Here is a 72,089-nt window from a genome sequence, read left to right as displayed (position 1 = left end):
CTGTATGTCTGTCTCCATCTCATATCTATCTATCTATCTATCTATCTATCTATCTATCTATCTATCTATCTGTCTGTCTGTCTGTCTGTCTGTCTGTCTGTCTGTCTGTTTGTCTGTCTGTCTCCATCTCATATCTATCTATCTATCTATCTATCTATCTATCTATCTGTCTCTGTCTGTCTCCATCTCATATCTATCTATCTATCTATCTATCTATCTATCTATCTATCTATCTATCTATCTATCTATCTATCTATCTATCTATCTATCTATCTATCTGTCTATCTCACTGCTATCCTTAAATAGCTATCTATCTATTTCAAATCTATCTGTCTGTCTGTCTGTCTGACTCCATCTCATATCTATCTTTTTAGATCTCTCTCCAGGGACAAATTCAGGATTTTTAAGGGGGGTTTCTAGTGTGTATGTATGTATATATTTACACACACAGATGTACACACTCACATATATGTCACACATACATTACACATACACACACATATGTCACACATACATTACACACACACTTACCATGTTGCAGGTTAGAGATGGAGACGGGACCAGGCACCATGTCAATAAGCCACACCCCTTTCGTGGGTAATTTGGGAGGGGGTGGAGCCAAATGATGCAATTCTAGTTCTATTGCATCATATTGGCTCTGCCTCTTCCCCATTGACCCGCAAATTGTGGCATTTTGCTGCTAGGGGGCGGGGCTTAATAACATGGTGGTGCTTGCTCTCCCCTCTGTCAGGGGGGTTTCTGGGTACTCAGAAACCCCCCTGCGTACGTTACTGCTCTCTCTGTGTGTGTGTGTGTGTGTGTGTGTATGTACACACACACATATACTAAATTAAAGTAATATCTCCATACCAAATAATTTCATTCATGTGAGATAACTGCGCTAGTGAAAACATGTCAGAAAAGCTCATTACTGATGGTGCCTTTGATAAAATATGTTTTAATTGTCCCTGGAGATACTGTTTCTTTCCAGTTCATGGCCTGTGCTTAGAAAATCTACTGTAAGTATAGTATCTTAAACAGATGTGAAACAAGTGCATATCCGTTATAGGTATAGCACCCAAACTACAGTAATATACAGTAGTCACTGCTAAACTGTTTGCATGTCAATGAAACATAAAATAAATGTCAGTCTTTTTAAATTTTTAATAAGCAAATAAGCTGTACTTGTTTGTCTATAACACTGTGTTTCTAAGCATTTTATCTCCATTCCATTAGTCTGTTACAATAAAATAATCAGAAACTTATTTGCTCTTGAATATGTGGAAGATCTTAATAATAATATATATATATATATATATAAATCCATCGGTCCAGCACTCAGTATGACAGAATGCACCTTTGACTAGGTGCCCCCACATGTAAACCTCACAAGACCTCAAAGGTGCGGCTCTCCGGTACAATAATTATAAACAGGAAAACGCGTTTCAGTTGAAATATATCAGGCACTTGACACATTTTATATATTTTTCACTATGAGGCAAATCAGTTCAGAGTAATGTTGTGTTGTAATGTGCCGCGGCTCATGACGCCAAAACATTGCTTATTTTACTGCATACCCTATGGGTGTGCATTATAAAACAAGCGGTGATGCAGATGAGATGTCCCTACATTATGAGCATTCCCTCGCCGTTCCGATGGCACATCACTCCAAATTGAAATGCCCACTATGAATAATATAAGTGGAGATGAAAACAGTGCTCGTAGAGTCAATGGATTTTCCTACAAGAGCAAATCTGCCAAAAATACAAAATGTATGTACTTAAGTAATTATTCTTCAATGATTCTTCTTCAATGTATCTCACAATCTTGTGTGCCTGATTGAGTTACATTAGTCGCAGGGGCAGGGCCAGATTAAGGTTTGTGGGGGCAATAAGGCAACTAACTTTTGGGGGACCCTACCAATAATTGTCAGTCAGAAATGCTGGCAATGGTATTAAAAAGTATAATGTGTAAATACTCCCAGCACCACAAATGTTTTTAAACACACTGTAGTGTCCCCAGTTCACATTATGCCACAATAAGTGCACTGTGCTCTCCACACTGGTGATGTAACTATGTATGGGGGCTCCCCAGTGTATGGGGGTACCTGGGCAACCATCTTGGCTGTCCTGTTGTTAATCCGTCTCTGCACAGTGGTGATTCTAAAGGCTTTCACTCAGGCATTAATCATAAAAAATGTAAATAATGAGTAATAAAATAACCAATAATACAATGATTATAAGGAACAATAAAGTCACAAAAAAATAGTTAACAAGTAATAAAATAACCAACAATGAAATTAAAATAACATAAAATTGCATAACCAGCAAAAAAATAAATAAAATAAAATAACCAGCAATAAAATTTAAATAACAAAAAATAGAATAACCAGCAAAAAAAAGAAATAACAAGCGATAAAATAACCATCAATGAAGATTAAAATAAGCGATGAAATAACTAGCAAATAAAGTGCTGTAAATGCCATGAAATTAAACTTCTACAGTGCCAACAAAAAATAATAAAAAAATATAACAGTCTAGAACAGGTATTTTTATTACCTCGGCAGATACCGAATTCATCTCCAAAATCATCCTCTTCTGTAAAAAACTGACATTTCAGCCCAGGTCCACATTTAACTCCATCCATGCCAGACACAGTCCGGTAACAAGTTTCACCAGCAGCTGCGGCGCAGACCCTGCAGCATCCGCAGTCGTCCAGCACAGTCCTCTTGCACCTTATGGTGTTTTTGCATTCATTGCTGTCACAGCGTTCTGGACAGTCCACGGCATAGCGAGCATTCCAAGTGCTTCCAAGGTGCATGTTAATCAGGAGAGTGGCTACAATGATGCTGCACTTCATGACTGCACAGAAAATGTACTTTTAATGTCTGGTCGCAGAGCTTCACTAGCAGTCTCTTGCAGGGGACAGGAATGAATCCAAAGTAGTAGCTGAACATCAACCTACAAATGTAACAGCTTTATACATTATCTTCCCACAGGCTTGTCAGTCGTCAGCTTCCTCAATCCGGCAGTGCTATCCTACTGCCAGCCTCCCTTGTTTTAGTTCGTGAGATCCAGGATGGAGGTTGGATTAACAAGCTGCTGCCATCCAGAAACTGAAAAGCCTGAGCTGATGTCATTTGTTATGTTTAGATAGTTGTTTTCTGCATGAACACATAAAAATACGTATATCCGTGTGAAATAGTGCAGGAGGTGTGTGGGGAAAGAAATTAGGAAAAGTAACTTTGTTATCAGGGATGGCGTATTCTAAACATAAGCATGGAGGGCGCGGACGATGTTATACATCTAAAAATTAGAAATGTGCGGTTCGGTTCTCCAGAAATACTAATCCACCTGAATTACTGTACGTGAACCCGGACAGATCTGAGTCGCGGTTTTAATCTACTGAGTTACAGTTCTGATCTTCCCGCGGTTTGGAATTCAAATTTTAAATCCGAATTTACGGTTTTGGATTACAAAAATTACATAATTTTAGCTATTTTAAAAATATTTTTTGAAAATTTTATATAAAAAAGTTTTTATAAATTGAAAAAAAAAAAAAAAACGAGATCCAGTGTTTTCCCTGCATGTGAATGAAGAGACTGAAGATGATCTGGGTTCACACCATATTTCTGTTTTCGTTTTATTTTTGTATTCAACGTCATCCAGGGATATATTGTTTATTCGCTTTTGTTATATATTGGATACTTGTTCCTGATGCGTGTACCATTGTTCTTACACTGAATGTAATTTACCAATGTTTCTTTATTTTGTATCTATTATTGTCATGCTTCAATAAAGAAAAAAGTATGTAAAAAAAAAAAAAAGCAAATCCAAAACCAAAACACGAAGATGAATCTGGATCCAAAACCAAAACACAGGGGTCAGCGCATATCTCTACTGAAAATTATAAGAAACTTTCAATATAACCTCTCCAGAATTGAGTATATGCTTCAATAACTATTATTGTCCCATGGCCCAGTCTCCGTTCATGTCCTGATCGCAGGGCACCAAGACATTTAAAAAAACAAAATTTAAAAAATTATTACAGAATAATTTAGGACAACTTATTTGATATGCTTTATGGCGTTTGTACAGGTGGCACAAAAAAACCCAGTAGACTCTGATTCTCCTTCTATAGCTAAGGTTAGTCTAATGGACTGATTAAGCAGCTGTTCTAATATAAAACTCTGCAGTTTTAGAAATTATAAAACAAATGAAAAACTAGATAAGAACTGCGCTATACAAGTCAACCAGAGTCCTAACTATATCCAATATAAATTACAAGTGCATTAATAAAACAAAATAATTTATTAAAACTACAATAATGCATGGGTCCCAGCACAATTAAAATAACATATACATAAAATAGAAATAAGAAGCAATTTAAATCTTGTGAGTAATATTACCCATCCCCCTTCACAGTCAATTTATCTATTGATCAAACTCCAGATGGTAGCGGAATGGTAAATACGGCACTGTTCCAATCCAACACAATAAAGAAAGGTGAGCATAGATTGCATTTATAAGCTGGCAATATCCGGAGCAATATTCAATAGGGCATAAGATGTCTCATCCAATAAGCTGCACAGTCACTCCTGTAAGTCCCAGAACAGCCTCAGCTGTTGGAAGTATGACGTGAGACTGTGATCGCAGTGACTACACAGACCCATCGCAGAGTGATTGACAGGAAGTACTGTTTGTTGATGGTGACGGGGGGGTGGTCGGCGAAACCCAGGAGTACCAATGCGTTTGAATGCCGTTACATGGGCATGCATAAATTATCCACTGCGATGTCGTACGCAACCTGAATACTCATAGTGTGTGAGGAAGTTAGCAATTTCTGAGTTAGGTCAGAGCTTGTATAGGAAGGGGCTCTAGACTGTACACCATAATAGTAATGAAAGGTGCTATCATGCTGAGATTTTAAAGTAATATACACTGAAAACGGAGATGCAGATGCACTATGGGATCATTACTGTTCACATTTAAATGTATTTTATAATTAAATAGAATTTCAGAGGTAGTTTGCATATCAGTGGCCAATGATACGGGCCTGCCCACCAGCGTCCAGGTAACCTCATTGAGCAGGTCCCTAACATTCTGGGGTTCACATCTGGGACGCAGGGCACACCAAAAGACAGCCCAACCAAAGACCTCCTCAGGGCATCACACGAAAAAAAAAGAGCGACAGTGAAATGTTGTAAAGTATCAGGTGTGTAAAAGTAGCTAATAAGTGTTAAAAATAGTAATAAAGGTAAAAAATATATGTGAAAAATACATGAATAATAAACAAACATGAAGGTGGCCCCACACCCAAACACTCACCCCAAATAAACTGACACTATAACAATATAAATAGGATTTACTTTGGATTATGCCTGTTACCTGGTGCAGTCAAATGCTAGGTCCCTGCTTAAAAACATATGAGAGGGTGGGGGGAGGGGTGCAAATCTAGACTGGAGCAATCTCAAGCTTCAGATGTGTCTACAAATACACATAATATAGAGTATAGGGAGTGGCTCTAGACTGCACACCCTAATAGTAATGAAAGGTGACATCATGCTGACATTTTAAAGTAATATACACAGAAAATGTCTTTTGTAACTTGGCCAATCGTCCTTTGAGAGCCTAGAAATGTCCATACTTATGGCTGTCCCATACTAAAGGACGTCCTTTAGTAAACAGTCCCCTGTACGAACAATACTGAATACACTCGAATATCAGGGACAACGTCGTAGAAATGGAAGTAATCGGGCAAGACTATAATGTAGCACACATAAGCCATTATCTCAGCTAGTAGATATTCTGGGCAACAAAGAATAGGATATTTATTAAAATACTTGGAATTTTCTTTTGGCAAATAAATACATGATTGATTTTTATATGTTATTGCTAAATCTTATATTAGTCAAACTAAACATATTTGTATTGTGTAGTATATCTTACAGTAATATGATTATCTATATATATATTCATTCTATAAGGTTTTTGTGAGACCTATTTTGAGAGAACGGCTGAATGCAAAAATATGGTTGGGTTATCAAAATAAAAGTCTTGCCATTTAGATGTGCCAGCTGAAGACAAAATGAGATTGGGGCAACGGTTCGGGCGTGGTGGAGTTTCAAAGTTCCCATGTAAAGTAGAGTGTTATAATGACAGCATTCCCACTAACACGATTGGACATACTAGATCACATGACTGTGCATTATTTCCCAAGGGTGCACACTTTGCAGCGTAATCGTTCACCTGAACTACTTCCAACTGTCACATGACCATCTGTAAACAAATCCAACTGTAAACAACAGCATCACTCAAACAGACACTACTCACAGGAAAGTAGCACATCTCTGCCTCACTGACAGCAGCACATCCCTGCTTCACTGACAGCGGCACATCCCTGCCTCACTGACAGCAGAACATCCCTGTCTCACTGACAGCAGCACATCCCTGCTTCACTAACAGCGGCACATCCCTGCCTCACTGACAGCGACACATCCCTGCCTCGCTGACAGCGGCACATCCCTGCCTCACTGACAGCAGAACATCCCTGTCTCACTGACAGCGGCACATCCCTGTCTCACTGACAGCGGCACATCCCTGCCTCACTGACATCAGCACATCCCTGCCTCACTGACAGCAGCACATCCCTGTCTCACTGACAGGGGCACATCCCTGCCTCACTGACAGCGACACATCCCTGCCTCACTGACAGCGGCACATCCCTGCCTCACTGACAGCGGCACATCCCTGTCTCACTGACAGCAACACATCCCTGTCTCACTGACAGCAGCACATCCCTGCCTCACTGACAGCAGCACATCCCTGCCTCACTGACAGCGGCACATCCCTGCCTCACTGACAGCGGCACATCCCTGCCTCACTGACAGCGGCACATCCCTGCCTCACTGACAGCAACACATCCCTGCCACACTGACAGCGGCACATCCCTGCCTCACTGACAGCGGCACATCCCTGCCTCACTGACAGCGGCACATCCCTGCCTCACTGACAGCGGCACATCCCTGCCTCACTGACAGCAACACATCCCTGCCTCACTGACAGCGGCACATCTCTGCCACACTGACAGCGGCACATCCCTGCTTCACTGATAGCGGCACATCCCTGCCCCACTGACAGCGGCACATCCCTGCCCCACTGGCAGCGGCACATCCCTGCCTCACTGACAGCGGCACATCCCTGCCTCACTGAGAGGCACATCCCGGCCACACTGACAGCGGCACATCCCTGCCTCACTGACAGCGGCACATCTCTGCCTCACTGACAGCAACACATCCCTGTCTCACTGACAGCAACACATCCCTGTCTCACTGACAGCCATACACATTTCTGTTGCATATTTACGCTACATGTAACAGAATGTCTTCCCTGCAGCAAAAAAAGGAAATAAAAAGAAAGCTTTACTGGAAGGCGTGAGTGATCAATGGGTCGCAACTATATGTCTCAGACAAGAGAGAATGAAGAGTATTCGCAACGTGAGTCTTATTCCAACAACATTTACAAACAAATCAAGAGATGCAGTCTATCCAGCCATCAACCTCTAGACAGCCAACCAAAATGGAGCCATTGATGGAAAACCTTGAAATCCCTGATCTGAACAGGGCCTTGATACCCCCCATATCGAACATCAGTGAGAAATTTAACCAATTGGGAAATCACCACTCTGAGCACTTTGCTGATTTCGTTTTGCCTGATACCTCAGTTGAAGAAGAAGCAGAAGTGATTCCTCTCTTGATGTCAGCTATAAGAAGACACAAACCACACCTTCGCTGTGCATTGAATCCTGATTTTTTTTTTTATTGATTATTGTGATCTAGGCCCTCTGTCCTTCAAATGTGAGTTCTGCAGAGCTTTACATTTCGATTGGCACCAAGATGAACTTTCACTTTAGTAGCTGCAGCCACGATAAGAAAGTTCTGCTGTCACTGACTCTTTCTCACCCATTACTTGAAAATCTTCTGAAGAAAGACGGCGACTCTGACAAGCTCCATTTCTTAGACAACATCAGGAAATACAGCAGCGCAATGTCATTAGCTTCTTTTGTTGCAAATTAAGCTTTCTTACCTGCAGGACGTGGCCCATATACTTTCAAGATCAATGTCCTGCTCCAATACAAATTTAGCCCTTTGCATCCCCAGAACGTTTCTGAACAATCTTGTGCACAACTGTACATTATCAACACTGCTGAAGCAACTGAGGATTGGACGGAACTCAGGGCCTGATTCAGAGCCGGACGCTCTGACCAGAGCGCTCGCTCTGAATCAGGGCCCTCCTCCTTCAACTTGGAGCAGCCTCATGGACGCTCGCATAGCTGTGGGTTACCTCCCACAGCTATAGCGAGCGTACATGATGATGGTCGCGATGGTCAAGACCATCGCGACCATCGGGCTTGCGACGAGACCAGGGGCTGATTGGGAATTTAAAGTGGCCCTGGAAAAAAACTTAGAAAGTGGCCCCAGCCACAAAAAAAACCCAAAAGAGACCTGACTCCAGCATGCAGGGGCCGGTGGAAGTCTCCCAGCCAGCCAGCCCTCCCCTTTTGTTTCCACTGCGCTGCAGCTAGTCAATTAAAGCCAGGTCTCCCAGACAGCCAGCCCCGATTGTCTCCTCTTCACTCTGTCCCTTCCCCAGGCTGTGAAGTTGACACTTCACAGCCTGGGGAGGGGACAGAGTGCAGAGGAGACAATTGGGCTGGCTGCTTGAGTATCCATTAACTTACCCCACCTGCCGCTGGCTGCGGACCCGCGTGGCGCCTTAGCACTCTTCCTCCAAGGTGCTTGCGCGCGGTGTCTGACGTAGTCAGTCCCTCCTGCAAAAGAAGCAAAGCCTCTTCTCACGATAGAGGCAGGCCGCAGGGAGTTGACAGCGGGGATGTACAGTGAAAAAAAAAGAGCCGGGTGACGCGATTCTGGGGGTGGGGCACAGTTGAGAAGCGGCCACAAAGAACAATCAGCCCACCGGGATTATCTCCGCTAAAGGTAACGGCCAATCCGCCCCTGGACGAGACCCTGCGGTAGGGTCTCGGTGACCGCAAGCTCTGGAGTGATTTTGGCTCTATCAGAGCCAAAATCACTCCCACTGACATCACTAGCAGTGGCGTAACTAGGGCAGGGCGAGCAGGGTGCGTGCCCAGGGCGCCGTTGGACCGGCGGCACGGGGGGGCGCCGCCGGCCACGGTACCGGCCCACCCGCCCTAGTTAGCCAGTGTAGCGCCGACTGCAATGAGTGCGGTCGGCGCTACACATTTACACAGGACCGGCGCTAGGCTTCCAGCGCCGGTCCTTTGCTGCACGTCTGAGCCCGCTCCCTCCCCCTGAGCGCTTGCCCAATAGCGCCAGGAGGCGGGCTCAGGCTGTGCATAACACACGCATCGCCGCCAGCGCTGGCGGCGATGCGTGTGTTAAACAGCAGCCAATGAGAGTCAGATAGACTCTCATTGACTGCTGCAGCACCCACTGCAATAGCCGGACTTCCGTCCGGCTCCTGCAGTGGATAATGGGACTGACGTCATGACGTCATGACGTCTGTCCCATAATGCTGAGCGCGCCAGCCCGGGCGGGAGCGGCGTCGCGACCAGGACCAGAAATTCAGGTAAGTATATTTATATATATATATATTTTAAACCTATCTGCACAACGGGGGAGGGGGGTGGCTACTACTGGGGGGACCTCTACTGGGGACGGGGTGGCTACTACTGGGGGGACCTCTACTGGGGGAGGGGTGGCTACTACTGGGGGGACCTCTACTGGGGAGGGGTGGCTACTACTGGGGGGACCTCTACTGGGGGAGGGGTGGCTACTACTGGGGGTGCCATTGGGAGGACCTACTCTACTGGGGACTACTACTTGGGGGGGAACTACCACTGGGGGCATTATAAAAGGGGACTACTACAAGAGGCACTGCACTCGGGGGACCACTACTGGGGGCAATAATAGGAAGGGCCACTACAGGGGGCACTGGATAGGGGGGATCACCACAGGGTGCCTGCATAAGGGGACCACTACTGGGAAAACTGCATGGGGGTGACTACTGCTGGGGGCACTATATAAAGGGCACTGCATAGGGGGGGGACTACTACTGGGGGCACCATATAAAGGGCACTGCATAAGGGGATACCACTACTGGGCGCACTGCATTGTGGGGACTGCTACTGGGGGCACTGCATAAGGGGGAACACTACATGAGGCACTGCATTTGGGGGGGCCACTACTGGGGGTACTGAGTAAGGGGAACTAATTGAGGGCTGTATAAGGGGGACCACTACTGGGGATACTGTATAAGGGGCACTACTGTGGGCCTGCATAAGAAGGACCACAACTGCATACTGGGGGTACTGTATAAGGGGTACTACTGGGGTTAAGGTGCATATGGATAGGAATGTTCAGCGTGAAAATAAAGGGGTGTGTCATGTTGACACGCCCCATTTTTAAGTGACCAGGCCCATTTTTTTCCGCGCACGCCTTTGGCGCGCGCACAGCTCGGGATCCTGGGGTGTGGGGGGCTCCCTTTTCAAACTTGCCCTGGGCTCCAAATACCCTAGTTACGCCACTGATCACTAGTGATGTCAGTGGGGCCAGACTCAGACGGTAGGCGTTCCCACGCCCCCGGCACGTCCACCAAAGGGGGCGTGCTGTTACTCACCATCGACAGCATGCCCCCTTTGGTGCGAGACCCATAACGACGGCTTGGCCGTCGTTATTCGGGTCTCGCGCATGAGCATGACGGAGCTCCCTCCGTCGTGCGCATGCGCAATTCAGCACCATCGACCCGCTTGCGAGCGTCCTGAATGACCCCCTCAATCTGAGATCCTAATCTGATGACAAAACTGCATGAAATGATGTACAAAGACAACCCTTTAGTCGAATGCAGGGAGCCATATGAATTTCGAATGCTTTTACTATTAGAACAGCTTGATATCTGCAGCTGTTGAGAGCACGCTCGGCTATAAGACAGTTAAGGGGCCTTAATCTTTTTCTTATGTTTCTTTCCTTTGTGGTATCCCGCGACCAGAGCAAGAACCAATACAATTTGCCTTCAGCAGATGAAATTGCTGCCATTTTCATGACCAAAGACGGCGATCCTCCAGGAAACTACGACTTCAAGGTCTTTCCTAAGGGATCTGGAACTGAATACCTGAAAAAAAATATCAACTCACTGACCAGATGCTATACCCTTTAAAGAGGAAAATAAAAAAGAGAATCACATACAAACCTTGAATGGTCCTTTGTATCTGGCTATAATAGTGCACTCCATAAACAAACAGAGAAGATAATAAGGAGAAACTGGAAGCTTTTACAACAAGATCTGGTTTTAAAAGGAAAAATCCCTGATAGGCCTACCTTTATATATAGAAAGTCTAAATGCCTAAAAGATAAACTTGTAAAAAGTACCCTGGGGGAAAATAAAAGAAGAGGTGAACATGTAAGAGGATTCCACCGATGTGGATCCTGTCTTGCATGTAGGACTGTAAAAATTAGTACTTCCAAATATAAGGAAATAATGTTAAATGGTAAACAGTATAAAATCAGTCAATTTTATTACATGTGTATCTAAAAATATTGTTTATGTTATTGAGTGTGGGTGTGGTTTGTTATATGTTGGAAAGACATCAAGAATGTTTAAGATACTTCTTTACGAACATATACAGTATATAACATCCGAAAGGGCTTAGAAACCCACACTCTATCTTCACATTTTAAACAGCATCATAACTCCAAAGAATGTGAAATAAAAACATTTTGGGGTTTAGAACAAATATCACATACGTGGAAACAGAAAAACATTGAGGCTAGATTGGCAAAATCAGAGATGCAATGGATATTTGCACTAAATACCCTGGTTCCCAATTACTTCAATGGCGAATTCGAACTTAAATGGTTTCTAACTCGATTTTATTGTTTTTAACTAATGTAAGTTCTTCATCTATTGTATCATATTTTTAATTTTTGCTGCTTCATAAATACCACCAGTATGAGGAAAAAACACCTTCAATATAAGGTTGGACACCTAATTTGCTACCTCGGACACACTATGATAATGAATAATCTTGAAATCCATCAAAGATGGGATACTTCCAGTCTAGCGCTATTTGAAACACATTTGGAATGCAAAACCGGAAGTTACAGTGGCCATATTGGATCGCCTACTGGACCACAATTGGAACGCAAAACCAGACGTTACGGCAGTCATACTGGATCCGGCCTGTGGAATACATTTGAGGAAACAGCGTTATCCATATTGGACCCGGAGAAACAAATCTTATATTGTTAATTGTATGCAGCAGTGTATAATTACTTAATGAAGGTGGGTGCTGTCTTACGGGTATATAAGACCTCAACTTACACAGCAGCCATATCCACTATTGAAAAAGGAGACATCCGAAACGCGTTAAGCGGTGGCTGCGGACTTCTGCAAACTAGATTGTGCGGTAAATTTCCATCTGTTGACCTCCCTGTGGTGAGCTAAGTGTCTACAAACTCTACTTATCCTGGCTGTTTGTTACCATCTCAGCAATCGTGGGGGAATGCCATTGCCACTATAGCAGATGTACTGCTTTTATATGCTTATGTTTACTTTTATAATGTGAGTGCATTTTTAGACTATTAATTGTATTGTTTACTTGGAAGTCTCTGACCTACTGGTCTCTTTTTTGTCTCCCCCCGTTCTCACATATATGTGAGTTCACAAACAGGGCGATATCTATCTATAGGTATATACAAGAAAATGGCTTCAGTCAGATCCACTTCTAAAATAAAAATTGGATATGAAAATCCCCTTTATATACTGCAAAGACTGAGGATTACATGATAACCCTAAAGAGCGCTTGAGCGAAAGACATAATCTTTTTCCTGAACAAATCTATTGTATGGAAGCAGGGTGAAACTTCCTACTTGTTTTTCTGCTGGCTGATCCTTGGGACTTATTGCGCACTTTTTCCACCCAATGTGTTATATTATAACTTTACATTATCGACCCTGCTGAAGCAACTGAAATGAGAATTGGACGGAACTCAACCTATGGTCCTAATCTGATGGCAAAACTGCATGAAATGATACACAAGTACAAGATGATGGCAGAAGTTGAGAAGGCAGAAAACGAACTGGCACTTATCGAAGGAAGGGAGCCATACAAACTTTAAATGTTTTTACTATCAGAACAGCCTGATATCTGCTATTTTTTAACAATTTACTGTCTTTTTACTCTCTCTCTACTTGTTTTTATTTTTCTCTCTTGTGGTTTGTGGGGCTGGCTATCCCCTTTTTAGAGGGAGCAGCATTCAGAGACGGTCGACTATAAGAGAGTTAAGGAGCCTTAATCTTTTTCTTACGGTTCTTTCCTTTGTGATAACCATGACCAGAGCAAGAACCAACACAATTTGCCTTCAACAGTTGAAATCGCTGCCATTTTCATGACCAAAGATGGCGATCCTCCAGGAAACTATGACTTGAAGGTCTTCCCTAAGGGATCTGGGACTGAATACCTGAAAAATATCAACTCACATGACCAGATGCTATACCCTTTACTGTTTCCTTACGGAGAACATGGATGGGATAAGAATAGGCCACATGAAAGACAGACCAACGGCAAGTTCAGAAAAGTGACTTGATTTCAGTATGTGGCTTATACAATGGAAGTCTCTGCACTACTGGTCTCTTTTTTGTCTCCACCTGTTCTCACATATATGTGAGTTCACAAACAGGGCGATATCTATCTATAGGTATATACAAGAAAATGGCTATCCGGAAAGAATTTTCTGTTTTACACAACTCCGCCAAATTGGGCTGCAGTACTTAGTTGATCAGTCCGTATGAGTTGAAGTTGAGAGTCTCATGTACAATAGAATATAGCTTGAACAAAAGAAACTCAGAGTTGAGACGTTCATTGGCCTACAAGACTACCTATTCAACAAGGCAGTCGAGCATGGAGTATAACCTGGGAAAATAATCACCTTGCCTTCTTCCTTCCAAGGTTCACGCAGAAACGTGAACATACATTACCAAGATGGTTTGGCTTTAGTCAGGGCCTTTGGCAAACCATCACTGTTCATCACATTCACATCACATTCACATCTAATCTGAAATGGAAAGAGGCAACTGATAATTTTGGATATGCAACTTCAGACCTGAACGTATTCAAAGCAAAACTTGATGAGCACATCTCTATGTTAACCAAGGAAAAAGCCTTTGGAAAGGAGGCCGATTACCTATATGTCATCAAATTCCAGAAATGAGGACTGCCTCATTGCCACATACTTCTCAACCTGACAGAAGAAGTTGCGATACGTGAGATTGAACACATTAATAAAGTCATCAGAACTTCCACCATCTCATAGGACTGTTTTGTTCGAAGTTGTGAAGTCTTGCATGATCCACGGCCCTAGAGGTTCACTCATTCCGATGTCGCCATGTATAAAAAAATACCCAAAACCTTATGCAGCTGTGACAAAGGAAAACTGCTATGGTTATCCCATCTACAAGTGAAGAAACAATGACAGAATCTTTCTAACAAAAGTTAATGGTCACTTTCTTGAAATCACAAATGAGTGGGTGGTGCCGTATAACCAGTACTTGAGTGAGGAATTCCAGGCTCTTATCAACGTAGAAGTATGTTCTATAGTTAAAGCAGTAAAATACCTACACAAATATATCTACAAAGGCTACGGTAGTAGGAATGTCAAGACGGTGAACGTTGCCCCAGATGGATAAGGTGATTATGATGAGATTACACAATTTGTCAACATGTGCTACGCGTGTGCACCTGAGGCATGTTAGAGGTTACTTGAGTTCCCAATGCAATTAAAATCGCATACTGTCCAGAAGCTAGCTATTCATCTGCCAGGACATCACAATGTCTACATCCTAGAGGACACAGACATCACTGATGTGGTTCAACAAGAACATGCCAAGACAACTTTGATAAAATTTTTTGAACTCAATCACAATGACCCCAAAGCCAGATCGATTTTCTACCAGGACATCCTGATAGAGTATTTATTTGACAACAAACATTGCAAAAGAAGGCAAATGAATCATTTAGCTATTGGCCGTGTCTACACTATCAGCCCGGAACATGAGGAAACCTTCTCACTTCGTCTTCTATCGGTCAGTGTCCCCAGGCCAACACCTTTTGATGACCAAAAGACGTTTAATGGAACAGTCCATGAAATTTTGAAGCAAGCTGCTATTGCATGGAATCTTTTTGAATCTGACACACAATATGAAATTGCACTCGAAGAAGCTTCCTCTCACTAGATGCCAAAACAGTTCAGAGCAATGTTTGCTTACATTTGTGCTTTTTGGAGACTAAAAGATCTATGGCACTTTTCTTGAAAAGGAGATGAGCGGGGTGGTGACAGAAGCCAATAAGAAAGGAGTGGACAGGGGCAAAGAGACAATCACAGGGTAGAGAGGGGAGGGAATTAAAGAGGTGAGAAGTGAATGTAATCAATCTGACAGGTAAGGGGAGGTGACAGAAGATGATCACAGAGGAGGGTGGGCCAGAGGGGAGGCAATCTGGGCAGCTTGAGGGAGCATGAAATGGAGAAACGGATCTCAGATCCATAATAGCCACCGTCATCAGGTCCGGTGCAAGGTTTCCTGACACCCTAGGCAAAGCTTCAGCATTTCCCCCCCCCCACCCCCACTGTATATATATTTATATATAGACATATATATGTTTACATATACTTTATATATACATATTTTCATACATATATACACACACACATATTATACTTATACACACACACACACATTGAATTCTATATGTTATATATCTATATATAGATATATAAAACTCCACCAGGAAAGAACAGCACTCAAAGACTTGATTCAAAAAAATGCAAATGTATTCCACGTCATCAGGACCACATACAACCTGAAGAAGGGGCGGTGACCCCGAAACGTTTGCTGACGTGGAACACATTTGCATTTTTTTTAATCAAGTTTCTGAGTGCCGTTCTTTCCTGGTGGAGTTTTGTACAAATTATTTGGAACGGGCACCGGAGCCATTTAACCTATTGGAGGGAGTGCCGGCAGTTTGTGGATATATATATATAAATATATATATATATCTATATATATATTTAGCTGAATGGGTGGCACTCTCAGGACTAGCAAACACACAATCGTGTAAATCACCAACAAGTCATGTTTACTGCCAACGTTTCAATCTCTCCTCTGGAGATTTTCCCCCTCAGACACTATTTCTCCAGCGGCTCACCCCTTTGGGGGCCTTGTGTTCTGTCACACCCCCTGACCTCTGGGGCCATCATGGTGGTGTTGTAGGGGTCCTTCTATCCTCCGGGTGCTCCTACCTCAGTATTATCCCTTTTATTCTCTACATTCAAGGTACGCACTGTTCACCAACCTCCTCACCTTTGTTTAGCTGTCATCTATGGTCCCCTGGCACACACTCCAAATTCCTTGACAACTTTGATTCTTGCCTCTCCTACTTCCTCTCTTCAGACCTTCTCTCCATCATTGTAGGTGACTTCAATATCCCTATTGATGTCCCTACTGACCACTCTGCCTCTAAACTCCTTACCCTCACATCACCATTTGGTCTCTCTCAATGGACCTCCTCACCTTCCCATGTGAGTGGACACTCACTTGATCTAGTCTTCACTCACAGATGTGATATTTCTGATTTCACCAACTCCCTATTCCGTCTTTCTAACCATCATCTTCTCTCTTTTAACTAACCCTGCCTCCTAAGGCTACCACTACTAAGCGGAACCTTGAGACAATTGCACCAGATACCTGCAAAAGTGTTCTCATAGCGTAAAGAGCCAATGGAGGAAATCGTGCTCCAATACTGAGTTCACCAGACCCCTAGCACCCCACCCCATCTTTTTCCACCCTGCCTCTACCCATCCCCTTCATCCACTTTACCAATATTGACTTCTTTCTCCCCAGTATCTGGGGGTGAAGCCATGGCCCTAATCCGGTCCTCCTTTCCATCCACCTCTCCCCTTGAACCTATCCCCTCTTATGTCCTCTGCTACTTCTCTCCTGCTGCCTGTTCCTATCTTGCCCATCTTTTCAATCTCTTTCTCTCATCAGGCACTGTCCCCTCCACATTCAAGCATGCCCTTGTCTCCCTCATTCTTAAAAAACCCACCATTGATCCTGACACTTTCTCTAGCTACCATCTTTCTGCTCCCCTTTGCCTCCAAACTCCATGAGGTTATTGTCTACAGCCACCTCAACGCCTTTCTTTCTTGTCACTCTCTACTTAACCCATTTTAGTCTGGCTTTCGTGCTCTCCACTCCACTGAAACTACCCTCACTAAAGTATGCAATGACCTCCTTGCTACCAAATCCAAAGGCCACTTTCTGCTCATTCTCCTGTACCTCTCAGCTGCTTATGACACTGTGGACCATCCTCTTCTCCTGCAAATCCTCTACTCAGTGGTCTGCATGATACTGCCCTCTCATGGCTATCCTCTTACCTCTCTGATCATTCTTTCACTGTCTCCTCTCATAACTACACTTCCACTACCAGTAGGTGTCCCTCAAGGTTCTGTTCTTGGACCTCTCCTTTTCTCTCTCTATACACCCTCACTAGGTGAGCTCATCAACTCTTTTGGCTTCAATATCATCTCTATACAGATGAACTCAGATCTACCTCTCCTCCCCTTCTCTCCTTACTAGTATCACTAACTGTCTCTCTGCTATTTCCTCTTGGATGTCCCAGAGCTTTCTTAAATTTAACATGTCCAAGATTGAGATGACAATCATCCACCCTTCTGTTTACCCTTCTGTATATCCTCACAAGTTCCTTCTCTATTGACACCACCAACATCTCCTCTAGCCCGCAAGTTTGCTGTCTTGAAGTCATCCTCGACTCCTCCCTCTCCCTCAAACCACATATTCAGCACCTCTCACTATCCTGTCATTTCCAATGCAAAAATATTGCCAGATTAGGCCCTTTCTCACCATGAAGGCAACCAAGACCCTCATCAACCTACTAATCATCTTCAGACTGGGCTACATTAACGTCCTCTTATCTGGCCTCCCCACCTGTCTCTGCTACAGTCTTTACTTAATGCTGCTGCCCAGCTCATCTTCCTCTCTTACATGCCTCCTCTCCTACAAGCCCTTCACTGTCTCTTCCTCTTCAGAACTCATTTCAAACTTCTCACTCTAACTTACAAAGCCCTCACCCAATCCTCTCCTATTTACTTTGCTGACCTCATCTCCCTTTACACTCCCGCCCGCCCACTTCACTCCACCTAAGAATGCTGCCTCTCCTCCAAAGTGATTACTTCCGCCCACTCTCGCCTCCAAGATTTTGCCCATGCTGCTCCTCACCTCTTAAACTCTCTCTGTCTTCCTATCAGACTCTCCACCTTTCTACAAAATATCAAACGGGCTCTCAAGACCCACTTCTTCATCAAAGCCTTCTAACTCTCATCCTAACTCACTGCCCCATACTCCTTGCTCATTGTCTCTCTACTCTGTGTCAACCCTGTCTGTCTGCCCCCTCCTTTAGACTGTAAGCTCTCACAAGCAGGGCCTTTTTTCCTCATATGCTTTTCCTTACCTTGCTTCTGCCACCATATCCTCTCCACTGCCTACAATGACACCCAACCTTTGGGTTCTGCCATCCTGCTGCCTATTTGAGTCTTATGACCACTGATGCAGCAATGTTTATAAACAATGTCTACAGTATGTTCTGCAATGTTCTGTATTGTATGTCACTTTCGTTCCTGTGTTATCTGTTCATGGGGGACAATCCAATTAGGTGCGAGTTGCTGTTTTCTCTTCGAATTCGCATAGCAAATTAATTTTACAATCCAATTAGCAACTCGCACTGAACCAGCCACAGTGAATTTGCAGTTTTCCATTCTCACCTCCCTGAGGGCCCTATTTACTACAATATACATTTAGACCCTGATTCAGAGCCGGATGCTCTGACAGAGCGCTCGCTCTGAATCAGGGCCGGGCTATTTTTTTTTAGAATGGCCTCCTGGCCGCTCGCATAGCTGTGGGTGACCACCCACTGCTATAGCGAGCGGCCAGGAAGATGGTCGCGATGGTCAAGACCATCGCGACCATCGGGCTTGTGACGAGACCCTTGTGGTAGGGTCTCAATGCCGCAAGCCCCAGAGAGATTTTGGCTCTAACAGAGCCGAAATGTCTCCCACTGACATCACTCATGATGTCAGTGGGGCCGTCCCCAAACGGATGCGTTCACATGGGAACGCCTCCATTTGGGCAGCCACTCCCCCGGCCCGTCCACCAAAGGGGACGAGCTGTCACTCAACATCGACAGCTTGCCCCCTTTGTTGCAAGACCCAGAGAGACGGAGTGCCCGTCGCTATCCGGGTCTCGTGCATGCGCACGACGGAGCTGGCTCCGTCGTGCACATGCGCACTGGCCCACCATCGACCCGGTTGCGAGCGCACAGCGCTTGCGACCGGGTCTGAATCAGGCCCTTAGAATGCAGATTGTAGTGTGATATTTCCAGCTGAATTTGCTTTGGGAAAATATCTGCAAGGGACAAAGCTTGCGATAAAGCTCTCTCCCTGCAAATCCCCCCCGCAGCTTTATCACTGTATTTTTCGTAAAAAATAGTGACAAGGTGCCTTGCAAGCGCCGACCGGCCGCTGCTACACCTCCCCGTGATCGCCACCCCCTCACGACTGCCTACCCCCCTTCCCACGAGCCCCCGCGACTCCCCCTTCATTTCACTTACCTCTGATCATCGCTGCTCCAGTCAGTGGCAAACGCAGGATTTCTAGAGGGGGCTTCCAAATGCATCCATAAAGAGGGCATACTCAGGACTTACCCAGCTTTAATATGCATCATACAAAGTGTTTTGAACTTTTGAGTGTCATAATTCCAGTATATACAGAATCAGTGATCTCACTAAGCCATTAGATACAGTCTGAGCTGAATGTTTTTGTTTCAGACGTGGGCTCCATTCCAGAGTATGGGAGCAAGTCCAGGAATCTAGGAGAGCAGCAGAAGAACCTAGCACTGCCCTGGACATATTTGTACATATTGGTCACGTTATGCACTGTATAGTGTATTATTATATGGTTTTAATAATTAACCCTATTGATGGTCTACAGCAGTGCACCTCTAACAGTGCATGTTTTCAAGATTTCCTAGTTGATGCACAGGTGTATTTATTATTGGCTGACATGTTAAAAGATCCACATGCGGTGCTAATTATTTCATTTGTAATACTTAGAAGAACATGCAGCATTAGTAATATTCTATTCTATTACTATTTCTATTGTGGTCCTGGTGTGGGCTGGGGAGGGGGGTTTCCAGGCAACCGGAAGCCCCGTGTTTGCCTATGGCTTCGGTGATGTCCTCCCTCCGGGGCCCCGGTCAGCTGGTCTCCCATCCTGCACTGTGACCTGGTCAGCTGTTCTATGCAGCAGCTGACCAGGGTCACAGTGTATGAGCCGGGAGACCAGCTGACCAGAGCCCAGGAGGATATCACCGGAGCACTGATCACCGGCCCTCAACTCAGGTAAGTTTTGTTTATTTTTTACTAACTTTTTTTTTTTTCTTAGGCAGTGATCAGCTTGTGGTCTGTTTAGACCACACAGCTGATCAGTGGAGCCCACCTCTGCTCTGCCTGTTAGAGCAGAGCAGGAGTCGGGGAACTGGGGGAAACCTTGGATAACGCCATCTTTAGGTGGCGTTATTATGTCAGGGCTTCCCCTGGTATTTTTTTACTTTTTATTTTTAGTAAATCTCAGGCAGATCACATTTCCCATTACAATTATGGAAATGCGATCTGCTTACTAAAAATATGTGATAATTAGGGCTTGAAGTAGAATTTTACGAATTCTACTCCAATTGCCCTTTAGTGAATTTAGGTGAAACTAAAATAATGCGAAAAGGGTGTGAAAACACCCTTTTTCACTATGTTTTAGTAAAAATAATGTTAATAAATAGACCCCTGAGGGTGAGAGACAGAAAGGAAAATATTTATTTTAAGGTTACAATGTCGGGACACTGTGCTGAACCCATTGGACACCTCCCCTAATGACTAATTAGGCAATTGGAAGTTTCCAATTAGCTTAATCAGTCCAATAATTACATGTCATTTTTGGGATTAAAAAAATGGCCTCAAATTACCCCAAAATCGACTTTTACATTAGTTTAGGCACCCCAAATTTAATTACAGTATTTTGTTCTTTGAAAAAAAAATGGTTCATTATCATTTTTTTACAATTTTTCAAAGTGCCCTCACAGTACCCCAAAATCACCTTCTTCCAACTTTTTTTTGCATTTTTCATTTAATTGAGATTAAACGAAAAAAGTTTGTTTTTTATCATTGTTTTACATTTTTTGAAAAAAAAAAACCATAAATCAGCAATTTGACACCATTTAAAACCTTCAGTACTTTCCTATTGCCCACAGACAGCCTTCTATACGGTCCTGCTGACAAAAGTATACATTTTTAGGGGTCCAGAATGGTCTCCCCACTTTTTCATGCACTTCTCTCACATCGCATTTGGCAGTCAATTTGCAAACCTCTGCTGCAAGTACCACAAATAGGTATTTTTAATTGGATTTGAGAATTCTCAGGTGCAATTATTCATGCCAAGTTGTCAAGTTTCATGAAAAAAACTCGCTACTCACAATTCGCACCTATTTGGATTGACCCCTTACTGTTAGTGAATTTGTACTTTATAAGGTGCTGCGGACCCCTGTGGCGCCATATAAATAACAATAATAATAAATACATAGGCCCCTAAATCATTTTACCTACCAAAATCTTCATGCCATTGTTTTCATTATTTATCACGTCATATACTTATATCATGTTTTCTTTTCTAATTGCAACAATTTTTTTATGCATGAATACAGTACATATTCTGATATCACACATTAGCCAGCTCTTTAGATATTGCTACAATCTCCATCAGCTATGAATGATGTACACACTCCCTCTAGAGGCTGCCACATTGAATAACGAGCACTTCTTTATTTGCAGGATACAATGGACAACCTGTCTATTGTTATTGTCCTTTAGTTATATGGCGCCACAAGTGTTCCCTAGCGCCTTACAAAGTACATAAATAAGTGAACAAGAAACCAGTGACTTATAGTACAATGCAGAACAAGGACACGGTTTATGCACATTGCTGCATTAGCGATTATAACTTAATAAGCAGCAGGGAGTCAGCAATGAAGTGTTAGGTGCCCTTGAGGGGAAATAAGGTGCCCATCCACTTCTAGATGCGGGGATGATGGCATGATTACGACATCGTAATCGTGCCATCGTCTCCCTAGGCGTGAAGCATATACACTGAACGTTCAGTGTATGCACATAATCATCCCCAAACGTTCGTCAGGTTGACCATCATATTCGGGCGATGATAGATGTCGGAAACGACCAGTGGGCGCGCGCCTCGATGGTCGTTTTAGACATCTAAATGCCGAATTTGCAGCCGATAACTGAGCATTTTCATGATTACGATGTCGTAATCGTGCAATCGCTCAGTGTTATCGGCAAGTGGATGGGCACCTTAAGGAGTAGAAGACAATATAAGTAAGGAGAAGCACATGAGGGAAGAGGGCCCTGCTCATGAGAGCTTACATTGTAATATCTAGAAATAAAAGAGAACTAAAAACAGAATGGGAAACCAGTTTCTATCGTACATGTAGTACATGTGCCCCTAGCAGCCTGTGCTTTATCTTTTATATTAGGGATTTCTGAAGTTGCTATGGTTGGAAGGAGATAATTATTTTCCACCACTTGCTCACTATTTACATAAGCTAAAAACACACCTAGACTTACCCACACCCTAAAGCCATGCTGCTACCCCCTATTTATCAATATTCTGCAATAACATATATTCTCTATCACTGCTTATCACAGCAATAGGAAATCTGTAATCACTGTATAACTGCCATTAAAATATCACCAGAAATATTGGGGCTCTGTATACTTGTATTTTTGGGCACACCCCACCCCATCCCTCAATAGCAGCAATACTGATTTCGCTATCTTCATTTCGGGAAGGGGATAGCCAGAGAGAATGAATTAAGAATTTTTTTAAATTATTTTATTTAGTATTTTTTTATTGAAGCATTATATGCATGAAATGCCTTATACATAATATAAATCAATCCAATTGTACAATCATTGCATCAAAATAGGATTAGTATAGAGATCATAAATATGGAAAGAAGACAACAGTTGAGTATAACAAGTTGGTTAAGAGGCCTTTGAGAAGCCCCACAGGACAGCATAAGGCATATTGTGCAGATCCGTATTTAAGACACAATAATCGTCAATCCATAGTACAAAAACAAATCGTAATAGTAATAACTAAAGAAAAATAAAGTAAAATAAATTACTCTCTCTCAACCCCTTCCCCCTCCTTCACATGTTCTACAGCTACAAGAAGGTGAGATGTCGACATGTCAGTGCCAACATTGCGAGCGTCAACATGTATATCAACATTCTGAACGCCCACATTTTGAACATGTTGACATTATGCTGTTGACATTCTGAATGACAACAATGTGACTGCATATATAATATATACATTAGAGCTAATGCAATCTGCCCCTTAGCACTGGATTACTTAACACAATAATGGGATTGTAAAATTGGTGAATGTTTTAATGTGGAGTCTTAGAAAATCAATATGGAGTTTAACATTTTAATTCCCTTTTGTGTTACATGTTACATGTGGGGTTGTTTCCCTGCATATGAGTTATATCTTAAAATACTAGAACATGTTTTATATCCTGTGGTGTTCTATGGTGGAATAGTTGAGGCTTGACATTACATACATCCACACAAATAAATCTAATGTAAGGATGCACCTAATCTTTTACTGCGGACCACTTGTGGTGCCATATAAAAAAGGATAATAATGATCATAATAATCTTGTACGTAAAATATAAAAAAAAACAATGATGGCTGTAAGATGATTAGAAGGGATGTGGTACTTTATGTCAACAAGAATATTGCAGACAATGTTCTCGTTGGCACCATAATCCTGGCACCACGATGTCAACTTTGTTAAATGCTAATTACAGCATTTTAACAATGTCGGCAGTATAGCTGTAAATATGCTGTTAAATCAGAATATATACTATTTACTGTCGACACGGTAAAAATGCTCTAATTAGCCTCAAATGTGTTGACAGCGTGGGATGTTTATGGCAACATTATGACCGTATATCATTTAGAAGGTACAATCTCATTCTTCTAATTGTTCTCAGGCACACTGGTTTGGCACAATGTGTATTTGTTCTTGGAAAACATTTACAAGAAATATTCCTGTTCAATTGTCCACCAGTGCCTCCTTATCTAAGAGTTCCAGTATTGACGAGGCCTAGCGGCACGGGTCAAATATCTTAGAGACACTTTTCATTTGGAGTTTAACACTTATTTTGGAATAGTCCATATGGAAAAGAGAGAGATGTACAGTATATAACCTTTTATAGAGGACAAGTAGAGAAGTTGAACAATCAAGCGGCTCGCTATCATTTATCTAGTATATATATTATATCAAATGATAGGTAAAATCTGATTGGTTGGGTTGGGCAACTTCTACATGACTTTAGAAGGTTTCATACATCTCCCCTTAGAGGAGAGCAGACATCTTGTCAAAACTGGTCTGTAGATATTTTAACTATGAAATAATTTACATGGTCCTTTTATCTTTTTCTAAATTTAAGTTGAAAACAATTTGTTGGGTTATTACTATCTGTATCTATGTCCTGTTTAGATGAATGTGTCTTTATTAAGCTCCTGTGTGACGTGGGGTGAATTGGGAACGGAGAATTGAACTATTTGCTACTCCCAAGAATAAAACTCTACCTCAGAATAAAATTTAAGCAAGAGTAACTTCTACCTCACCTCGCTTCGTCTCTATTCCGGTGTCCTTGTTGAGTGATATTCAACAGGGCTAGAGATGGGAGCGGGAGACTCTGGGACTTGGCTGTGATGAGACATGCTCGTATTAGTGATGATGAGTTCTGTCAGAGAGGCTCCAGAAGGCAGCAAGAGGCAGAGATAAGTTGGCGATACTATGAGTAACAATGGGGGTTGGGAAGGGGTACCAAGCCAGGGGACTGAACTAGACTGGGTGGTGATGGAGTGTGAACATATCCAGAGATAGGTGTCCAAATGTATCTATCCACCTTACTCCTACACCAAGGATGGGCAGAGGGCCACAAAAATATCATGTGGAAAGTTTTATTTCACTACTATGACATTATTGATGCAAACAATTGTTTAAAATTGCTTCTACGGAACAATACATTTATTTTGCAGGTACCATAAGTTTGCAAATGTTGAATACAATGTTAACCTCGGAATGTTTTTAAACTTTGGTGATTCTAAGAAATATTGTATATTTTGAATGATTGTATTTGTTATGTTTTGCTCTTCTTGGGCCTGGTACTGAGTCGCCTGCTATGTCGATGTTGGATACAGTTGAACAATTTGTTTGCTACTACACATGCATCTGAGTTGCACGGCGCATGCACCCAGAATCTGCACACACAGGGACACAGTTGCGCGATGCACGGTCTCAGTAATGTCTTGAAAATATATTGGGAATTCCTGGTTGATGACAGGGAGATGGCTAAGTGGAAGCACATAGAAGGACCGTCTTATGGGTGCGTTATGAGGGTGACGTGGGCGTGTCATTGAATTGGTTGCGTACAGTACATAGGTGCTTAATTACACACATTGGAGGCCATACTCTGACGGAAAATCAGCACCTAGCATAGGGCTGGTCAGTGGCATCACTATGGGGGTGAGGGCCACACCGGGTGTCACCCTTGGAAGGAGTGACACCAAAACGCCAGCTCCTTCTCAGTGACCCGAGCCGGGTGCTGCAGGGTGACATTCTGCTGCAGCACTCAGCTCCCGTCACAGAGGAAGAGCCGACAATGCATGCACTAGCCTCCAGGGGGCAGCCCAGCATCACCGACATCTCCTGAAGGGATTCCCCACGAGGCCATGCCCCATTTATGTTAGGCCATACTCCCTTTTCGAGGGGCTTATGGAGTGTCCACTGGGGATGGTGCAAATTTCCATGGTGCGACCGATGGTTGCGTTTAAAGATGCACCAAGCAGTATTACAGCGCCTAAAAGTGCTCAAAGTGGACATCTCATTCCTTGCACATTCAGACACACACTTGTACACCAGGGGAAGGGCTTTTACTAGCATTAGCATAGAGTCGCAGATGCGATTATGGCAATAGACGCTAAAGCGGTTGCAACAGATTCAGCCTCATCATGTTTCTTGTACAGTAAATCTTGTTTCCATTAAGTTAAAAGTAAGTTAGTCAGTGTAGCTATTTTTCTGAACAAGATGACTTACAGCTTGATCATTTCACAAAAATGAAATAAAGGTGCAGAGAGTATGCTTTGTCCGTACATATGTTTCCATGAATAATTATTAAATATTTCATATATTCTCAGAAGATGAAATCAGTCACATATATATATTTTTTTGTATGATGTTTGTTCAGATGTTTATTTAATGCATGGGTTATAGTATCACTATAGAATTTAGAATGAATCTCCACCAGTTGTATCGATTATCCACTTGATATAGGTTTTTGTTAGCCATGTGTAGACTCCTGGTATTTTGGGATCACCACATTTGTTATAAGGCCCAAATGAGACGATACCTGTGTACTTGCTGTTACATATCAATGGACCGCCAGAATCCCCCTGAAATAGAACATATGGTACAGTAAGTTCACACATTTGAAATGCTGCTTTAAAAATCAGGTACAGTAGCCAGGTATGGCTTCAATAACCAAATGTAGGTAAAGAAGAAAGTTGCTTAATACACTTTCATAACAATCATGTACAATATGCCGGTTACATTGTGATCTGGGCATTGTCAAGCTGCACAATAAGCTGGTCATTGCTGGACTATGGCCCTGATTCAGACCCGCTCGCAGGTCTGAAGGGTGTTTTTTTTTTTTTGGTGTCCGGCCTCCAGGCCGCTCACTAAGCTAGTACACCCATTTTCACTCCAGAACTCTGCAGAAGTTGATCCTCTCCAGATAGAATGGGTTGCCCCATCGGATAAAGACACAGACAATGGTGCTTTCCCCGGAGGTACGTCTGTCTCTGGCCTGGTGGCTGCACACTGCTCACCTGAACAGGGGGCGCCCCTTTTGGATTGCGGACTGGGTCCTTCTGACAACGGTTGCCAGTCTCCGAGGCTGGGGAGTGGTGACAGGTCCGCACTTCTTCCAGGGAAGGTGTACGCCAGCAGAATCTGCACTTCCGATAAACATCTTGGAACTTCGGGCAGTATTCAAAGTTCTCCAGCAAGAAAAACCCGTGCAGGTGCAGTCAAACAACGCCACCACAGTGGCTTACATAAACCGCCAAGGAGGTAGCTGCAGTCAGGTGGCCCTGACGGAGGTGTCCCGTATTCTAGCTTGGGCAGAAAGCAATCTCCCTGCCATATCGGCAGTGTTCATACCAGGAGTCCTCAACTGGGAGGCAGACTTTCTCAGCCATCAAGACGTGCATCCAGGAGAATGGTCTCTTCACCAGGAGGTGTTTCAACTCTGGTGAACAAGTGGGGTCTTCCAGAGATAGATCATGGCCTCCCGACACAACAACAAGCTACCTGTGTACAGATCAAGAACAAGAGACGCAGAGGCACTTCTGGTAGATGCTCTGTCGGTCCAGTGGACCTTCCAGTTGTACGTCTTCCCTTCGTTCTCCCTTCTTCCACGAGTGATTTGCAAATTTAAGCAAGAAGGCGGCATGCTTCTGCTGATAGCTCCAGCGTGGCACAGACGGCACTGGTACTCAGATCTTCAGAGTCTCTCCGTAGACACTCCGATGCTGTTGCCTCTACGTCCGGACCTGTTGTCTCAAGGTCCTTGCCATTACCCGGACCTGGGTCATCTGTCTTTGATGGCGTGGCTGTTGAGACTGCCCTCTTAAGGTCCAGGGGTTTTTCCAGCTCTGTAGTTAACACAAATTTGCGAATGCAAGAATTTACCAACGAGTATGGCATATTTTCTTTGAATGGTGTCACCCTAGAGGCTATGATCCTCAGGTGTTCCGGATATCCAGGGTGTTGGCTTTCCTGCAGGCGGGCTTAGATCATGGTCCGCCTTGCTTCTCTGAAGGTGCAGGTTACTGCCCTGTCAGTGTGGTTTCAGCGTAGGATTGCTACTCTTCCTGATGTCCGCACCTTTCTGCAAGGTGTACTTCGTATTCAGCCTCCCTTTGTTCCTCCATTGGCTCCTTGGGATCTGGCTGTGGTCCTGAGGGCTCTCCAAGGACCACCATTTGAACCACTGGGCTCAGTGGATTTGAAATGGCTTACAGCTAAGACTGTATTTCTTCTGTCCATTGCTTCAGCCAGAAGGGTTTCAGAATTGGGGGCTCTCTCTAGTTTCCACATTAACGAGGAAATCATAGTGCTGGCCGCTAATTCTCCAGACCTCTCGGTTGGTGAGGCCACCTTAGATGTGGTACGGGCTCTAAGGATTTATGTTGACTGTACCAATTCTTTTAGGAAGTCAGACTCTTTGTTTGTCCTCTATGGCTTCCGTAAGAAGGGTTGGCCTGCCACTAAGCAAACTTTGGCAGGATGGATTCGCATGGCAATTTCTGAGGCTTATATTCATGAAGGCCTTCCTGCTCCATCTTCTGTTAGGGCTCATTCCACTAGGTCTGTGGGTCTTTCGTGGGCAGCTCGACGTGGTGCCTCTGCTGTTCAGCTTTGCAAGGCAGCCACGTGGTCTTCTGTCCATACCTTTGTAAGGTATTATGCATTCGATACCTTCGATTCACCTCTCATGATGCTTCCTTAAGGTGGCGGATTCTCCTTCCAGCACAGGAGCATCCCCACCCATAAAGGATACTGCTTTGGGACATCCCCAAGGTATCCTGTGGATACCCTCTGGGCCCTGAAGTAGAAAATATGAGATATGGTAAGAACTTACCCTTGTTATCTCTATTTCTACGAAGTCCATTGGGTTCCACAGGACTCCTGCCCTGTCGCACTTGTACTGCAGATTGGCTTTGATCTGGTCACTGGTTTTTCCATCTCCTTCTGGTGAGAATGTGATTCTTGTGTCTTCCAGACTTTCTTCTCTCTCTTTCTTCTCCTCAACGACCTATGGCTTGTTACGTAACTGGTTTGCCTTGGCTCGGGGATGGGGTATAGGAGGGGGACCCCAGTGCATCCTGGGAGGCTGAAAACTTTAACTCTGTGGTGCCCGATGTCTGACGTCATCCGCCTATACCCAAGGTATCCTGTGGTATCCCATGGACTTAGCAGAAATAGAGATAACAAGGGTAAGTTCTTACCATATCTCTGATTTTTTGCATACGGAATGGAATGGCCCCTGTATAGTACATCAGTCATTAGAATGATTCCAGGGGTGTCTTTAGAGAGGAGGGGGCCCATGTGTATCCATCGTCACAGCCCCCTCCTCTCACCCCGACGGCCGGCAGCCGACTGATGTGGCTGGCCGGCCACCACAGAATCAGTAGACTGGGCACTAGAGTGCCCAGAGTCTACTGCGCATGCGCAGATCGCCAGGGAAATGGTGCTGCCGCCATTTTCCCTGCAATTTCCTCACAGTGCATGCGCAAAACACCAGAAAAATGGCCGCAGCAGCCATATTCCAGCATTTTGAGTAGCGCTGAGGGACCCAATGCAGGACCTCCTGATGAAGCGGCCATTGCTCAGCGAAACGCGTTGAGGTTCTCCACCACTCAATATCTGGACCTTTGTGTTCTTATTTGAACGTTTTTGCTGATACTCTCCACCCTCATCTGCATCTGGGCCGCATCATTGCAGTTTTGGACGTGTCCTCACCATTGTGCTTCAGCCTGTCTATTCCATCTCTGCTGGATACCAGAGGATTTTCCACACAGATTTGCCTTGGATGTTTCCTCTCCATTGTGCTTCAGCCTATAATTCCAACTCTGCTGGAGGCCAGAGGATTTCCCATATCATCAAGAACTGGTAAAGTGGTGCCGTTATATGCCTACATCATTGAGGCTCAATCCATTTATTCCCTGATGGGATTATTTTAAACTTTATTGTACAGAAACCCATTGCCCTTGCTTTGGGGTTTTCAACCATTGACATTGATGGTATTCAGAGAGAGACATTCAGTACTCATGCACTAAGAATTGGTCGATGGTGGATTTACTGTTTTTTATTCATTTATTCATGTTATGTCTTGAATGTTTGTATGTTATCAGATACTTATTGTATGTGTCTTTTTGATAGTATATAAGACACTTTTTTAGTGCTAATTAGCTGAATAAATTACTAATTTTTAAATTGATACCATCCATCTAGTATTTTCATATCATATTTTGGTTTATATAATTTTTTATTTCCAGCGCTGGTTACTTGCATTTTCTTTTTAGGACCTCAGAGAGGTATGTTTTAAATAATCTGGGTGCAGAGAGTGTGGTGCAAGCCCGTGTGCACATTATAGTAACGCCCCTGAATGGTTCTTGTATTGTTTATCGGTCACTAGAATAGTCTCAGCATTGGTCAGATGGGGCTGATAGGTGATGTATCCGTAGCTCTTTTACATAACAGTTTGTCACAAATTGCAATAGCTATTTAAACTGCACCCACATTAGGGAAACGACACCTACAACATTTTTATGACACCCATTTTTATTACACCCATTGTTGCACGCACTGGTAGAAAAGCCGGGCCATTTATTTGTGTCTAACCCCCAGGCTGAAAGTTGCCAGCCAGCCCCTGCCCATGTGGATCTTACTTCGGTCCTGCCTCCACCATTGCACGTACGTCTCTTTAGAATGCCTGTATGTGAGTCTTGTACACAAAAACAAAATACAACCAAGCCAAACTAGCAACCAGTTATTTGTATAATCCAGTCATACAGAGAACTGCAGAATCACTCAGACACCCACATACCCACAATGCCAAACCACAGATTTATCTTGTACAGAATCTCTTCAATGCTAGGCCTATATACTGTAACAATGCACATATTTATGTTTGCATTTCTGATATTAGCCACCCGCACTTGTAATGTGCAATCTGGAGCTTGTTGTACTGTATGTCTCAGACATCTTTCTGGTTTCAGTATAACAGGAAGCAAATCACACAGTACCTTTACCTTGTAGATCAGATGAAACATAGAAGGACAGATAAAGTACTAATAGGATGATAAAGTGTCTGACAAGAATGCAGAAAAGGGGGAGAATAATAAAAGAATAAACGAACGGCATGTTATACTGGCAATTTTATAATTAAATATTGTGCAAGATATTTACAGATTTTGTTAAATATTTAAATGTGGATGACATTTAATATGACTAAGGGCTTTCATGTGGGCAGACTCTGTTCAAGTCTTTGTAAGCTTTTTACAACTGTTCCTTAATCAATACTTCCCCGATGTACTACAAACAGGGCGCCCTATGAATCGCCCATTACACCCCATTAAGAGAGAGCTGAGGCAGAATGGGATACAGGGCCTCATTCAGTGGCGGTCGGAGGATGCAAGCGGTCACTCAGAAACTGGGCGGCCACTTGCATCCTGACCCCCCGCCTCTGTTTTGGTCGTTAGGCTGTGGACCGCTAGGGTGATTGTCGCGATGGTCAGAGACCATCGCGACCATCGGGGCTTACGACGAGACCCTAGGGTAGAGTCTCACTTGTCGTAAGCCCCGGAGAGCTTCTGGCTCTGTCAGAGCCAGAAGCTCTCCACTGACATCACTAGTGATGTCAGTGGGGCCTCCCCCAAACGGTGGGCGTTCCCATGGGAACGCCTCCGTTTGGGCTGCCACCCCCCGGCCCGCCTTCCAAACGGGGCGAGCTGTCAATCAACATCGACAGCTCACCCCCTTTGGAAAGAGACCCGCTACGACCGGCGCTGTCAGTCGTAGCTGGTCTCACGCATGCGCACGAAGGAGCCGGCTCCCTTGTGCGCATGCACACTTGACAAGCATCGAGGCATCGACCGTACGGCCGCCTCTGAATGAAGGCCACAGTCACTATGTCAACAATGCAATGTTCACAGTTATGATATCGACATTGTTCATATGTTGACGTGGAACATGTTGACATCTGCAGATTGCGGACATGGTCACAATGTCAACATGTAAAATGTTGACTTTCTGCAGAATGCAGACATTATGGTTAGTCTGCAGGGCTGTTATGGTTAGGCTTCGGGAGGGGAGGGTTAGAGTCAGGCTTTGGGAGGGTTAGAGTCTGACTTCGGGAGGGGGTTTAGGCTTTGGGAGGGGGGGTTAGGGTTAGCCTTTGGGAGGGGTGGGTTAGAGTTAGGCTTCGGGAGGGTTAGAGTTAGGCTTTGGGAGGAGAGGGTTAGGCTTTGGGAGGGGATTGTTAGGGTTAGGCTTTGGGAGAGGAGGGTTAGAGTCAGACATCGGGAGGGGAGGGTTAGAGTTAGGCTTTGGGAGGGGTGGGTTAGGGTTAGGCTTCGGGAGGGGAAGGTTAGAGTTAGGTTTCAGAAAGGGAGGGTTAGGCTTCGGGAGGGGAGGATTAGGGTAAGGCTTCAAGAGGGTTAGAGTCAGGCATCGGGAGGGGAAGGTTATGGATAGGCTTCGGGAGAGTTAGAGACAGGCTTTGGGAGGGGGTGTTAGGGATAGGCTTTGGGAGGAGAGGGTTAGAGTCAGGCTTCAGGAGGGGAGGGTTAGAGTTAGTCTTTGGGAGGAGAGGGTTAGGCTTTGGGAGGGTTAGAGTCAGGCTTCGGGAGGGGAGAGTTGCGGTTAGGCTTCAGGAGGGTAAGAGTCAGGCTTTGGGAGGGGGGTTAGGCTTTGGGAGGGTTAGAGGTAGGCTTTGGGAGCGGATTGTTAGGGTCAGGCTTCAGGAGGAGAGGGTTAGAGTCAGTCTTCAGGAGGGGAGTGTTAGAGTTAGGCTTCGGGAGGGGAGGGGAAGGGTTAGTCTTTGGGAGGAGAGGGTTAGGCTTTGGGAGGGTTAGAGTCAGGCTTCAGGAGGGAAGGTTGCGGTTAGGCGTCGGGAGGGTTAGAGTCAGGCTTTGGGAGGGGGGGTTAGGCTTCGGGAGGGGAGGTTTAGGGTTAAGCTTTGGGAGGGTTAGAGTGAGGCTTTAGGAGGGAAGGGTTAGGCTTCGGGAGGGTTAGAGTTAGGCTTTGGGAGGGGATTGTTTGGGTTAGGCTTCGGGAGGAGAGGGTTAGAGTCAGACTTCAGGAGAGGAGGGTTAGAGTCAGGCTTCGGGAGGGGAGGGTTAGAGTCAGGCTTCGGGAGGGGAGGGTTAGAGTTAGGCTTCGGGTGAGGAGGGTTAGAGTCAGGCTTCAGGAGGGGAGGCTTAGAGTTAGGCTTTGGGAGGGGAAGGATACAGTTAGGCTTTGGGAGGGGAGTGTTAGAGTTCGGTTTTGGGAGGGGAGGATTAGGCATTAGGGGGAGGGTACAGTTAGGCTTTGGGAGGGGAGGGTTAGAGTTAGGTTTCAGGAGGGAAGGGGGGGGAACGTACATCTCTGAATCTGAATCAGGCCCTGAGTACACTACTCCTTGGTTTTAAAGATATTGTCTCTATCTGTAAGTCATGTTCCATTCAGTCCTGCATTGTACCAATAAGATAGCTGTATGGCATGTTTTTCACCTATTCCTTGATGTACCCCTGATGAAGTCTTCCCAGAGACAAAACGAATCAGGTGATTATGCACAACTGACTCCTACCGAGGACTTTACTGTCGAGAGCTCACATCCTCTTGTAGGGTGCGACAGAAGGTGTTTAACATGAATTCTTAGTGGGGTCACTGCAGATTTAAAAACTGTTATGTACTGTAAGCACATATTTTAATAAATTATATTCAAAATATATATATCATACAGTGGATAAATATCACCTAGCGTAACATTATTAACACTTACCTGGCATGTGTCATCCTTATGTCTCTTAAGGGGCCCTGCACATATCATGTTGCTGGTTATACGTATACTGCCCTTTTGTTTACTATATATTTTTTTGCATTTGCCTTGGTCTACAACTGTCAAATTTGCTTGTCGCAGAACATCTGACATTGTCTTCTTTTTCAAATCAGTCAGTCCCCACCCGGCAGTGCTGCACATAGTTCCAGGCTTGACGATTTCTTCATGTTTTGGAAGAAATAGAAGTGACACAAACTTGTTCAACGTTGCTGGTTTTTCCAGCTGCAACATAGAAACACACATGTACTGTAAGCTCACTGGGTGAAAATCATACCTCTCAGCATTCTTCATTTAATAGTCAGAGAGATTAAAGGGCACGCCATACAAAATTGTTTTCTATTTTAATTCAACTGTCTTCATAAAAAAAATTGGCACACATTAAATTGATGTTGAACCTATCTACTTCTGAGCTGGATAGATCAACTGAGGTGTATCACTTCTTTATACTGTATAAAAACAGTAGTCTGAGTTGCTCACTCTGTGGGACTGATTCATTACCGCACACAACTGCGATTATGCATGCAATTGGCCGATTGTTGCGTTTTGCACATGCACCGCAGTGCGCGTGTGCAAACTAGCTATTGCAGTGACTATGCAGACCCATTGCAGAGTGATTGACAGGAAGTGCTGTTTGTAAGTGGTGACGGGGAGTGGTCGGGGAAACGCCGGCGTGCCAGTGCGTTTGAATGCCGTTGCAGGGGCGTGCATAAATTAGCCACTGCGATGGCCGACACAGTCTGAGGTCTCATAGCGTGCGTGTTTGTTAGCTACTTCTGAGTAAGGTCAGGGCTTGCGCAAGGGTGCGTGAAGCTGCAATGGTACTCGATTGTACCGCTGGTTTCGCAGTATTGCTAAGCAAAGTGGGCGTCCCTGTGCAGTGCTGCGAGGGCATTGAGATCACATTGTATTAGCAATGGATTTGCATACTATCGCAGTTGAACTGTGTTCGTAATCGCTATGGCATACGCAGTTGCGTACGGTAAAAAATCAGCCCCTGTGTCTCTGAGCCGTGATTACTGGGAATGGATGCTTGTATCTGACTATCTTTTGCACCTAGCATTGCAGTGGTTGGCATAAAAGAAATGGATGGCACACGTTTCCGCCTGCGCACATATGGACGCTGCATTAGTTGAATGGAATTTTGCATTAGTATAAGGTAGTAAATCTGCCCTTAACTACAGCTACTTTACATGCAACTCAGATTCAGCTCCTCCCCCCTTCCCCCGTTGGTTGCCTTTGATGGAGGCTGTGTGTGCGAAAAGTGATGTGGTGACACCTAACTGGTATGCCTAGCAGGGGCGTATGTAGCCATTGGCCAGGATGGCACTTGCCAGGGGCGCCGGCCAAGGGGGGGGGGGGCGCCGTCCGGCAGTGCCACACATGGCCAAGGCATAGATTAGTGTCTGCTGACCTGGCCTGAGCTGGTGTTGTCTCCTCCTCCCCCTCTGTGCCATGCTGCCATTGGCTGCTGCCTGGCGGGTGGGGGTCATGCAGACGCGATGGTATTGGCTGTGCCATTTGCTACTGCCGGTCTCCATGTTCACGCCCTCCTACAGGTGACATGCTGCGACCTCCACGGGCTCCACATCACGCCGCACACCCGCAGCATGGTGGCCCGGCTGCTGCACAGCTCAACTCGCTAGGAGCAAGGATGCTTCCCCGAGACCCTGCATCCATCATCGGCGCTGAGCAACTGATCTCGCATGGCTGAAAGGTATAACCCGGGGGGGGGGGGAGACTCTCAGCTGCTGCAGAACCTTTTACGGTGGATGGGGCTCAGCTGCTGCAGAACCTCTTCCTGGTGGGGACTCACATCAATTACTTTCAGAATGTTGAGGGCTTATTTATAACATTTATGACTGCCATTGAATGGATGTTGTTTCCTACTGTCTATCCTTTGTGTTTTCCTGTGTCTGTCCCCTCAATCTGTCTTCTGCCCCACAGTCTCTCTCTCCTGCCATTCAGTCTCTCTCTCCTGCCCCTCGGTGTTACTCTCCTGACCCTCAGTCTCTCTCTCCTGCCCCTCAGTTTCTCTTTCTTGCCACTCAGTCTCTCTCTCTCCTGCCCCTCAGTGTCTTACTCTCCTGCCCCTCAGCGTCTTACTCTCCTGCCCCTCAGCGTCTTACGCTCCTGCCCCTCAGCATCTTACTCTCCTGCCCCTCAGCGTCTTACTCTCCTGCCCCTCAGCATCTTACTCTCCTGCCCCTCAGCGTCTTACTCTCCTGCCCCTCAGCGTCTTACGCTCCTGCCCCTCAGCATCTTACTCTCCTGCCCCTCAGCGTCTTACTCTCCTGCCCCTCAGCGTCTTACGCTCCTGCCCCTCAGCGTCTTACTCTCCTGCCCCTCAGCATCTTACTCTCCTGCCCCTGAGTGTCTTACTCTCCTGCCCCCAGCGTCTTACTCTCCTGCCCCTCAGCGTCTTACTCTCCTGCCCCTCAGCGTCTTACTCTCCTGCCCCTCAGCATCTTACTCTCCTGCCCCTGAGTGTCTTACTCTCCTGCCCCTCAGCATCTTACTCTCCTGCCCCTCAGCGTCTTACTCTCCTGCCCCTCAGCGTCTTACTCTCCTGCCCCTCAGCGTCTTACTCTCCTGCCCCTCAGCGTCTTACTCTCCTGCCCCTGAGTGTCTTACTCTCCTGCCCCTGAGTGTCTTACTCTCCTGCCCCTCAGCGTCTTACTCTCCTGCCCCTCAGCGTCTTACTCTCCTGCCCCTGAGCGTCTTACTCTCCTGCCCCTCAGCGTCTTACTCTCCTGCCCCTCAGCATCTTACTCTCCTGCCCCTGAGTGTCTTACTCTCCTGACCCTCAGCGTCTTACTCTCCTGCCCCTCAGCATCTTACTCTCCTGCCCCTGAGTGTCTTACTCTCCTGCCCCTCAGTGTCTTACTCTCCTGCCCCTCAGTGTCTTACTCTCCTGCCCCTCAGCATCTTACTCTCCTGCCCCTGAGTGTCTTACTCTCCTGCCCCTCAGTGTCTTACTCTCCTGCCCCTGAGTGTCTTACTCTCCTGCCCCTCAGTCTCTCTCTCCTGCCCCTCAGTGTCATACTCTCCTGCCCCTCTGCGTCTTACTCTCCTGCCCCTCAGCATCTTACTCTCCTGTCCCTCAGGGTCTTACTCTTCTGCCCCTCAGTCTCTCTCTCTCTCCTGACCCTCAGTCTCTCTCTTTCTCCTGCCCCACAGTGGCTCACGCTCCTGTCCCTTAGTCTGTCTCTCTCTTGCCCCTCAGGGAGATGGCTATGGAGACAAAATTTAATTATTCAGAAAATATTGAGGGAGGGGGCACCAGTCCATCATTTTGCCAGGGGTGCTCAGGCTCCTAGATACACCCCTGATGCCTAGGTCCCCAGAGACGCCTGGATAGTTTGTATCTGCCCCATCTCATCACCCCAATCTGCCAGCAACATCTTACATGTACACTTATCACTCTCCAAAGTGTTTCACCGGGTGACTTTTGATCATAAATGCAGGGACTGTTCTGATAAAAACTGGGCAGAATATAGCATGAGTGGAAAACAAAAAGAAGCAAGCGGCTTCAGATTAGACATTTTCTGGTAACGTATATAGCATATTAACCTTTGATCTGGCAGAGCTGTAATTAGACCTGACCTCCTAACATAAGCCCACCATGCCCTGACCACGAAAAGAGAAGGAGAGGTCCATCACTTCTAAGGGACATTTGCACAGAATAGTAAGGTAATGTAGTCCCATTCATAGACAACAGATGTTTGACAAATGTATATATCAGTAGTATTATCACATTTGCCTGCTCTCCCGGTAGTGTTGCCAAGCCTCCGGGGGCCAGCCCATGGGCCACCCACCACCCCCCACTTCCTGAGTTAAGCCACATTGTATAACACTGCAATGCCGATCTGGCCCAAAAGTCAACAACTATGAGTATAATTACGTTTGGAAACAGTTAGTTGGGCATGATGTCTTACATACATATTACAAGGAAGCAGAGGCATGAGGCACTTATTGCCTGGTGTCTCAGTGATGTCACTGGTAACAAGAGAAGTAATAGGTCGAACATGAGATCAGCCTGAAAATTGCTGCCTCTATCAGATTTTTAAGCTTCTTCACAGTTTTAATTATTTTCTCAACAAAACAAGAGGTTGGAATTTTGTTATAATAGCTAATTATGGCCCTCATTCAGAGCGCACGCTCTGAATGAGGGCCGATCTCCATGAAAATGGAGCGTCCTCCTGGACGCTCGTATAGCTGTGGGTCACCACCCACAGGCTATACGAGCGTGCATTTTGATGGCCGTGATGGTCGTGACCATCGCGACCATCGAAACTGCGAGCCGGAGCCTGCGGTTGAGGTTTTCAACCGCAAGCTCCGGAGTGATTTTGGCTCTATCAGAGCCAAAATCACTCCCACTGACATCACTAGTGATGTCAGTGGGCCGGCTTTTGACGGGAGGCGCTCCCGTGGGAACGCCCCCGTCAGGGAGGCACGCCCCCGGCACGCCTACCAAAGGGGGCGTGCTGTCAATCAACATTGACAGCACGCCCCCTTTGATCGGACACAACGAGCGAAGGACTTTCCTTCGCTCGTCGCGTCTGGCGCATGCGCACGACGGAGCTCCCTCGTCGTGCGCATGCTCAGTCCAGAACATCGACCCACTTGCGAGCGGACAGCCGCTCGCGAGTGGGTCTGAATCAGGCCCAATGTCATCATCGTTACCTGTACAACTTGAAGGTCATGGACTTTTGTTTCACGGTCAAAACAAGGGTATTTAATAGCTCGTTTGATCCCATATTCCTGCTGTTGCCTTCTGTCCTTTGTCAGAGAGTGGGCACCTAGGATGACCTTCGTCTTATTCCCACTGGAAACAAAATCATGTAAATCAGTTGAGTATAAATGGTAATAAAGGGTAATAAATACTCAAATGGACATTTTATATTATTTATTCTTACATATGAGACCACCTAACGCATCATGTCATTGCAACTGAAAATTAGTGGGAAAGGCAGAAATAAAGTATTATATTACTTTGGCAAGGAATTATGTTGGCAGGTAAGTCAAATAAGTATTTAATAGAATGTCTCCAGAATTATATCTGTTTCATCTCTTTGCTTACAGATGTCATCGTTAAAAAGGGCTGAGCTTCTGTCCTGCCTTTTATTTATCCAATGCCAACATCAATTTGGTAATTGTACTATTGCATTTGTCTTGTTGCTTATGATTGAGCCTTCTCCGTTTCTGTCAGTAAAAGCTGGATCCAACAGTCTTGGATGGCCATCGACCATCAATGGTAAACCACCGATGGTGGATGGTTTTGTCATGGATGGATTAGATCCAAAGGTTCTCAATGCCATCGATGGCACAGAACCTCCCGACGTGTGATGAAATGTCGACATGCTAGAATGTTGACATATTGTTCATGGTGGACCAGCAGGGACTTATCTTGCTCCCGACGACTGCAGCGAGTCAAGAGCGACTTCCGGGCCCTGACGGTCACGTGACTGTGACTTTCAGGTCAGAGCTTGTGATCTTCTGACATTTCGGTGAGTTTTTCTCCCCTATCCCTAATCCCCACTCCTAACCCTAATTCTCCCCCTGCAGCCTAACCCTAACCTCCCCCCACAGCCTAAGCCTAACCTCCCCCTGCAGTTTAACCTCCGCAGCCTAAGCCTAACCTCCCCCTGCAGTCTAACCTCTGCAGCCTAACCCTAACTTCCCTCTGCAGCCTAACCCTAACCTGCCCCCACAGCCTAACCCTAACCCCCCCCGCAGCCTAACCCTAACCTCCCCCTGCAGCCTAACCCTAACTCCCGCGCCCTAACCATCCCGCCCACAGCCTACCCCTAATGTCGACATTTCTCCTGTCTGCATTCTGAATGTAGACACGTCTGACGACATTTAGACATAACTTTCATAACTTTCGACATAATGAATGTCTACATTGTCATAGTCAACCTTTTGACTATATCTGGTGTTCAGCAAATCTGCAAAGGAGTCGACCATCTCGAATTAGTTACCATAAATATTGGAATATGAGTTGTGCACATTTTAACAGGGAAAATTCAATTATATGTGATGTGTGGCAGCTGCCCACATCACGTCTAATTGCAGCAGCACAACATAGTTCCATGTTCTGCATGACCCTATGGTGGTGAGAGGTAAAAGCAGCAATGTTATGCCTGCAATGTTCTGCTGCTTCCAGCTTTTCCACAGCACATGGTGTTCGCTCTTAATTAAATTGCCTTCTAAAAGATAAATTTAGCCATTTCTGAATATTAAACCTACCAACACAATTGATACTGTAAATTCCACTAATTTAGACTTTTGCAAAAAGAAAATAGACATTTTTTAATTAATTTATTTTCAGCTCTCAAAATTTTCCACCTGACACAGCTGCCTACTGTATTAGACAGACACCAGGATGCGATTTTAGTTGAAGGCTTATGCCAGTACATCTTTCTAATTAGTATTACCTTATTCCCTCTTACTCCAGTTCCAGCTTAATACAGATGTTCTAGCTTAATATAGATAAACCTAGTTATTTCGCCACATGGCATGAGACGTATGGCGCGACTTAGATGCTCTGCCATGGGTAGTGAAGTGTACTTTTTCCTAAATATTGCCTGTTAGTCGCATTGTAGCCACATACAAAGCCACTCACAGTGCACCAAGAACGCTGGGTTACTACATTTGACACAGAGGAATTGGCATAACATGTATAAAGTCGCAGATTAAGCATAATGAAATGCGGCAAGAGGAATGGCGGCTATCGCTCATCTCGTAACCTTTTATACACAGATATGAGACTTAGTACTGCCAGCCCCAGTGGTCAGTGTACACCTGCAATGTAGTTTGGGTGCTTTAGTAGTGCAAATAAGGCGCAAATTTTAAGAAAAAAGACAATCGGCGCGACTAGTGTCTGAAAAATTGTAACATACTTACAAATCGCAATGAGCTGCAGTTAGCACCCAATTTGCTTTAATAAGAGCTCCTCCACATGATGATATTGTATCCTTGATTGGCGTTTTGATGTAAGCCATGTACGGTCTGGAGTGTGGAACAACCTCATTTCCTCCGATAATATCCACGCAGTCATCTGTAGATTAAAGTAAACTGTGAATATTACATTATAATGTAGGTTAGATATGTATGCTAGATAGCAATTAGCAACCTGACATTTTCCAATTGCTAGTGTATGTATAGATAGTCACAGAAAGGATTGTCGGTATATTGATTCAGATCCAACAAGACATTTCAGCTGCAGTGAGGAGTGGATCACCAAGCTAAGTGAGTGTGATCCTATCACAATCAAGGGAATTGGCAATCAAAAGTTGACAGCCACAAAAGTAGGGACAATTACAGCTCACTTGAGAACTGGATCGAGAACAAAAGTCTCAGAAATCCAAAATGTATTTTGTGTGCCAGAGATGGGAACAAATCCTATCGCCATCAGTGTCCTAAAACAAAGAGGCTACAGAGTTTATTTTGCCAAAGGAAAGTGCATTGTGAGAAATAGAAGTAGTACAATTACCACAATTTTATGTCCTTGATACACAGCACTGCTATGCAATGATGAGAAGTGAGTCTGGTATAGAAGATTTGGTCACCTTTGATATGACAGTGTTCAAAAAGGACTAAACAGGATGTCACATGAATGTCAATGACTAACACTGAAAGACCAGTGTGTGAAAGCTGCATATTTGGAAAGCAGTAATCAGTCGTTTCCAAAACCACTTGAGATAGTACATTTAGACGTGTGTACACCAACAGAGGAAAAGTCTGTTATTCAATAGAGATACTTTGTGATATATATAGGTGACTATAGGTGAGAATGACACAAGTGTAATTTATAAAGAAAAATCTGTAGAAGAAAAAAAAATTGCAGATTACAAAAGACTTGTATAAATCCAAACAGGCCACAGACTCCAGGTCCTGAGATCTGATAATGGTGGAGAGTATCAGAGAGGAGGAACAGTATTTGAGAAAATATGGAATAGAGCATCAGTTGACGTTTGCCTAAACTCCTTAGTTTACCTGAATAAACATTCTCCAATAGTTGTTCTAAAAGACATAACACCCATTGAAGCCTGATCAAAGAGAAAACCAAGTGTGAAACATTTGAAAGTTCGGCTTATGTCCAGATACCAAAAGAAAGAAGACTCAAACTGGGTTCAAAATCAGTAAAGTGCATAATGCTTGGGTAGTGTCACAAAAGTAAAGGTTACAGATTGTGGAATCCAATTACAAGAATACTTGTCAAGTCAAGGGATGTTGTGTTTGAGACAATACAAGATACACAAAAACTTTGACTGCTGTTACACCTATGATATCCCTGTGCCTTATGTAACTTTCTCTTCTGCCATATTACAATAAATCTAAGAACTGGTAAGCAAACCACATGTGGACTAACCAACACCTGCTTTACACACACAGGGCCTGATTCATTACGGATTGCAACTGCAACAGCGTATGCATCGCAGTGCACTGCGTGAGTTAGCATTGCAATTGCACTGTGATCACCCACGCAGATACAAAGCCATCGCAGTGTGAGTGACAGGAGATCAACATTTTGGGGGTGGTGACGGAGGAGTGGTCAGAGAAACGCAGGCATGCCAGTTCGTTCGAACGCTGTTGTATGGGCATGCATAAATTAGCCACTGCGTGCAACGAGGTTAGCAATTTCTGAGTAAGGCCTGATTTGTTGTAATTGTGTGTGAGGGCCGATGTTACTCCATGTTCCAGATGTATATGCAGGACTCCAAGGTATTACGGATGTGAGATAGCGGTAGTAGAAGGTAGTAGGCGTCTCTATGCTGGCTGTGCGATGACTTTGCAATTGCATTAATTAGCATATTTTTGCAGCATAACTGCATGTGTAATCTCATCCGTGATCGCAATAGTGATCCGTAGTGAATCAGGCCCACAGTGCCATCAACAGATTGGCCAATACAAGTGAACCTGGGTTTAACCCCATATCTGTAGGACTACTGTACCCAGGACAGTAGCGAGGGTGGTTCCAGTGGAGCATGAGCTCCAGTCACCAAAATGGACAGAGGGTGCCATCCAGGTTTCCGGAATTCATGGGGCGCTGCACAGTATGACGGCCGCCTATTAGTTTTATCTCGGTTTGTTTACTCTATATCCTAAATAAGTTATGGATCTGAGATCCATTTCTACATTTCATGCTCCTCAAGCTGCCCAGATTGCCGGCCCTCCAGCCCTCCCTCCTCTTTGATCATCTTTTGTCACCTCCCCTTTCCTGTCAGATTGATTACAGTCACTTCTCACCTCTTTAATTCCCTCCCCTATCTACCATGGGATCGGCTCTTTGCCCCGCCCCACTCCCTTCTAATGGGCTTCTGACCACCCCTCTCTGATCAACTCTTTGCAAAGCTGTGTGCAGGTAATGGGCTCATGAGTCCCGTCTTGCACAGGGCTCGGTACCCCCTGAAGCCAGCCCTGGTGCTATACATAAATAAAGCAGTGCCAAAGGAGCTACCCCTTAATGTCAGATAGTGTATCACTGAAGCATTCTATTCCCACAAAGGGGCCTCTATGCCCAGCGTGATTCTGCCACTGTTCGCTGTTTTTCTCATTTCAGTATTCCCGCATAGGCTGGCCATACCACACTGACACAGTTGTTTACATGGAGGGGGGGGGGCGTTACGACATGTACTTTCTCCGTGCGCCATGGTTCCACACTACTCCTCTGACTGCACCAACCACAATCCACTACACATATTTGTGACAGTACACTCTGCTTTTACTATCTGCTGTCACCCTACACTATACTAATCGTTATAGGGCACAGAAATGAAGGTATACTTATCAGTATTAGAAGCTTTTTGGTGGAAGAGCATGCTTCTAATCTGTTGCAATCTTTAAATGACATTTATTCACAGCTCTGGTCTGTCATTAACTATAAAGATTTCAACTCACAGTGGCAGGGGCGCCACAGCGTTTTTAGGTTGGGGGGGCAAGATATAATTTCATTTTGGTGCCCCTAATTTGCTGAATGTCACCCCTCTGAGGCAGTTGGAGTAACCCGCCACATCACCTAGCTGATGACAGAGATCAGTAAGCCTGAGGGGTCTTGTCCTGATTTGACCTCTGCATACAGAGGGCCTGATTCAGAGCTGAACGCTCTGACCAGAGCGCTCGCTCTGAATCAGGGCCCTCCTACCTGCTTTAGGAGCGTCCTCATGGACGCTCGCATAGCTGTGGGTTACCACCCACAGCTTATGCGAGTGTCCATGATGATGGTCGCGATGGTCAAGACCATCGCGACCATTGGGCTTGCGACGGAGACCCTCGCTGCCGCAAGCCCTGGAGTGATTTTGGCTCTATCAGAGCCAAAATCACTCCCACTGACATCACTAGTGATGTCAGTGGGGCCGGCTTGAGACGGTAGGCGTTCCCATGGGAACGCCTCCGTCTGACATCGACAGCACGCCCCCTTTGGTGCGAGACCCGGAGGGATGGAGAGCCCGTCGCTCTCCGGGTCTCGCGCAAGCGCAAGACGGAGCTCCCTCCGTCATGCGCATGCGCAGTGGGGGACATCGACCGGTTTGCGAGCATACTGCCGCTCACGAGCGGGTCTGAATGACCCCCAGACATCACTGCTCTCTCCCTGCCTCATTACTCACAGATACAACTCTAAGCGCGTCCCTGTACATATAATTTTACCAACCAGCATCAGTAGAGGAGAAGGACGGTTACCCGTGTGCTGCCAGGAGGGTTAGTAGCGTATCGCTATGGTGCACTGAACCCCACTCTAGGACTACAGAGACCATCACACAATGCGAGTTTGCTGTGAGAACAGCTCGCAGGACCCTATTTGCACCTAATAGGACTGAGTCCAGTGTATGCACCCTGCTATCCCCTGTACTATACACACACACTATTGTAAATATTCTGTAGGAATAAAACAAGAAAAAAATTCAAGGATGAAAAACAAATATACTGTATGCTGCAAACTTTTCTCCATCTGGCCACCCTATGGTGCCTAACTCAGACCCGCTCGCTAGGAAGCGATCGTATGCAGACTGCCGATGTTTGCATTGTGCGCATGCGTAAGCATTGCAATGCGCGTGTGAGAATCAGTCCGAGCGATCGGGAAGCATTCGCTCACTGCGCATAGACAGCCCAGCTGAGTGAGTGACAGGAGAGGCCGTTTGTGGGTGGTGACAGGGACTGGCCACTAGAAATGGGGGAGTGGAGGTGCAATCGTAGGTGTGCCTGAGCGTCTCAACGCTTTTTCAGAGGCGTGTATAATTAAAACGCAGCGTCATAGTACACGTCACCTGGCTGGATATTACACTGAAGTTCTCTCAGTGCTTGCGGTAGGGTCTGGTCAACCACAAGCGCTGCGTTCGCTTCCGAGGTACCGATGGCTGCAAGCACATCCTGAAGATGACGTTTAAAAGTGGGCGTCTTAAGTCAGGCTGGTGGGCATCTGCATACACAGAGTGATCGCACGCCGTGCAATAAGTTTAGCACAATAGGTGCAGTACACATTGCATTAATGCCACACATGGGAATTATTATCAGACACCACTACACACACTATGATGGGCTGGTTACACCCAGAGGAGGAGGACAGGCTCAGACTTTACCTTATAATGAGCCAAAAAAGTTCTAATACTATAGGAGGTGTCGATAGTATGTATTGTGAGTTGGCAAATATAGTCAAAAATAATGAAATATGCAAACTAATTTTCCCTAAACTTTATCCTCTAATACGTCAGACATGTTACATACAGATGTGTATGTGTATCCAACATAGTAATTACCTCACCCCAGCTGGAACTGCTGCCTGGCTGCTGCTCCTGCTGATCTCCTCCACTCTGATCATGTGATGAGCTCCACCAATCAGAGGGCCTGATTCAGACCCGCTCGCTTGCTCTGAGTGCTCGCGAGCGGGTCGATGGTGGCCCAGTGAGCATGTGCACGACGGAGCCGGCTCCGTCGTGCGCATGCGCGAGACCCAGATAGCGACGGGCAAACCATCGCTCCGGGTCTCGTACCAAATGGGGCGTGCTGTCGATGTTGCGTGACAGCACGCCCCCTTTGGTGGGCGTGCCGGGGGCGTGGCTGCCCAGACGGAGGTGTTCTCATGGGAACGCCTACCGTCTGGGGCCGGCCCCACTGACATCACATGTGATGTCAGTTGGAGTGCTTTCGGCTATGCGGCAACGAGACCCTACCACAAGGGTCTCGTTGCAAGCCCGATGGTCGCGATCATCTTCCTGGCTGCTCGCTATAGCTGTGGCTGGTCACCCACAGCTAAACCAGCGACCATGAGGCCGCTCTAAAAATCAAGAAGCACGGCCCTGATTCAGAGCTAGCGCTCTGTCAGAGCGTCTGGCTCTGAATCAGGGCCAGAGCTCATCACATGCCTCTCTGACCTTTTGTGGTGTCTCCTGGGACTTAGGGCCTCATTTATCAACGAGTTTTATAATTCACAACAAGTGATAAAACTAGTTGCGTATGATAAATGATGCTCCAGCCAATCAGCTCCCAACTGTCATTTTTCAAACAGGTGAAATGATAAATTCCAGTAATGCAATGCACCTATGCAGTGCACTCAGTGTGCCCCTAGCGCCTCTCTCAAAGTTTGGGTGGGCAAGTTACCCACTTGCCCACTCCCCGGTTCCGGCACCTATGCATAGTGGTATGAAAGTAAACACCTTCATTTCCCTATATACAACACAATTCACCTGTTCAGTGGTTGGGTTGTGTTGAAGTTGTTAGCACAATATCATTCACAGAGCAGCTTTGCTAGATCCTCCCTTTAGGAAGGGAAACATACAGATGGAGCATGTTTAGTGTAGACGTCCAACACAAAGGGAGATGTATCAAGCCTGTATCAAGAGAGGAGAAGTGAAGAAATTGCCCATAGCCGCCAATTAGCTTCTAGCTAGCATTTATAGGGCAGCATGGTGTTGCAATGATTATCTTGCTGCCTCACGGCACTGAGATCTTGGATTTGATTCCCACCAAGGTGTTATCTATATAGAGTTTGTCTGTTCTTCCTGTGCGTAGGTTTACTCTGGTTGTTACACTTTAATCCCACACTCCAAAAACATACTGGAAGGTTAATTGGCTTCTGACAAAAACAAAAAAATAACCGTAGTGTGTCTGTGTGTCTATGTCATCGGGAATATAGATTGTAAGTTTCACTAGGATAAGGCATATTTGACGACATTTATTATCTGTTCTCCGGGAGATGCTCGGAGAGCAGACACATCAGGCCACTTTGGGGAGTGAGGCTGGGTTTCTATGTCATTAGGCCACGCCCCCGTCAAGGCAAACTGCCACAAATTGTGAGAGTGAGAGGAGGGGGCGGGGCTTAATGAATCAGTTTCACGTCATTTAGCCCCTCCCCCCAATAGGAGCCGCAATTCCTGGCAATAATCTCCCCATCCTTCATACTTGAGTAGGAAGTGGGTGAGATGCGGGAGATCCAGATACTCTTCCTTGGGAGCTGGGACACCCCCGAAAATCGTGAGCCTCCTGCAACTTCCGGGAGAGTAGGTGAGTATGGGATAAGGACTGATTTGAATGTCTATATATATTCTCTGTATCAAGGCTTGGAGACAGATAAATTGGAGAAACCCAAAGCAACCAATCAGCTTCCAAATGTACTAATTTCTAAGAATGTGCTAGATAACTGACAGAAGCTGATTGGTTGCTTTGGGTAACTTCTCCACTTTATCTCTCTCCAAGGCTTTGATACATCTCCCCTTTATCTCTCCAATATTTTAATAAATCTTCCCCTATGTCCAAAACCCTAATGATTACCATAACATGGGGCCTAATATAGATATGTACGCTAATGTAATCGCAGCTGCGATCACTGTGCAAGAATATGTCAATGTGGCAGACGCTGGGATATGTATTGAGACACCCACCAAGTCCATTACAAATCCAAGCAACTGCGCACACATACGCCGTCGCAGATCATGTGATAGTCGGCCATCTGAATAGCCCTACAGTCATGCAAAATGGCCACCTGAACTGAGACATCGGAATCACTTTAGCTGCATATGTATCCGCAGTCGTAGGCTGGGACATGCCCCGAAAATGGTTGAGACATGTCCGTGTTTTTGCCGACACTCCCCGTAACCGCCTCCAAATGGTCCCTGAATGCCAATCACTTTGCAAAATAATCCTCACTGCAAGCGGTACCACTATGGTTACTTGCCGCATGCACAGTGTGACTGTGACACAAATGCGCAGTCGGCTAAACTGTAAATGTCGGCATTGCGCACAAATCTGAATCAGGCCCGCTTACTCTAACGCTAACCCTCCTGGTAATGTTGACATTATAACAATGTTGACCTGTTGGTTTGCACACAATTCCGATGGTGGGTGGACTGCGCATGCGCTGGAGCTGCAGTGCACATGGGCTGCGATGCAGTCACAGTGTTGGGGAAGCCGCAGCCTGATTGACAAGCTGTAGCCATTTGGGGGCAGAGAGGCTGTTTGTTTCAGAATGGGGGTGTGTAGATCCTGTTTTATGGGCATGGCGAAGCTTCTGGCATTCTGATTAAACTTAGGTTTATTCAGATGGCTGCCCAAATGTGATCCGATGCTGCGTCTTTGAACGTAGCCGTTGTATCTGTGATGCCTTCAGACGTCTCCTGCACATACCTGCAGACTTTAAAAATCTGCTCTCCGCGAGAAGCACGAAGAGGAGATGCATTTGGCCACTATGGGGCCTGAGGCCTGGTTCCTATGTCATTAGGCCACGCCTCCATTAGGCAAGCAAATGGCAAGACCGCAAGGAGGAGGCGGGCTAAATGATGCATTTTCACTTAATTTTGTCCCGCCCCCTCCATATGAAGCGCTATTTCCTGGCAATTTTCTCCCCATCCAAACCACTTCACTAGGAAGTGGGTGGGATGCGGGAGATCCTGACACTCCGCTGTGAGATCCGACCAGGACCCCAACCACATCATTAGGCATCTCAAACCAATTGCCACCCCTCTGTGAAGTTTTAATCCAAATCAATCCAGTGGTAGGCCCAGAACAGGCTCCCCGGGTCAAAGTTCTGCCCAGTGTACACCAATGGGAGGTCCGACTGGGACCTTAACCCCCCTAGCATGTCTACTGGGATCCGATGTTACCACTCTGTGAAGTTTTCGCCAAATCCATCCAGTGGAAGGCCCAGAACAGAATCGCCTGGTCAAAGTTCTGCCCAGGGTACGCCAACGGGAGGTCCAACTGGAATCCTAACCCCCCTAAAACCTGGCCAGAATCCAACTGGACTACCTCGCGTTAGTTTCATCCCAATCGGTGCAGGGGTGCCCGAATGCATAACCAGACATACAAACAAACAGACCAATGAATTTTATATATATATAAGATTACAGGAATGGACTCAGGGTCTGATTCAGAGCCGGACGCTATTTGCGCTCGCTCGTACAGAAAAAGGGGTTGGCTATTCAAATTAACCGTTCGCTCTTTGCGGTCTGTTGACGCCTCTATGTCTGAACGAGCGAACAAAACTTGCGGTCGTAATTTTGGAAAAAATGCCCCCTGGCCGCTCGCATCATACGTCATGTCCGCTATTTATTAGATTAATCAAGTACATCGAACGGCGTCTGAACTGCTCGCTCTTCTTGTGGTTGGTTTTTCCTACCGCAATCTTGCGAGCAGTCCTGACTATAAAATAACCAAGTGACCTGGTCGATGACGCTGCTGTATTAATTATGCACACCCTTAAAACGCCCGTTTTGACCTTTAGCCTAATCTCCACTCCCCGTTTTCAAGCACCTTCCCCTGTTACCACCCACAAACACCTCCTCCTGTCACTCAAATTAGCAGGCATTCGCTATTTAGTGGGCACACGATTTTCAGCCGCACTGACTGGTTCGCGCATGCGTATTACAATCTGTATGCATGCGCAGATGTGCGAACATCGCTCGGAACGAACGAGCGGCCGCTTACGAGCGGCTCTGAATGAAGCCCCCACTTTCCTCTGCAAAGGAAAATAACATAACACAATATAGATAGACTTGCAAATATAAAATAAGTATTTTGTAAATTTTAAAGATTCATATATGCCAATTTGTGTGAAAGATGTTATGTGCGGTACACTTACAGCAGCGCTTCGCAAACTCTGTCCTCAAGGCACCCTGGCCTAATAGTCCAGGTTTTAAGGATATCCATACTTGTGCACAGATGGTGCAGTATAATCAAACAGACTAATGTACTAATTAAGGCCCTGATTCAGAGCCGGACGCTCTGACCAGAGCGCTCGCTCTGAATCAGGGCCCTCCTCCATTAAAATGGAGCGTCCTCCTGGACGCTCGTATAGCTGTGGGTCACCACCCACAGCATATACGAGCGTCCAACAAGATGGTCGCGATGGTCTTGACCATCGCGACCATCGGACTTGCGAGTGAAACCCTGTGGTCGGGTTTCTCAACCACAAGCCCTGGAGTGATTTGGGCTCTATCAGAGCCAAAATCACTCCCACTGACATCACTAGTGATGTCAGTGGGGCCGGCTTGAGACGGTAGGCGTTCCCATGGGAACGCCTTCGTCTGGCAGGCACGCCCCCGGCACGACTACCAAAGGGGGCGTGCTGTCAATCAACATCGACAGCACGCCCCCTTTGGTGCGAGACCCGGAGCAATGGAAAGTCCTTCGCTCGCCGGGTCTCGCGCATGCGCACAACGGAGCTCCCTCCGTCGTGCGCATGCGCAGTGGGGACCATCGACCCACTTGCGAGCATACTGCCGCTCGCGAGTGGGTCTGAATGACCCCCTTATTCACCTGTGCTTGTGCATGGATATCTTTGAAACCTGGACTGTTAGGGTGCCTTGAGGACAGAGTTTGGGGACCACTGACTTACAGTATAACACAGTAGTTATGATATTATATATATATGCTATGTGCCAATATGCAGAAATTATTGGTGAATGGTACCTGTGATAACCTTGTGTTGTACATCACAGCTACTAAAATGTGCAAACATTTTTAATTGTAACATTTCCCAGCCACCCTATTAATAAACAGGAATAATAACACTGCACAACAATGAAAATGTTTCCGATGTGAAAATAGTTACTTCTAATTGATTTCAGCATGCAAAGAATGAATATGACATTTAAAACTCTCAGTTAGCTCTGAGGCCCTGATTCAGAGCCGGACGCTCTGACAGAGCGCTCGCTCTGAATCAGGGCCGGGCTTTGTTTTTTTCAGAACGGCCTCCTGGCCGCTCGCATAGCTGTGGGTGACCACCCACAGCTATAGCGAGCAGCTATGATGATGGTCGCGATGGTCAAGGACCATCGCGACCATCGGGCTTGCGATGAGACCCTTGTGGTAGGGTCTTGTTGCCGCAAGCCCCAGAGTGCTTTCGGCTCTAACAGAGCCGAAAGCACTCCCACTGACATCACTTGTGATGTCAGTGGGGCCGGCCCCAGACGGTAGGTGTTCCCATGGGAACGCCTCCGTCTGGGCAGCCACGCCCCTGCACCGCCCACCAAAAGGGGCGTGCTGTCACTCAACATCGACAGCACGCCCCCTTTGGAACGAGACCCGGAGCGACAGATTGCCCGTCGCTATCCGGGTCTCGTGCTTGCGCACGACGCAGCCGGCTCCGTCGTGCGCATGCGCACTGGGCTACCTGATTCAGACCCACTGGCATAGCGCTCGCGATTGGGTCTGAATGAGGCCCTGAGTTCCGAGATATAGCCCACTTATGATGATGTAGGGGTATTCCTAGTGAAGTGGGCAGAATGGAGAGAATCTTACCAGCAATCTGCGTTCCATGCAGAGGGGGCGGGACCTAATGACCCAATTAAATGAATCAGTTATTTGTCCCCTCCCGTATTCAAAAAAATGTGATTCACGGGATTACCCACACAAGATAACTGTGGTGCACTGAGTGACAAGTATAGTGAGCGATTCTACCAAGACATTTCAGCAATGGAACAAAGATATCAGGGTAGGTGATCACTACTGTGGGACAGTGACAAGAGATGCCCCAGAAGAGGAGTACAAGCGACAAGCAAAGACACAGCACCCCCATAAATAAGCCACTATATTACATAGTACTTTCCTATGCTGTATGTTTGTTTCATATTCTGTATGTTTGTTTCGTATGCTGTATGTTTGTTTCGTTTTGTGTTCTTATTTGTGATTGATTGAATTAAAACAACTGTTATTTATTTTCTATCAAGAAATATCAGATTATTTAAAAATAGCTTTTCACTATGACTATGAGGGGTATTCAATATGGAACGTAAACTTCGCTGTCGCAGTTTACGCTGCATATCGGAGATTTTGCTGGGATTAAGTATCGGGCGCGCGCCCGCTTTATCCCCGTATTCAATATGAAAACTACGAAGACGTGACCCGGCGAAGTAGGATCAGCGAAAAAAAACGAAGTTTACCTGGAATAAATTGTAGGACCACCCTAAAGCTGTAAAAACATGGGGGATCACTATGGGTACCCCTGTTTTAGCATGCAAATGAGTCAGGGATTTAAATAGCTGCGCCAGGTGTTTTTTTCCCGACATTGAAGAAGTGATGCAGAAGAGCACTTAGGTTATTTTTTTCTTTTTTTTAAGTGGTCCCATCAAATTTGGGGTACATGAAAATGGGTTCTAGCATATTTTGATGTCCCTAAAGTAATTTTTTTAAGATTCGGCTACTATGCACCTGCCGCTAATAATCTATTCTAGAATACACCTGCCGCATACATGCAGAATAGCCCTGAACCTATTTCCCTAGTTTGAAACAATTTTTTCCCATTTTTTTTTTTCACCCCAATTTTTAAATTAATTTTTTGGGGTGTCCCTATTTTTTTTTAAAACTTTTTTTGACATAGTTATTTTTAAAATGTCATTCCCAGGGGTGCAGGCTATTTTTTTTTAAGCCTGCACCCCTAAACCCCAATTCTGCACTTTTTTTCGCCACCTATTCAGTGGTGAAAACTTATCCCCATCTTTTCGAACCTGCGAAAAGTCTTTGAAATTGAATACGGTGTAAAAGCAAAACCTGCGATAATGACATCATCGGTGCGAAAACATCGCAAAAATTTAGTTTAGTTTTCGCTTCATATTGAAGACCCCTGTATATTACTAATGTACATACAGTATAGTGCAAGTAGTGTAGCTCAAAAAATACAGCTAGTAAAAACATTCTGAAATCATTTTAGTGTTTCTTGACCTTAAATTAGTAATGTATGACTATTTTTACAAAGGAAACAAATGAAAAGTATTAATTTGTTGTACAGTGTAATCTGTGTGCAGAATAATATGCCGATATATTCTGTTAAACATTAATAAAGTAAAAAAAATAAATAAGTGCAATTAAAACGTCCAAATATATGGAGCGGGAATTCACAGCATTTCAAAATGATACTACAGCTACGTGTTTACTTACATCCACGGACATGAAAGAGGAAGGATAACACAGAAATGATGACAAGATGCTTCATTCTTAATGATCTCTTTGTGCTTTGTGAACAGAGACTCTTATTTCATATATATACTATTGAATAAGTGATGCGGTTTCACTTCTGAGAAATATAATCTCATATGTGGTTTGTCACTCAGGTGGCCTGCCTGTCTCGTCACACTTCAAGTGAATTTATTACTAAACAATCTGACTCGTCACACTTCTAGGAAAAAAGGTACTAGCATGATGTACATTGCCCTCCCAGGGCTAAACGTTTACATGTCCTTATTAAATGAACGTGCTACTGTATGTAAACTAGCCCATGACATTAGATAGGTATTTCAGTTGTAGTATTTTGTATTTTTATGGCCGTAAAAAAAACAACAAACAAGGTATTTTTTTTGCCGCAGTTTTGGTGAGCTTACTGTATATAGACTTTGCAGGCAGATATAGAATTGGCAGGACCACTGGTAGTCTAATACCCCTTTTACACCGGAGCTAAAACCCGGGTTATTGCAGGGTTAACCCGGGCAGCTCCTTGGTGTAAAAGGGGTGAGGGTTGGATCGCCGGGTCGTGTGACCCGGCAATCCAACCCAGGTAAATAGCAGGGTTTAACACGGGCGTGGCCCTTGAAACCCTGCTGTGTGTACGGCGCACACCGGGTCTTGATGACCTGCAGTGCGCTGCAAGCCTGCCGATTGGTCCGGCTTCAGTGTCGCTTGGAGATGACGTCATCTCCAAGCGTCCACTTTCACGCCGGAAAATCCGGGTCAATGCAGACCCGACTGTGGTGTGATTGCCACCGACTCGGGAATATCCCGAGTCGGCGCCGGCTAAATTCTGGGTCTGATCCGGATAGGAACCCTGGACCTCATTCAGAGCCGGACGCAATCAGCCGTTCGCCCGCAGTAGGTACGACCGTCCAAATGTCAAACCAAGCGCTCGCACGTGTGGTCGCTCGTAACGAGTCTTCCGCCCAATATTTCCCCAACCCCTCCTCTAGCTAACGAGCGTCCGAAATAGCGAGCGCACTACTCGTTTTTTGATGAAGTGTTCACTCGCACAAGTACGACCGGAAGTAGGCCTGTCATTTGTCGATTGCCTTGTTTCTCGTTCGTCAAACATCCGTGAATCGATTGGTGCCAATCATTACCTTAATTTACTTAATTGTTGGTCGAATGTTTTCAATCTTGTTTCTTTTTTGAATGTCAATAAACTTTATTGTTTGTTTTGTGTTCATTTTGGTCCGTAGAATCCGTCCGCTTTTAACGGCAAACTTGTTTTTTTTAAATCCAAAGGCTGTTTGTTTGGTTTTTTAATAGCTTTTATTTTGGTTTATAATTTAGAAATTGTTTTATTTCCGGCTTGTTGCTAACGCATCCAAATGCAGCAAGCCAATCCTAAATCACAATATATTTTTAGGGGTTGTTCACATGACTCACACATTAACCAATAGAATTGTTCATGTTATTTATGAAAGTACATTAGCCAATCAAAATTTAGGGGTCCCTGTAATAAAACTGATTTGTGCAAAAAAAAAAACATTGCCATCATGAGAGCCAGTGCTTCTACACAGCGTGAGCTGCTGGTGCTCACTGAAGTACTGGATCGGCGTATAACGGACATGCCGCCCCCCGTCACCAACCTACTCAAGCGACGGGCGTACGCGGAGGTGCGGCGCAGGCTGCGGGCATTGGGATTTCGGAGGACCATCGGCCAATTGGAGCGCCGGTGGTCTGATTTACGCCGCTGGTCCCCACACCTGCTTGCGCATCTTCAGATGAGGGTCCGTCGGCGTAAGTGGATATTTGAATGTTTATATAATTATGACAATCTGTTTTTACTTTTTGCATTAATGCGTGTGCATGTGTGCAGTATGCGTTTTTTTCGGGCTAAATGAGACCTTGTTAATGTTGTTTAATTTTCATTATTATTTTCTTTTGGGTTAATGTTTTACATTTTAAATGTTTTTTGGAATACATATTTGCTAATATTACAAAAAGCCTGCCCGACCCCTCTCCACAACTCCCACCATCTCCTCCCCTGCCCACTCCTCCCAAATTTCTCCACCCTCCCCTGACCTGGACATCCTTATTTCCCCTCCCTCTCCTGCTCCCCAAATCCAAATAACCCCTCCCTCCCCTGTCCTACCCATCCACATTCCCACACCCTCCCCTGATGCACCCACTCCTGATTCCACTCCCTCCTCTTTATCCCCACCGGAAATTTCCCCACCTTGTTCGGTGGTATACTGGCCCACTTCTTCAGAGGAAGAGGATCTGGGCCAACCTGGCCCTAAAGCTGCAGGTATTTTGTGTTTCATGTTTGCAATTAATTAAGGGCAGTCCAATTTTTTTTTGGGGGGGTTAAAGCATAATTTTTTTTGGGGGGTGCTAATTTATGTAAAATTTTGTCCAAAATGTAATCTTTAAAAAAAAATTTTTTTAGGGATTTTTATTTTTTTGAGTTTGTTTAACTAAATTTTTGCCAAAGTTATTCATGTTTCATTACAAAATAAACTTTACAATAACCACATATGCCAGAGCCAAATACAAGTTTCATTGTGCTTTTTAACATTTGTTGTCTAAAATCAATATACAAATTGTGTATTATTTAAGATGCCAAAGTGATTGTTCAACCCACTATTCTCATGTTCATGTTTTTTTAAGCTGCTTTTTTGTGCCAATTGGTAATTTAGGCAAATTCATGTTACCACTATATTTGTGCTCAAAAATTAGCATGGTATGTTAACTATTTTTATTTGTAAATCATACTGTTTTTCTTTTATGTTTTATCAAAAAAATTCACATTTAATTAAAACACATATTTGTTTTTCAACAGACCCAAGGAGGCGGGATCATGAGATTTTGGCCCATATTATGGAGATGAGGGGCCATTTGGTCCAGCTGCTGGTGTCAATGGACCATTTAATAGTATTTTTGCGCCATTAATATTTTGTTTTTTTTGTTTTTGTTAATAAAATGTGTTTATTTAAACAAATCTAATTTATTGACTCAAACATTAGCTCACAAGGTCAATCAATGTGTTTGTTTGTTTTTTTTTTATTTGGGTTTTTTTGAATTTGCATATGAAAATGCAAAGTATGTGCCAAACTAAATTTTTTGATTAATTATTCTTTAAAAATTTAAAAAAAAAGAGTGGTTTCCAAGAATTTAAAGACATATTTTGTCATTCAACTAATTGGGACAATTGACATTAACTCCATAATGTTTCGCTAGAATACCCTTATGTAGTTATTTAATTTCTTAAAAATTATCAATGCAACTCCCAAAATAGGAAAATAAAGAGGATAAAAGGTTGGGCAAACTATGCAAACATGTTGTTAATTGTTATTTTGATAAAAAATAAATAAATACATAACCAAAATAAAAACACGTGGAAATTAATTTAAAAGGTACTGTCCATTTGCTGGTTTTTCATGTTAAAAAAAACTATTAAATATCAAAATTGTTTAATACACATCTCACAATCCAAAAAATATACACACAAATTGTTGAAAATCAATATCAAGAACTGGTTGAAGATGGTGCATGCCAACATGTTGTCCCAAATCAGGTAAGAAACACATTTGTCCAGGTGTTCATTTGTGACTCATTTTTGTCACAGGCGAGCAATTTCAGGAAGTAAGCAGGTTGTTGTTTGGATAAAAAAAAAATTAAAGTTCGAAACATAGGATAGTTAACACATAATTTACCTTATTCCCAAGGTCAACTAATGAAAATAAAAGGAAAATCAAATACCTGAAAAAACGAGTAACTACGTCATCACGTATGGAACCCCCAGACACTCTCCTTGGACCAACCTCAGGGGAGGCATCCTCTGGCTGCATTACAACACCACTCTTTATGGTGATGTTATGGAAAATCCCACACACGACCACAATTTTGGAAACCATAGCCGGCAAATACATAAGGTCACCACCAGAGCGTTGGAGGCATCTAAATCGGCCTTTAAAAAGGCCGATAAAGCGCTCCACCACCTGCCTGGTGGCAGTAAGTGCGGTATTAAATTGACTTTGTGGCCCTGGTGTAGGGACCAAATAAGGAGTAAGCAGCCAGGGCGTGCAAGGGTAACCACTGTCTCCTGCAATTAAAAAAATTAGGTAAAAAAAAAAGGGAACGTCAAGACATTAAGGGTCCAACTTACCCAGAAGCCACGCATCACCAGCTTGTAGGTTGTTTAATTTCTGCCAAAGCCCTGATTGCCGGATGACAAAAGAATCATGTGCACTTCCTGGTAACTTGGCATTCAGGGACAGGATCTGGAGGGAGGCATCACATACCATCCATTACATTCATTGAATGAAAATGTTTACGGTTCCTAAATATAACCTCCAGCACTGCTGGAGGCTGAAGTGGTATGTGAGTGCCATCCACAACCCCTATGATGTGTGGGAAGCCTGCAATTTCAAAAAAATTTTGCTTCACCACACTAAGGGAACCCATATCCAATGGCATATTAATAAAATGATGGAGGTGCTTAAATAACGCATCCATCACGCCCCTCAGGATCCGGGAAAAGGAGGACTGTGAAATTCCTGCCACTATTCCAACTGTGGTCTGGAAGGATCCTGAGGCACAAAAATGTAACACCGACATAAACTGTGTTAGTGGTGGTATTGCTGTTGGATTGGTAATTTGCCTTTCAAGATCACTCTCTATTAATGAAAGAGTGTCTAGGATAATTTTTGGTGGTAGGCGGTAACGCCTTAACACCTCATCATCAGGCATTCCAAAAAGGGTGACACATGTTCGAAATATCTGGGGCCTTGCACGCCTACGAGGCCTACACCTAGGAGGATGTCCCGGTTGGACGGGGTCTGTGACCATTGCCAAAATAATTCGGCCAACATCATTCTGAAATGTTAAGCAATGAAGTTAAGATTTAGATTTTTGCGAACATTAAAAAATACTTATCTTTTCTGCATAAAAAGGCGAATCTTACAGGGTTGGGCAGTGACATCTTGTAGTAAACCTACGAATTTGTTATTTAGAAGAAAAGAACACTCAAAATTGGACATTAAATTACAGACTCATGCAAAAAGAGCCAGAATGCATACACTACCCATAAGATGTTTAATTAAAAACACAACTTTGACAAAAATGGGACTGTCCGCTTAACAGTGACTTTTGCAAAATACTACGCCACATTTAACCTTAACGCCAAAACCACACACATAGGATCGCAAAATACTATGCCACATTTAACCTTAACGCCAAAACCACACACATAAGATCGCAAAATACTACACCACATTTAACCTTAACGCCAAAACCACACACATAAGATCGCAAAATACTACGCCACATTTAACCTTAACGCCAAAACCACACACATAACATCGCAAAATACTACGCCACAATTTTTTAGAAAATTTTGATATAAAAAAAACCATGGCTAATCTGTCAGGTTTTTAGGCACAACACTGCACAGCGTTACCGCTAAAAATAAACTCTCAAATTTTTTAAAATACAATTTTATAAGGATACCAAAATACACTTACCACATAGATGTAGACACCCACAGTTTTCAAATCCAAAAGAGCAAAATAACAATTTCAAAGAACTAAATGAAAGTAAAGGAAACACGTATTAAAATTTTGTTAATTCGAAAATAAAAACATGTAAAATCTAAATAAAGTATATTATTAATCCGCAACATTTCCAATATATAACAAAATGTAAACAATAATTAAAAAAAAAAATACATACCTAACAAAATGCAAAAAAAAAATCGCAATGAACACTCGAAACTCGACGCACAAGACCACGACCACAACTTCAAATCCTACTCCAAATCCAACTCCAACTCCAAATCTGACTCCAACCTCTAAACAACCCACCCCGAAAACAGGCCAGAAAAAAGCCTTAAATAGCCTAAACTTCCCGCACAAATCAATGACGCCCAATAGGTGCGCTCAAAGCATGATGCGGCCGCGTAATGCACACGCATGTATAAAAAGGACACGAGATCACTAAATCGGTCTGCTTTCATCATTTTCGAACAAATGACCACTGAGGAGCAGCCAAACCCAATTCCTGAAGCGAACAGTAAGTATTTCAAAAATTGAATGTCAAAAAACATTGCAAAATTTTTTATGATTAAAATTTTTAATAAATTTTAAAGCCATGGAGACAGATAATGAGGAAATTGCGGGTCCCAGCAACCAGCCCAGGCAAAAGAAAAAATGACAACCACAATTCACAAGAAAGGAGATGGAGGTGTTGGTGCAAAAGTGCATGGATAACTTGGCCCATGCACCAAGAAATATGGGTGCAACACAGAGATGGAAACTGTGGGAGGACATAGCCAGTGCTGTCAATGGGGTTGGTGACTTTGTCCGTTCAACCAAAGAGGTCAAACGCCGGTACGTAAATGCTCTCACCTAATTCCCAAAATGTGGATGAACATTTAAAATCTAAAATAACTTTTTTTACCAACAGATGTAGTGACTTCAAATATCGGCTAAAGCAAAAGTTGGCTGATAGGGCTAGGCATGCAGGGGGGACAGGTGGTGAGCCAACCCCTGTGTCACTGGAGCTTACCGATTTGGAGGAGCTGGCACAGGGGTGTGTGCAGGAAGAGGAGGTGTTTGGCGTGTCCAACATTGACACAGACTTGCCAGACTTTGCGGCTCCACATGTTCCCGCAGGTAATTTAGATAAAACTGGTTAAATAGTTTTTTTTGGAAAACTGAAAAATGAAATAATATTTGTATGATCTCTCTTTTTCACACAGGCACAGAAGAGGACGAGTCTGCTCCAGAACTGAGGTTTGGCCGCAGTAGATCTGCTGGCTCCGCAGGGGAGGAAGCAGTATTTCCGGCTGGGGACCCTGTGGTGGACAGTCCAGGGCCTTCCCCCTCGCAGGCAGTGGCCCTTCTCTCAGATCTCAATGAGAAAACAGATAAAAACACAGAGATTCTGATGAGGATGGACGCCAATCTGCTACGGGTGGCGGACGCCCTGGAGGAAAACGCTGCAGCCAATGTCAGAATAGCTAATGCCCTGGAGCAGCTCCTCCGCCTGTGCATGTTGGAGCCGGCCTCCCTTCCTGCCGGAACATCAGGGCCCTCCACCTCTGGCGCAACATCAGCCATCCCTCCAAATGTACCTAGCCCTATGCCTAGACCAGAGGAAACACCAGCTACCTCTGGCCAGGCAAGGCGTACGACCAGATGGACAAAGTCATGCTCCCTCCAACATCAAGCCAAGCGGGGGAGAAGGCGTTGACAGCACTGGCTAATTCCCCCAAATTCCATCTCTGTGTTTGCCCCATATTTTTGCACCACAAACCTCCCTCTCCTTTCTTGTGAATTGTTTTTTTGTTTTCATTACTTTATTTTTGGGCTCTTTCAAAAAAAAAAATGGCTGAAAAAAAAGCTACATTTATAAAAAATTGTGAAAATTTAATTTTTAATAAAAAAAAAAACTTTAAAAAAAAATGTGTGTCAAATTCATTATCAACTGGGTAGAAGGGACTGGAACAAACATACTTAAATACATAACAAAGGTCATATACTTTAAAAAATGTTTAAAATAAAAAAACATCAGGTAACAGGTAAGTAAACAATAACACAAGCAAAGCAATTAGTAGCTGATTGTCTTTCTGTATTGTAACCAAAATGGTATCCAATTTTTTATTTAAAAAAAAAAGGTGTTGGGCTTTTTAAAAACCAAATAAATCTGACAACAACATGAGTACGCAATATAGCAAAAACATCAAGCATTTTTACCTTTATCGACACATTTATTTTGAGATTGCTGTGATTTCAAAACACAAACAAATAGGAACACAACATGCGTTCCAAATTTAGCTAATAAATCATGGCCATTGCAAATCACCTTCTCGCAAGTGAACCAATTATTAGGTGATTGGTGTTGTGCCTTGTAAAGGAGAATAGCAAAACATCGATTCGCTAAGGGAGCTACGAAGAGACCATCGTCTTTGCAAGAGCCAATACCCTACCACAAGCTGAACGAGCAGTCATAATGGAAACTGGATCACACAGTGACGTATCCAAAAGACCGTCCAAATTGGATGCCCAAAAAACGGCTGGACACGCCTGCGTTTTCTCATCTCCACCCCCGTTACCACCCATAAACGGAACATTCTGTCAATCAAATTACATAGGTCACTTCCTGTTCGCTGTGTATACGAGCGAATGAAAAATGACCGCAATGATCCGGCCGCACATGCGCAATGATACCCGGACGCATGCGTGGTTTAAAACAATCGAATGTGTACGAGCGAACGGCTGATTGCGTCCGGCTCTGAATCAGGCCCCCTGTTCCAACTCCTGGTCAGACCCGGAATTTTAGTGGAAAAGGGGTATAAGATGGATGCAGATGAAACCAGTGGCGGATTTTACCTAGGGGCTGCGGGGCTGCAGCCCTCCCAGTAAAATCCTCCACTTCAGTGAGCCAGTGCAGTTCGTGACGGCACTGGTTACACTGTGACTGGAGGTGGCTTCCCATTGGTAGCGCCACCTGACAGTCACGTTCAGGACAGGCAGCCCCAGGGGAGTAGTCTCCTCCCCCTGGGACTGCCAGTCCAGGCTGCAATCAGCAAAGAGTGGCATCCAGTGAATGCCCTACACGGCTTCTCTGGGCTGCAGTGAATGCAGCCCCCAGAAGTCTGTGTCATGCGCATGCGTGGTGCCACCACTGCTCATGCGCCGGTCTGGCTAACTGCCAGATCTATTGCACAGGTGCCGGGCCCCGGACAGGCTACGGCCAGACCAGCAGCAGCAGTAACTATGGAGACAGTTTTCTCTGCACCTGACACATATCCAAAAAAGACTGCGAAGGGTAACAAGTTGCAGACATACCCAAGTCCTTCCCATTCTCCAGCCCGCGATAGAAACGGGTTTCTACGCCTAAAAGATCTTGGAAATTCCCAGGGGCTTGAGGAGAGGATGGAATGGGGTCAATGGTCCAGAGAAGAAGGTTTGGTAAGTGTGGTCCAGTTTTCAAAAGCTTAGACTGGGGATTGCTATTCCCATCAGGCTGTACAGTTTGGGTCATTACTGTGGACTGTTTACTCTGCAGTGTGCTCACACCAGTTTGAGAACATCCAGGAAACAGTGAGAGGCTTTGGCCAGCACAATTGCCAGACTTAAATGTCATCAACCACTCTGGGCGGTTTCAGAGAGTAGGGTGAGAAGCAGGTGCCTGATCCATCATCGCTCAAACAACGTGAAGTTATCCATGAAGAGTGGTACAACACTCCACTACACTCCACTACATACTATAGAGAACGTACTGTACAGGAATCTATTCAAAATATCTTCCAACCCGACATCTCCGCTCTGCACAAGATCTGCGTCTCTCATCCCCGCGCATTACTTGTTCCCATGCACGGTTACAGGACTTTTTTCGGGCTGCACCCACCCTGTGGAATGCCCTCCCATGCACAATAAGACTTTCCACTAGTTTCCAAACATTCAAGCATTCTCTGAAAACTCACCTCTTCAGACAAGCTCATCAGATACCAGGACCACCCACCTAACCTTTTATAGCTTCCCTATATAACTCCCTTCTTATAGTAAACGCCTATCACATCTTCTCTTTCTTCAATTTAACATCCTCCTAACCCTAGGCCAACTTTCCAGTGTGATTTATACAACCCACCAAGAACATCTGCAATCGGGCTGGACCAATTTGCAATATGTAGCACCTATCCTTGTGTATCAACACCTATTTCCCTATAGATTGTAAGCTTGCGAGCAGGGCCCTCTTACCTTTATGTCTTTTATGTATGTATGTATTTTACAACCCAATAAAATGTTGATTCAAATTGTAAAGCGCAACGGAATTTGCTGCGTTATATAAAAAACTGTTAATAAATAATAAATATTCCAAGAAGGATACAGCTTTTCGGGAAATAGATACTTTTCCCTATGTAACTTACCGTAGCTGTAATCAGTGCTGTGCATGCGCCAGTACATCCGTAATAGCAGCACATGTGCAGCACTGCCTACAGCTGCAGTAATTGCAGGACTGTATCTATAATGGGTGCAGGGTACGCGGTGCACACGGGCCCCTGGGACCAGGGGGCCCGCACCGCACACCCTGCACCCATACTTTGTCATACTTACCTCTACGAAGTCCCGCGTCGGGTCTTCCAGTGCTGTTCAAATGACGGAAAATGGCCGCCGTGGACATTTTTCCAGCATTTCGCGCATGCGTTGTGAGAAGATCGCCGGGAAAATGGCGGCCGCGCCATTTCCCTAAAGGTGAAGTTTTTTTAATATAATTAATATGATGTTAAACAATGTTAGTAAGGTGGCGAACATTAAGATGGACAACATTAAACTTGAAATATTCACGCATTCCAAAATCAGCCATTGGTGTACAACTTCCCAAATAAGACTCCCCCGGACAGGTGGTGCCAAATGCCCTGATGGGACGTAATCATATAGATATATACCATTGGTAAAGGAGACTGCACCCACTAAAGAAACTATCAATTCAACGAAACTGTTCTTACCACCACCACATAATGATAAACACCCAAACAAAAAAGATGTGAGGGAGGTAGGGTTTTCATTAGAGATGTGCGCTGAGCCCCATGTTTTGGATCTAATTCATCATCGGGTTTTAATATAGCCATCTGTATTTTATAAAAAAAATTATAAAAACACATAATTTGGGCTTGTTTTAGTTCCTACAGTATTATTAACCTCAATAACATTAATTTTAATTTCCGGTCATTTCCAGTCAATTGTGACCACCTCACAGCTTTATCTGTCAGCAGCCCGAGCTAGCTGGCTGACTAAGATAAGCAACAGCAGTAAGCGGCACAAACATGTGGCAGTTCAACTTCAAACATGGCACAGCTAGGAAACATCTAGGAAACAGAGTGGCACTGCAGTGGCAGACAGGATGGCAGTTTAATATAAACTATATGATGCTATAGAATGTTTTAATAAATCAAGAACTGGATCAGAAGGCAGTACAGGGAAATGGAGCTGGAGTATGTAGTGCAAGAAAGATTTGTTGTTTCAGTGATTGATTAATTGAGGGTACGTACAGCACACCACAAGTTGTAGAAAAAAGTACACCTCACACTGCAGAGTTACAGCACTTGCGAAGGCATTGGGGTACAGCACACACGTTTTGTACACAAAAAAATTATAGTTTTTGTTTTTTTGACAAAATAAATATTTTAGTGACACTGACTACCACAAAGCCCTGAACACAGTGACTAATTAGTATTAACCAGGTCCAGGCTTGTTGGAGGGGCCCGGAGGGTGCCCGGGTCCGACACTGTCCCCCACACCCCCTCCCTCTCACCTGTTAGCAGCACAGCATGCGTTGCTGTGTGCTGGGCTGCGGTGGGAGACTGCTCGCTGCAGTCTCCTCTACATGTGGGGGGGAACGATCACACCCACCCCTGGATCAGTGGCGTAGCTAAGGTATATGGAGCCCAGGGCAAATGTAAAAAAGGAGCCCCCCTCTATGTGCGTGAGCCAAAGGCGCGAGCTCTGAATAATGGCCGTGGTCACATGCCACAAGGGGCATGGCCACTGAAAAATGTGGCGTGTCAACATGACACACACCCCTTTCTCGTCACTCTGGGAACATTCCATATGCACCTTAATGCAGTGCCCCTTATACTCTATGCAGTGCCCCCAGTAGTGGTCCCCCTTATGCAGGCCCCCAGTAGTGGTCCCCCTTATGCAGGCCCCCAGTAGTGGTTCCTCTTCTACAGGCCCCAGAAGTGCCCCTTATACAGTGCCCTCCCAGTAGTGGTCCCCCTTATACTGGCCCCCAGTAGTGCCCCTTATACAGTACCCCCAGTAGCAGGGGCTGGCTGGCAACTTTTGGCCTGGGGGGCAGACACAAGTAAGTGGCCCGATTTCTCCACCAGCGCATTGCAATGGAGAAAAGACACATTATAATAGCCTAATTAGGTGTGCCTAATGTGGGGGTGCTTTAAATAATGTAGAGAGGTTTGCAGTGACAGCCAGATTAGGGAGCATCGCAATGACTGCCATATAATGCAGAGAGGTTCGCAGGGACCATCAGATCAGGGAGTGTCGCAGTGACTGCCATATAATGCAGAGAGCTTCGCAAGTACCAACAGATCAGGGAGTTTCGCAGTGACTGCCATATAATGCAGAGAGGTTCGCAAGTACCAACAGATCAGGGAGTTTCGCAGTGACTGCCATATAATGCAGAGAGGTTCGCAAGTACCAACAGATCACGGAGTGTCGCAGTGACTGCCATATAATATAGAGAGGTTCACAAGGACCATCAGGGAGTGTCGCAGTGACTGCCATATAATGCAGAGAGCTTCACAAGTACCATCAGATCAGGGAGTGTCGCAGTGACTGCCATATAATGCAGAGAGGTTCGCAAGGACCATCAGATCAGAGAGTGTCGCAGTGACTGCCATATAATGCAGAGAGGTTTGCAAGGACCATCAGATCAGGGAGTGTCGCAGTGACTGCCATATAATGCAGAGAGGTTCGCAGGGACCATCAGATCAGGGAGTGTCGCAGTGACTGCCATATAATGCAGAGAGGTTCGCAGGGACCATCAGATCAGGGAGTGTCGCAGTGACTGCCATATAATGCAGAGAGGTTCGCTAGGACCATCAGATCAGGGAGTGTCGCAGTGACTGCCATATAATGCTGAGAGGTTCGCAGGGACCATCAGATCAGGGAGTGTCGCAGTGACTGCCATATAATGCAGAGAGGTTCGCAAGGACCATCAGATCAGGGAGTGTCGCAGTGACTGCCATATAATGCAGGGACGTTCTCAGTGACCACCTGATCAGGGAGCGTTGCAATGGCTGCCAGATAACGCAGTAATCACCAGATTATGCAGAAATCATCAGTAACCCACATATAACACAGGTATTCTGAGTATACAGTAGCCCTCACACACAATAATAATACCCCCCCCACATTCAAACACATTATGACATCACCCCCAGCACCGACAGTATTAAAACACCCCATCCCCCCAAAGCTAAAAATAACAACAGCCCCCCATTGCATAAGTATTCCAACACCCCCCCCTTCCCTCTCAAATATCATGTAAACATGTAGTCCTCCCCTGGCACTTACCTGCCTGGAAGGCTGCTCTGTCTCTGGTCCCTGCGGAACTCCAGGGTACAGGAAGAGATGACACAGACAGGATAGACTAGTGAAGGGGTGGAGACTCGTGGTGAGGGGGCGGGGTCTTCAGCAGGGACAGGAGGAGATGGATTAATATAGTCAGTCAGGGTAAGAGAGGGGGCGGGGCCTCCCAGAGAGGGGGCAGAGCCTTAGCCGGGGAAAGGAAGGAGCCCGGGGAAGGGGCAGAGGACACAGAAGTAATTGCACAGCCCCTGCAGCGGAGCGGCCTCGGAAGGAGTGCTGCTCAGTGTGCAGCCACAAGCTACATAGGGTGACAGACAGCCCGGTAACAGGCAGAGAATGCTGCCCAGCTGCTCTGATGCTGCTATAGTCGGAGCGACTGAGAGCACTTTCTGCCTGTCACCCGGCCGTCAGTCATGCCTGTGTACTAGTGATACCGGCCCTCACTGAGGCAAAAGTCTACCGGCCCGGGAGGCATATGGCACCCTGCCCCCCGGCCCAGCCCGCCACTGCCCAGTAGTGGTCTCCCTTTTGCAGGCCCCCATTAGTGCCCCTTAATCAGTACCCCAGTAGTGGTACCGTTTATGCAGGCACTAGAAATGCTCCTTATAAAGTGCCCTCAGTAGTGCACTACATTGGTTAACTAGGACGGGCCTGTACCGTGGCCGGCGGCGCCCGCTGCTGGTCCCACTGCACCCAGGGCATGAGCCCCGGCGGCCCTGCCCTAGTTACGCCACTGCCCTGGATTTGCACAGGGCTCAGGGGCTCACAGCACCCTCCTTCCCATCGCACATAAGGAGGCATGGCCATGTCTCCCGCATTTAGGCCACACACACCGGGCCCGGTCCTGCTCTCTACGGACTTGAAGGGGCACTGTCGGTGTGACTGTGTGCACTGCTGTATTTGGGGGGGTGGGGGTTTGCTGCTGCTAGCTGAGGTAAATAAACTTTGTTTCACTAAGAGCCCGGCCTACTCTACCCTCCTTGTGGGATCTCCAGTGCGAAATGGCGCCCGAACGCAGGGAGGGACTTTTATATGCAAGCCAAAACATGCGAGATCCGACGCCGGAAAGATGACATACTGCTTAGTTTTAGGATCCGAGTCAGACGGGAGCCCCGACTCGGATCTCGGCAGATCTGCGCTGTTCAGGTGGGTCCGGTTCTCTGAGAACCGGACCCGCTCATCTCTAGTTTTCATAAAGAGCAAGAGACGTAAAATGGACCCATGAAAGTCACCTACAGTAAACACACCTACATAAATGTGATAGGTCTTACACCACATAAACATATGTCAGCAAAATAATCCAATTCTTAAAGGGGCCATACACTGACAACCTCACGGTTTAAGACCTAATCTCAGACCTAATCGTTCTTATGCACCAATTATCTCTCTCCACTTAATCATATCTCCCAACCTTTAAAAAAGGGGTAGAGGGACGTCTGCACTCGCCGTAGACACGCACCCGAAAATAGGGTGCATGGCCTATCAGCAAGGGGTGTGGCCTTGCTGAAAAGTGAGCCATAGGAACTGCACTGTGTATATGGATTACGCGCACAGCATTCACCGCTGCTCAGCTATGCAGAACAGCGGTGTTAACGTGTCCTCCCTAACTTTCCCCCAGGACACTGCGGCCCGCGGGTGGGACAGTGCCTGTAAAACAGGACTGTCTCGCTGAAATTGGGACAGTTGGGAAGTATGACTTAATCTCTCTCCAAGGCTTAATACATCCCCCCTTAGAGTCTGCTTTACCTGTGGTTTATTTGGTCTGGTTGTCTGTATCTCTAGCTGATAAACCCCTCTGGTTCATGTATAAGTCCTTGGGGCAACTGAGTACAACTTGGTTTATGGAAAAGGTGACATTTGAAATTCAATTGCAAATGAAGTGCCTTAGTCGCTATGCAGTTGTCTATCCACGGTAAACCAGGGCCGCAGGGCAAATTCATGACATCATGCACCGGAGCCCAGCTACAACGCTCAGGTAAACTTCCTCTAGCAAACAAGAAGACAAAGCTATTAGATCTCATTTCATGTTTCTATATTCAGCCTTTGATGGTCATTTATAAACCAGAAAAAGTTAGGCAGTGTATGCGTTTTATGCAAATGCACCTATTTGACCATCGGGCACATATATAGGGGCAGTTTCAGAAGTGAACTCAAGTTCACCATAATTACTCCTGTATTGTGTGTATGCAGATAAATCCAGATATTTACACTTATGCCAAGTTGCACGTAATTATACGACTGTACTAAGGGGTGTTTCACTCGCTATTGGCACCAAAGTTTTTCTTATAACTTTTTAAGTAACTGAAGTAATTTAGTGAAATGTAACACAGACATACCTTGGTCTATTAGCAGCATGAGGAAGTCATAGCAAGTGTTGAAAGTGTTCACCACCCTAGTCAGCAGTGCAGTCCAAAATTCAAATAGGGGACCCACACCAACTGCCAGCGAGGATATTCCTGCTTCTTACAATTGTACTGTGTACTGAGGCGTCCACATTCATCGTGTCTGTGTGTTACGTGCCGATATAAACCTTTATCGACACAGTTTTCCAGTATGTCTGGGCAATAAATACGTGTTGTTCAGCTGTGTACCGGTTCATATTGGCACATAAGACACAGGCTCAAGGTGGGGCTGTGTCAAATCTCACTAAATTATCAATTACGTTAAAAGTTATAAAAAAAACTTTGAGGCCAATAGTGAGTGAAACACCCTGTTTTACACTTGCTTTAATAGCCCTATCCCTGATGCAATATATTGCAATATATTCTGGGGCTTGGATGCGGTGGGCAACGCTATCTTTAGATGGCGTTGTCCAATAGAAGCCTATGGACAGATGAACACCTGAGGGACTTCTGAGTCATAGAACTGAAAGTCTCTCACTCGTAAAGGACAGAGAGCTGTTCTTTGCATTTCCCTTCATGCATACCAACGTAATTAACGCCAGCATGCATGCGAAGAGTGGCGGGATGACTTCCATCTAAATTGCAATGTGTCGTGCATACTCACCGGAGCAAAGCTCTAGTGGTTGGGTCACCATTCTCTCCCCCCGGCCATGAGGGGTTTCCATAAGACCACAGCAGCCTGCTTACTAGCTCATGTTAATATGATAATCTGCCTATGTAATGCCAAATAACCATGTGCCCGCATGTGGGAGTCCATCCCGCCCACTGCTTATTCGTCTACAGCCTGGAAAATACTGGTAATGCCATCATTGTGTGTTTGTAACTTCCACCTTCCGCTGTGATGTCATTGAGGTATAACAAGTGAGACGTACGATCAGAACAAAACCAATTTAACATTTAAGGCTCATTTTTGCCAGGTAAAGGCACAATGACGGGAATATTCTGGAGATCAACTTATTAAATTTGGCATATCTCTAACTGGAACACCAACCATGCCATTGGCATATCTATAACGGGTGCATGGTGTGCGGTGCACATGGGCCCCTGGGTCAAGGGGGCCCATACACCCTACAGCCATATAATTAGTATACTTACCTCTACAGGGTCCCTAATTGTCCAGTTCTGCTGACTTTAATCACTGGGGAAATGACACTGCGGCCATTTTCCCGGTGATTTGCAGATGTGCAGGATTGATGTCCCCATGGCCACCATGTTCCTGAGGACCTACGCATGCGCAGCAGCCTCTGGCTCAAAGCCAGCAACTACTGCGCTGCCGGATAGGGGGGTGGGCATGCACGTAGCCTGACTTATGGGCCCCCTCCTCTCCTAAAATGTCCCTGAACCATGCAGGTAATTATTGAGCTTAGGAGGACCTTCTGTTTATGGCAGGATATCTCTTTTAACACACTCACAAATGTGAAATGCAGGCGAAGAACGGTACCTGACATATTAGTAATATTATTCATACATATACAGTAGAAGATTGTCTCACCTGTATGTAACCCACCACCCAGCTTAATCCACACTTAGGGCCTTATTCAATAAGCGCCAAAAACCCATTCTCAGCTAAACGTTTTCGCCAATGACATCATGTTGGCATTTTTCACTTATCCCCGTATTCAATTGTAGCGTCTTTTCACCGGTGCGAAAACACAATGCAATGTAATAGGCAAAAAAGTTTTGCCTATGATTACCTATGATTGGTTTTGTACACACCCCAAAAAAAGCACTTTGAAACTGTGGGTGGAAAAGTTCAAAGTGGGGGTACAAATTCAAAAACTAGCAAGATAGCCTTTGGGGGGGTCTGCAAGTATGGGGGAGGTGTTTTGTTGATTGTAGGTGTTCGCTGAAGGTGCCTTTTTTGCGCATTTTAAAGCTTGACATTAGCAATTTTTAAATATGCTTGCATCCATCTTCATGTACCCCAAATTTGATGGGACTACTTATTTTTCCAAAAAAACAGTGGTAAATACTATTCTTCACCACTTGCTCAAAGACGCTAAATAGCACCTATTGAGCCCATTTAAAGACCCCAAATACCTTTAGCAGGGCTATTCGGGGTACCCATAGTGAACCCCCATATCAGAGCATCTTTTGGGGGGTGTCAGGCTGATTTCCCCAAAAATGACAGGACTTTTCACTGTTTTCGACGATTTGGAATTGAATACGGGGATATTTGGGGGGACGAGCGTGATAAGTTTTCGACCTGAAAACCTCCGATGACGGCGAAAAGTTCGGCCACGGACTTTTCGCTTCAAATTGAATATGGCCCTTTGATAATTAGATCATCAGCTTGCTCCTATATATATGCTATTGCCTTCTTGTATTATCGGCATTGCTGTGTCAGTATGACTATGCAAACTAATGTCACAAACAACCACATTTCTGGTTTCAAACTACACTGCTAATCTTCCAGCAGGCAGGCTGGTGGTCTCAACAGAAGTGTGGTTTAACATAACAGTACACTGGAACATAAAAATGGTAACTTATTAGTAACACATTTATAAACTTCACAAAAGTCATATTATGTTTGTGTCAGTTATGGGAAGTAGCATGTGTATGTTATTATTAGATGTATTTTTCTTTAAAAATAAAATGACTAATCTTTAACTTTGCTAAACTAGAATATAAATAAACTGATATTTTGTGCAGTCCAGAATGATATTATTATTATTATTATTATTACTCCCAGTGTTTCACGCGTTCATACCAGGGACGTGCAGTCAGGGAGGGCATACTCCTGAGATTTGACGTAAAAATGATTACAATAATACAAATAAGATACTTATATATTTAAATATATTTTTAAAGTTCACTCACCATCTTTGTGGCGCTCCCTGGGACTGCAGGGAAACGAGAGATGACACAGGCTCAGCTTCGCTTCTGTATAGTCAGCAGTGGCGTAACTAGGGTATTTGAAGCCCAGGGCAAGATGAAAAATAGAGCCCCCCCTATGCTGAAAAAGTGGGTATGGCGACATGCCACAAGGGGCGTGGTCACTGAAAAATGGGGCTTGTCAACATGACAAAAGACCATTTCTCATCACTCTGGGAGCATTCCTTTTCCATTCCATATGCACCTTAATGCTCACAGTAGTAGTGTCCCTTATACAGTACCCATTATGCATTGCCCCTAGCAGTTGTGCCCCTTATGCAATGTCACCAGTAGTAGTGCCCTTTATGCAATGCTCCTTGTTGTAGTGCACATTATGTAGTGCTCCCAGTAGTGCCTAATATATAGTGCCCCTTATACAGTGTCCGTTATGCAGT

At 45.0% G+C, this 72,089-nt stretch overlaps 2 protein-coding genes across 2 annotated transcripts in view; both read right to left on the bottom strand.

Annotated features, from left to right (window-relative positions):
- Nucleotides 1–3,023, bottom strand: part of ESM1 (endothelial cell specific molecule 1) — an 11,336-nt gene extending 8,313 nt beyond the window's left edge. Inside the window, exon 1 of the mRNA XM_088469422.1 lies at nt 2,559–3,023. Coding sequence (XP_088325548.1) covers nt 2,559–2,859 — 301 coding nt within the window. The 5' untranslated portion in view covers nt 2,860–3,023. The remainder of the gene's footprint in view (nt 1–2,558) is intronic.
- Nucleotides 3,024–26,538: 23,515 nt separating this feature from the next.
- Nucleotides 26,539–57,220, bottom strand: LOC148527164 (granzyme A-like). Its single transcript, XM_088469454.1, has 7 exons — nt 57,128–57,220; nt 57,020–57,036; nt 41,919–41,971; nt 40,827–40,980; nt 38,604–38,745; nt 33,864–34,142; nt 26,539–26,703 (listed from the first exon to the last, which is right to left on the bottom strand). The coding sequence occupies exons 1-7, from the start codon at nt 57,218–57,220 to the stop codon at nt 26,539–26,541; spliced, it is 903 nt and encodes a 300-aa protein (XP_088325580.1).
- Between the last annotated feature and the right edge of the window lie 14,869 nt (nt 57,221–72,089).

The sequence above is a fragment of the Taudactylus pleione genome, unplaced genomic scaffold (assembly GCF_031769625.1).
Source record: "Taudactylus pleione unplaced genomic scaffold, aTauple2 ptg000092l, whole genome shotgun sequence".
In the NCBI taxonomy this organism is placed as follows: Eukaryota; Metazoa; Chordata; class Amphibia; order Anura; family Myobatrachidae; genus Taudactylus; species Taudactylus pleione.
The sequence above is the reverse complement of the archived record's forward strand: the minus strand, read 5'-3'. Positions and strand labels throughout refer to the sequence as shown.

What these genes read in the sequence shown, in the direction of transcription:
- LOC148527164 (XM_088469454.1), bottom strand. Translation starts at nt 57,220, where the DNA reads ATGGTTTCCAAAATTGTGGTCGTGTGTGGGATTTTCCATAACATCACC. An exon ending in ACTGCAGCTCATTGCGATTT is followed by an intron (nt 38,746 to 40,826) that starts GTAAGTATGTTA and finishes TTTTGTTTCCAG; the next exon opens with TGGGAATAAGACGAAGGTCA. An exon ending in ATAAGGATGACACATGCCAG is followed by an intron (nt 26,704 to 33,863) that starts GTAAGTGTTAAT and finishes GTTCTATTTCAG; the next exon opens with GGGGATTCTGGCGGTCCATT.